Source organism: Lytechinus pictus, chromosome 7, assembly GCF_037042905.1.
Source record: "Lytechinus pictus isolate F3 Inbred chromosome 7, Lp3.0, whole genome shotgun sequence".
Classification (NCBI taxonomy): Eukaryota; Metazoa; Echinodermata; class Echinoidea; order Temnopleuroida; family Toxopneustidae; genus Lytechinus; species Lytechinus pictus.
In genome coordinates this window covers 40,877,302-40,949,318 of record NC_087251.1, presented here as the reverse complement: position 1 = coordinate 40,949,318, position 72,017 = coordinate 40,877,302, and the positions used below count along the sequence as shown (strand labels likewise).

The following is a 72,017-nucleotide window of genomic DNA, read 5'->3' as shown; positions in this document are numbered from 1 at the left end:
TTCAGTTTAAGCATGTGAAAATTTTAGCTTGCGCTTTGTGCTCTCTTGCCCCCCCCCCCCCCAAAAAAAAAAAATCCCTGTAGGATTTTTTTTTTCCAAATGAAATATGCCCTTTTTAAAAGAGAAATATACCTTCTTTAATAATAAAACATAATACATTTTAGGTTCGAAAATCACAGATTTTGAATCGTGCTTGCATCAATTATTGTTTAGTACAGTACTAATCCTGCTCATGGTTACAAAAATGTATAAAATGTTGTTTTATGGTTAGAATATCACAAATTTTTGTCTCGCTTCCTGCACTCGCATCAATTATTGTACTCGTTCTCTTCCCGTTCACAAAAAAAAATGCTTAGAATGTCCAGTGTTCAGGTTGGAATATCACAAATTTTTGAGCTCGCGCTTTGCACTCGCATTATTTTTATTGGTGAGTTATGTATCCTATTTAAAATGCAGTAATTAACTGCTTCCTTTACTGGTCAGTATATACAAAAAATTTAGCGAGCGTAAAGTTGTTTTTTAGTTAGATAGACATCTTTTTCATGATTACAAAACCAGCTCAAAATATTTAATTTCCATGTCTTATTACACGACATGTCAAGAAGTTTGAGCTGGTGGTTCGCGCTGGCAACATTGCGCAAGGATGCCCTTTTAACAATGATTAATTGAAATTAAAATTGAAACTTTATTTACCACAGTCTTCATAAAAAACATACAAATCAAAAAGTATAAATATTTCAATGAAATACATTATAACAAAAGTGAGTATATTTAAGAATAGTGGAAGGATCACTGAGAAGTTACAAGGAACTTATAAGTTAGTGATCCTGAAATTAACACAAAACAACACAATTAAAAAACAAATGCAGTCAGGAAATACAGAACAACAAACATAACAAAAGTATACAATTTATCTATATCAGTATTACTATTAGTATTAGACTTTCTGCATGAAATGTATTTTTAAATGTCTTTTAATGCTTTGAAGGGTTTTGCACTGCTTGATATTTTGAGGGATCTTATTCCAAATAATGGGTCCCCTACATAAAAATATGTTGTTTGAGAAAGAATAATGGCCATATATTGCACGAGTATCAGCTGAGTTTCTAGTATTATATGTATGTATATCTCTATTGGTTTGAAAAATGTTGTCAAAATTATTAGGCAAAAGGGGTCATGATCAAGATAATAGTGCTTTGATGACATCTGACTGCAAGAAAATTAAATGTTCTATTCGTTGATATTAATTAAACATTGTTATTTATTAAATCCGAGGAGGGATTATCGATCAAAGTCAGATTTCCAAACTTTTTTTTGAGGAGTTTATATATATATAGATCTAAGCCTATAAGGCCTATGTAACTATGTAAGGGTACCGGTAATATGACGATGCTAATTAATTCTGAGCAACGTGAATGCTTACGACCGGCACTGGTCGAGGCCAAGTCCACGCGCATGCGTACTCTTAATCCGAAGACGCAACTCATGAATATTCATATGTTGGTCCAGAACTCGGTGGGAAAAATAATTTCGCGGGCGGGGCGGGTCCCGAATATTTGGAAATGGTCTTTCGAAGAAAAATCTTAGCCCTGCAGATTGTATTTCACAAAATTTATACATGAAATGTGACATAATTTACTGGAAATTCGTTCTTTGTGATAGTGTCTGATATATTCAAAATAATGTTAGCAATTCTTTAAACTGCCTTTTTGTTGTCATTTTGCATTATTTCATTGTAATGAAGGGCCTATATTATTAATTAGCTCCAAAGCACTATGCTCATTCGGGGGAGGTTTTTTTTTCTCTTGATACCCCAGTCACGATTCATGTGAGAAATGCCTCGCCGAGGGCGGATCCATATTTCGACATTAATCGCCGATTTCTGCATGCTTTCTTGGCCGGACAAAATATCTTCACTCAAAGAGCCCGCCAAAATTGTAGTTTTTGACTGTTTATTTTTTTAAACATGATTTGAAATTAAGCACTTATAGGCATTTTGGAGTCCCTCCTTAGAGTGAACTGGCGCGGGGGAGGGGGGGGGGGAGAAAAATATTAAGACCCCTCTCCATCTTAGTTTTCCCGTGATTATGCTGGCCCCTAATATGTTTATGTTCTCTTCAAGCGATTAAAGGACAAGTCCATCCCCAACAAAAAGTTTATTTGAATAAAAAGAGAAAAATCCAATGAGCATAACACTGACAATTTCATAAAAATCGGATGTAAAATAAGAAAGTTATGACATAAGATCTAATAAATTGTCAATCAATGTACAAAAAACGAAATGTATGTTTTTCAGCAATTCTTTAGATAAATTACCTTACGATATTAAATTGGACAATACTGACATTAAAGTGGTTGCTTCAACAAAAATTTTAGGTCTGATAGTAGACAACAATTTATCTTGGAAAACACGCATTGACTCTTTATGCCGTACAATTTTACGTAATATTGGTGTTATTAATAAGGTCAAGTTTTTTCTACCAACTTCCTCCCTAAAAATGCTTTATTCAACATTAATTTTACCCTATCTAAACTACGGGATAATTGTCTGGGGAAATACACATACATCATATCTAGAAAGAATATTACTTTTATAGAAAAAGGCATTGCGTGTTATTTTTAATATGTCTTGGAGATCTCATACAGACCCATTGTTTATTGACAATAAAATTGTAAAAGTAAAAACATTATATCAATATAACTTGGGTCAATTCATGTATCAATTAAACAATAATATGCTATACCATCAATCTTTGATTTAACAAAAACAAAGCTATCCATTAATACCCTATATATACACGTCAATCCGATAAATTTCGTTTACCTCTACCCCGGACATTATTCTTGCCAAATCAATTTTTACTTTCGAAGACCCTCGACTTTGGGGCACTCTTAATAATACTATCAAAGATTCCACAAGCCTAAATTCTTTTAAATTTAAGTTAAAAAAGTTTCTCCAAGATACTCGTTAGTTTATCTCTTCATCACTTATACATTATATTTTTTCATAATACTCAGCATTACGAACCGTGACTTTTGATATTTTTCGTTTTCCTGTTGATCCGTAATATTCGCTGTGAGTGCCGGGGCAAGAATCTGGAGACTATTTATCTCGTTTTTTTTTTCATTTTCTATTTCCTTCTTTCTTTCTTTTTTTAAATATATACATTCAATTCAATTCATTCAATTGAATTCTTTATTCCATTTCCATTCAAAACATAATACACAGTAATATAAAGTACTACAAATCAAATGCAATTTTACAGACGAGCATTCTTACTTCGTAAAACAAAAAACAGTATAATATTGAGCATAAATGGAAATGAGGGGGGTCCACTACAAAGCAAAGCTTGTAAAGTGTGGATCCCCCTTGGAAATGAAGAAAATATAATCGACTTATTCATACATGCGTTTATATACAGGAAAGAAAAAAGAGAATGACCAAAAAGGTCGAAATCATATTGATGTAAGCATAATTACAGAACAAGTGCAAAGTTATTCACACAAAGAGGTCTTCGCTGTGAAGGATATGCTGCGCAATAGACAGAAGAAAAAGCAGAAATGGTTTCATGCTCAAATTTCTACCATGTTGTATTTGTGTTTTGTTTATATTGTTCAACGAATATGTAATAGAAGGCTGCATTCTACAAGCTTCGCTTTTTAGCAGCTTCCTCCGTTTCCGACCTGATACATGGTTAACTTGATTATTATAAATAATGTTTCCTTGTTTTATTGATTATAATTATATCAAGATGTATGTAACAAAACTTATTGTAAATGATTGTTGGAAATGGAAAATAAATGAAATGAAATGACATAAAATTTCAAAGTTTCGCTTATAGTTTCACAAAACAGTTCTATGCACATCCTGGTCGGTATATGCAAATGGGGGGGGGGGGACTGATGACATCACTCACTCACTATTTCTTTTGTATTTCATTATATGAAATATGATTTATTTCCATTATCTCCTCATTGTCCTTGAACAAAAGTTTCATTCGTCCCTGAACACGTGGAATTACCATCTCCTTAACATTTTATGGTTTAGTCAAGTTGGTCCTTATTGTCAAATCTGTAAAAATTGAAATATTCTATATTTCAAACAATAAAAAACAAAAGAAATAGTGAGTGAGGGACATCATCGACTCTCTCATTTGCATGTCATTGAGTTGTTCATATAACTGTTTTGTGAAAAATAAGCGAAACTTTAAAATGTCATAACTTCCTTATTTTACATCCGATTTTAATTAAATTTTCAGCAGGCCTTATATAGCCCTGCGCTTGCATAACAGACAATTTATAAATTTTCTAACATCTCAGACTCCGTTTCTTACATCGACGCACAGGTTTACCTAGCTATATATAATCAAGTCCTGATCTACCCCATTCATTTCTCTTTTTTTAAATACTTTTCTCCTTCCTTTTGTTTTCCTCTTCCTGTTTGTCCCTTTCTTTCTTTCTTCCTTTTTTCCTTCCTTCCTTTTTTCTCTTTCTCTTCTTTTCCTTTTTCCTTCCTCTTTCTCCCTTCTTTTTTTCCTTCTCTCTCTTTTTTTTTCTTCCATTCTTCCCGACGGCAGCGCTGATTAACCGACGATATTCAAATTAGTGGGAGTGTCGCACACCCACCACCCCCCTTTAGCGACGGCCCTGATCGACCATCATCATATTTCCTCCTCCTCCTCGATCCTTCAGTCTCCTCCTGTATCTCATCCTTTTTATTCCTTCTTCTTCTTCAAATTTAGGGGGGACAGTTCCCCCCCCCCCCGCTTCCGCCTATGCTTCTGTGAACAAAAGACTCATTCTTCTTCTGCTTTTTTTTTTTTTTTTTGGGGGGGGGGTGGTTCAATAACATGAATGTCCTAATCCTTGGTGATTACATAATGTTTAAGAGATATATATATATAATATGCTCACTTCCTGTTCCATCGGCCATCGATCATTATCATCATCATATTTTTTCTTTCCTCCTCCTCGATCATTCAGTCTCCTCCTGTATCTCCTTCTTCTTTAATTCTTCTTCTTCTTCACCTTCTCCTTCATCTTCTTCTTCTCCTTCTTCCTTCCCTTTTTCTCCTTTCTCCTTTCTTCTTCAATTCTTTCTTCTTATTCTTTTGCTTTTTTAGGGGAAGTTCAATAACATAAATGTCCTAATCCTTGGTGATTACATAATGTTAAAAAACATATAATTATTTGAATATGCTCATCTTTGGATATATTCTTCCTCTTCCATCGGCCATCGATCACCATCATCATATATTTCTTTCCTCCTTCTCCTCCTCCTCGATCCTCCAGTCTCCTCCTGTGTCTCCCCCTCCTTCTTCTTCTTCTTCGATCTTCTTCTGCTCCTTTTTTGGGAGAGAGGGGGGGGGGGTTCAATAATCGAACCCCTAAAATGTTCAAAAGCAGGAAAATAGGGGAAAGGGAAAAGAGAAGGAGGAATCAAACCCCATTAATTGAAAACCCGGCCTGGCGGCTACTCTCGCTCAGACTGGCCTGGAGCTCCAAGTACTACTACTATTAAATAGTAATCAAAATAAGCAAGGTCAACGAACTTTTACCCACGTGCTGCCGATGCATGATATCAATGTCCATGCAAAAATCATGTCTGCTTTAAAGGGAATTAAAAGAAAAATTGCTCGTGTAGAAGTATCATATAATTCTGGAAGTGATGGAGACATCGAGAGCGATGAAGAACTTAACACAGGTACTTTAAATAAATGAATATAGTCTTTATATAGGTCTACTTTGTGAAACAGTAACCGGGTGGAATGTAAAACTAACACCACGTAACATACATGGGACTGTAGTTGTTGCTTGAAGCTACCGCTATACCGCGTACCGGTATACCGGCCGCCACCCGTCGGCTGAGCCTGAGAGGAGTGGCTCGGTCCAGCCGGGGCCGGGGAAGTCGCTTGACGACAAGCAACATGGCATCACATTAAAATAAACCTTAAATTCCATGTTATTGGCAAACCTGTGCACAGCTGAAATCCCAAACCTCTCTGTTTGGAGGAGTTTTTAAACATTTTCTTTAAAATGTTGGTTGTACTTGTACTGTACTAGTTGTACTTTTTGTAGTCCTGGTACTGGTACTGGTAGTGGTAGTGTAGTGGTACTGGTACTGGCAGTAGTAGTACTACTTAGTAGTAGTTGAAGTAGTTGTACTTGTACTAGTGAAGCAAGTCATACTCATAGTCCATCATCAGAGCAAAGCCAAACCAAAGAAACAGAAAAGGAAGCTATCGGTTTATCATCAATGATGCTGCAATCGATCTGCACAGACAAGTCACACAATCCATCTTTTTGCTGTAGCACTAGCAGTGGTTATGTCATAATAGGAAATTCAAGGCCTTCCAATGAAATGGACATTATTTGACCAAGTTGCACTTATTTGCAGACATTTTTTCTGCCATATTGTTGACCTGTTTATAAAACAGATAATGCGCATGTTTAAGTTGCAATGTTAATTGTTATTGGCTATGCAGGGGTATTTACAGTGGTTGTGCCAAAGCACTTGCCAAACCTCTCAAATGCACTATTGCAAAAAGCTGTACATGTTTTGATCATTGCGTCCACTTCACTGTGTACTAAAATTCTGCCCCACAATGCATTGCAACCTTAATGTAGGCACATTAATGATACAAGTTGATTCAACAGATGGTTGTAAATGATGAGATTATTGAGGCTACAGACTATTGATGCTTGTTATAGTTTAAGAATATTTTTTTAGAATGAAAGCTTCTCTTCTAACCACTGGCATTTTTGTCTTTTTAGGTACCGGTACTATCTCAAAAAGGAAGATGAAGGCTTTACCGATTTCACCCCCAAAACAACAATCAAAAGAGAAGCTAAATAATGACAGTGAAGAAGATGATGTTGAGAACGAAGATGAAGAGATACCAGGAGGAGGCTGGGCTGATGCTATGGCAAGCATCCTCAGGAAAGAAACACCAGAAGATGCCTCGGCTGTACTTGCTAAATCAAAAGACTATGCTAAAGCAAAGGAAATAGAGAAGAAGGAATTCATGGAAAGAGTAAAAGAGGTATTTGAACACAACATTAGAATATGTAGGAGTAAATTTGATTGATTTCATTTAAGTGTGGTACCAGCATGGTCTTATGGTGGTTCGGATTCTCGCATTTCAAAGGAGTAATTGTTGAGGATGATCTAGGGAAGAAAACTCATGTTAATAATATTTGTAAATCAGCGGCCATTGGACTGTATAGGATTGGAAATATAAGGCATTTTCTGGATAAGTCAACCACAGAAAGGCTTATTCATGCATTTATATTCAGTCGCTTAGACTTTGATCATGAAATGCTTCTAGGAGTATCAGATACTCGGCTTTCTAAACTCCTGCGCATACTAAATTCAGCTGTACGGCTGCTAGTTTGTAAAAAGAAATTTGAACATGTGACACCGATCTTATGTAGTCCTCACTTGCTTCCGATACAGGCTTGCAATTGTGTTTAAAGTCCTTTTGCTCTTGTTTTTCAAGTGCATTAATGAGAATGCCCTGCTTACCTCGGTGATCTAATTTAGAAGTATCAACCCAGTCGAAATCTTTGTTCACAATCAAAGGATCTTCTCTCTGAAATACAAGTTAAGTCCTAGACTTTTGGTGATAGAGCTGTTGGGAAAATGGCACAAGAAATTGTGGAACAACCTACCACATAAATTCAAAAACAGATATCAACAGATTCAAATCTGTGTTAAAAACATACCTTTTTAAGAAGCACCTGTATTAGCCCTATACAAAACAATCATTCTTCCACACGAATAGAGACTATTTATATGGTGTTATGCGTCTCTCAGAATTATTTTTATTATTATTATTTGTTTGTGCTGCACTCGTCCCAGGTTAGTTGAATTTAGTAATTGGTAGGATTAATTCCGTGAATGAACTTAGCACTGGTAGCAGCCCAATCTAAAGTTTGGGTAATATGGATAATGGGCCTCAGAACACTTTCTAGATAGAATACTGGTTGCTTCATTCATATCACTGTTGTATACTTCAATTGCAAACAATCCAACAAGATGGCAGAATCTGTTAGAAACACACTTTCCTGAATTTAGGAATGGTTTCATCTAATTTAGTGAAGATGTGATGAAACAAGCCTTTTCATGTTCATATTTCTTTTAAACACCAATAATATTAATTAAAAGCAGTTAGTTTCAACTGTGTGTTATAATTACTGTAGAATTCATCTTGAAAATCATGGAAACCTATTGTAAATATATAGATGGAGCTATTGGTAGAATTTCATTTTTTTACTAAAACAACTACTCTATCAAAATAATTTGTCGTATGTGACATGCAGACTCCTAAATAGAATCAACAAAAATAATATATTTTTATAGATGGGTTTGAATTATAGATGTGTGGTAAGTTTAGACATGATCTTTGTATGCATTCCTTTTTTTTGTCTAGGCTCCTGAAAACTTATCATTTATTCATTTGTTATTATGAATAATTCTATTTTAAGTCTTTGTTATGTTTTCAGAAACAAAGCAGAAAGAAATGGGAAAACATGGCCAAGGTGATGCCCAAAGTAACTGACAAGGAGTTTGAAAGATCTCTCCAACGAATAGCAACAAAGTGAGTCATGACTTCTCTGTCATTGTGTAAATCTTAAAGTTTAAAGTGATTATGTTGTACTTTAAGGATGAAAGTATGTACATGTAGCACCAACAGCTCATGGCCTTGGGAAGCAGGTGTCCTGAAGGTTCCATGACATGATTTGTTCTGGCGACAATTGCTCTCATGGAAAATCTACACATTAAGCCAAACCTAAGAATTAACCTCCAAAACTAAATAAACCCTAATCCTTATATGTACATTTTTCTGAACCTAAAACTCTATCACAATCCTAACTCTAACTCTATGCCCTCTGAGATATTAAGACAGGAGCAATTGTCTTAGGAGCATATGATGTGTCTCCGTGCTGAAGCACCCCTGTGTTACCCCACATGCAGCACCCCCTTCAAATGTGGTTAGTATGCTAAAATGTTGAGATTTGACCCACATCACTTGGAACAAAAACACTCTTTTTTTGAGGGGGGGGGGGGGGCTTGTCAATATTTTTCCTGAGCAAAATGCACTTCATTTTGGAATGAATTTTTTTTTTTATGCCTTGTCAATTTTTTTCTCACCGGAAGCCACTTCATTTTGGGGACAAAAAGACTTTTCGTTTAATAACAAACTAGCACCCTCTCTTTGAAAATTGTTCCCATGCCCATGCAACAGCTATGATGATAAAATAGTGTTTAACATTTGTTATTGCGTAATAGTTGTGCCTGAAATGACTATCTACCACTTAAATTCAACAGAGCAGATGCAAGAGAAGTAATGAAACAATAATAAATTTGAAATAAATTGGGGCAAGGAATGAAGAACTAATAGGTATTTGGGATGTCAGATCACCAAAGCCATTCAAAAGATTGTAAATCACCGTGTTTATTGGACGGACGCATCTCATTTTCAGGTCATCCGTCTGTCCTATTTGAGTTCTTGCGATAATTGCATAATTGTTTGATGGGTCAACTTCAAACTTGTTGAAGTTTTCATATTAGGGTGATTTTTTTTTTGGGGGGGGATATCAATAGTCAGTTGTTACAATTTGTGATGTTGTTAATGTAGTCACCTTTTGAAAAAAAATCTTAGTATTTAATTCGAAATCATTTGTATGATTGATTGCCCTTTTCTTTTCCTTTCCACAGAGGTGTTGTGCAGCTTTTCAATGCAGTGAAGAAGCAACAAAAAACCAGAGAAGAAAGACTCAAAGAAGTCGGAGGTTCAACACGAAAGAGGGCTAAAGTAGAGGCATCGCTAACAAAAGGCAATTTCCTGGACATGTTGAAAGGCACACCGGCCCCTTCAAAAGTAGACCCTTCATCAAAGAAGAAAGAGAGCATCACATCATCAAAGGTAAGTTTCAATCATGGATGAATTCTTGCACTTAGGCCCGAGTCATGTCGAAATTTTTTGTTCCGGAATCCGCCGGTGTTTTATCGGAATACCGTAATGTAAAAAACAAAACCGGAACCCGCACACATCGGACGGATTCTGGGATTCCGTCCGTTCCGACCCAGGCGTACTTGCACTCTCGGTCTTTTCCATTTTTGGGGGGTCAAATTTCATGGAATGTTTTCTTTCTGGATGATGAGTTGTGGGTGACATCAACAATGCATTATAGTGTGAAATCTACTTCTCATGGAGATAACAAGCATATTGCTGAAAGAGTCACCCTGATATAAGAAATGGTCCTGAAACGAAAATGTGTTAATGATTGATTGATTGCTTATATTTCTGCATTCAATATATCAGATGTAAGTTTACAAGGTAATATGTACAAATGTAATATATTACAAATTGATATTATAGTTACAGTATAAGCATTGGATCAATATTATTTTTGAAAAAAAATGTATTACTCATTAAAGAAAATGACAGTTTTAAAAGAATGCAGGAGACCGCCATCATGAGCGATTAGGCTTGATAATGATGGCAGCCTCGTAAAAAAGGTACATGTATTTCTTCATTGATCAATTAGATGGTTATCAAGTACATGCTCCAACTCTGAGAAATGACATGAGAAAGGGACACTGAGAATGTAGACAGGTGACCCTTGCAGACATTTGATCATTAAAGAAATATTATCCTCTTGGGTAACTTGTCAAATGTCTGTGCCATGAAGGCACTATGGCCTGAATTCACAAAGGTGGTTTTGAAAACCCACGGTTGAGTCCATGGTTTATGCAGATTTCCTGTATAAATTATGCTTATTTTACCGCGTATATTAAAAAATGTCCAATGCTAATGCGCGCTTCTGTCACAGTGTGCTAAATTGACGCCTGTTGCCGTGGTTATCCACGCTATTTTATTCACGAGTCCACTCTTGAAACAGTGGACTCATGAATAAAAAAGCGTATCTTACCATGGTAACAGGCGTCAATTTGGCGCACTGTGACAAAAGTGCGCATCAGCATTGGACGTTTTTTATACACGCGCCAATAAGCGCTAAAATAAACGTAATTTATACAGGAAATCTGCATAAACCATGGACTCAACCGTGGGTTTTCAAAACCACCTTTGTGAATTCGGGCCTATGAGTCTCTCCATAGCGGCTTTGATGCATTCCCCTTTGTCTATGATGAAGTGTAAGAATTGGAAACGAAAGGCCACTTGCGGAATTCCCACAAGAAAGTCCCTGCTCCAAATTTTGACAAGGTACCTTATTCTAATCATTTCCCTGTTTTATTTCTTCATTTTTTTTTTCTTCATGGTTTGTCCTGATTTACCCAGAATACATCAGTTGGGGCCGAGCCATCATGGGGAGTGTTGCGAGATGACTTCATGCTTGGTGCAGGGATGAAGGACTGGGATAAAGATGATGATGAGGAAGAGGAGAGTGATGATGACAATAGATTATCATCAGAATCAGACTGATATATATATATATATACAATGGAAGATGGCTTGATATGACATAAGTACGGGCTGCTGTGTAATTTGACACTGTATCGATGCCTTACTTTCATTGAATACCGATGGACGAAAGGTGATATATGAGCCAGATGCAGACGGGGTAAAACATCAAACTTGGATGAATATTGAGAGTATATCTGGTGCTTTGGATGGTTCTCCAGTCAGCATCAGCTGTTAAGAGTATACAGACAGCTGGTTATTGAATCCATGTAAAGCACAAAAGATTGAGGAAGTCAAGTCATCTGTGAGGAGACAGTACTTTCAGCGTGATACCTGATTGGACCATCTTACTTTCATCTGGTATCTGACTTTAAGTTTTTGTACTTTCGTTCATGTACATAATCACACCATATACCCATGATCCCAAAGTAAAAAAAAAAAAGAAGATCACCTTTATCGATGATGACGAGTACTTCATTCTCTTACAAATTTTGATTAATGCTTTGTGAATTTTACTCTACTTATTTAGATATAAATATTTTCAGCCCGGACCATCTCTTTAATTCTCGTACAAATTTTGATTAATGCCCTATTGTGTGTAACACTATACACCATCCATTCTCAATTAGGGCAATTCCATGAAATGATCAACCCTTTTGTACGTCCGACCCCCATTTTTCTCAAGTTTTACTTCACTTCATAAACTGACCAAGTCGTGGTCATTTGAGAGCATTACAGACAGTCAAAAGATCAAGAAATCAGAGACAGAAAATTTCATGAAGGTCCCACATATAGGGGGTCGGACGTACATATTTTATGGAATTGCCCATGACTTAAATTGCTGGAGCTCCACATTTCTTGTTGAGAATCTGGACTGCTCCAATATCCAACACAGGATTGATTGAAGTATTGAGGAGGGGGATGTTCATGGTGGGGGTGGGGGGGGGGGGCAAGGGGGCAGAGCTCTACTCTTTTGAAACCTTCCTTGCGTCCTTTAATTTTACGGCGTACCTGTTCTGCGTTACGCTCGATACCATCTTGCAAATGCTTTTCAGAGAACAGTACCATTTCTTATGATACCATCCATCTTCTTGGGCAAGGGGGCAGAGCTCTACTCTTTTGAAACCTTCCTTGAGTCCTTTCATTTTACGCCATACCTGTTCTGCGTTACGCTCGATACCATCTTGCAAATGCTTTTCAGAGAACAGTACCATTTCTTATGATACCATCCATCTTGTTGATATTGTATTCCTTCCATAAAGGAAATCAGACACAAAATGTCTGCATCCTCCCAAGCTCTACCTCTAGACGCCAGCACCTGTTGTAGACATTCGAGTTAACGTATTGAGCTCGATAAAGTTGTTGAATATTATTCAGATTCAAACATGGTTTGCACTTTGAACCAACAAAAAGATCAGAGAGAATTGCATAAAGGGATTCCATGTTGTAAAGACTAATACAAATGTTATCAATTCAACAGGTTTTGGATATATGGTGTAGCTAAAGGTTTCCCTCACCTTTACCATGGATCCTACGAGAATCCATGCCTTTACTCCACATTCAAGAGAAACTGTATGTGTTGTCTCCATATGTGTTGTTGGGTACTTGACACAGGAGACTTGAGTTGGATGGATTATAACTTTGAGTGGACTATTGGTTTGATTAATTCTTGATGATGAGAATAAATGCTGAAGCATTCATGATACCTTTAATGTAATATCATAAGCATAGTTTTGTCTTTTAGACCTAATACCGATACATCTCCAAATTTTTTTAAAGATAAAGTTTCAAAAAAGTATGATTTCATCTTGCGCCTTTACTATTAACACAATATAATATTCTTGAAGCTTGTTTAACTTTAATTTTGGTAGACAGCCTTCAAACAACACAGATACAAATATTTATTCTGAATTACTTAAAGTCCAAAATCTTTCTTCTGCTTGTGCTTTAATTGAAAGTCATAAATGTTTATGTTTCCATGTTCTTCTTCAAGAGAGTTTTGTAGTTCCACAAGAACCACCACTGCTGTTTTATCATGGGGCATGTAATCACTGATGATGAAGTGATTTTATTTTCCCCTAGGAACACATTACTGATGTGTAGAGAGTTATTTGTGCCTGATTCCAATGGTTGGACTGGACTTCGTCTTGACTGAAGCGTGTAATTCTCTTGGCATGCTTCTTCTGTTTGGCAGGAGTAGCGCCGTAAACATCAATCCAAACTGTCTTGTTTGTGCATGTTTTTTCTGAGTCCAATTATGCTCGCGCTCGAGTTAAGAGCCAGGACAAGCATTTACTTTCACATCTCCAAGTGATCACATCCTCACATGGGAATGGCATTCGACATATAAATTAGAAATACAAGGATTATTAAGCCCTTCTGGCATGTGTAGAATAGCTAAGGTTGCGGGATGGACAAAGAGCATTAAGATCCTTTAACCCTGTGTGACAAAGATCATTGACAGTTAAATGATATTTCATTAAGGGCAAGAAATATTGGGCATACGTCTTAAGTTTATACTCTGGCCGTACTTGTAACGCATCTGTGTTATAAAATCCTTTCATAAGGATGTCCTTCAAATCGTTCACTGATATAGAAGTGTTTTGAGAAGAAATCAGTGAATTGAGAAATTTAAATCTATCATCTGAATCACCAATCTTGCTCACATAGTGTAGCTTTAACATCCTGTGGCCTGATGGGTCTACGATCAAAACGAAATTCAATCTCACTAGCTGTTCTTGTCACCCAATCTAAGTCGCGTTCATCAATGGTGGGTGGCTCCGCGTCATATTTTGATGAAAAGTGTTCATTTGTGGTGTCAAAGGAGTAACGGAAAGGGTCCGGGTTCCTGAGTAGAGAGTGCCATTGACTGCGTTCTTGCTAAAACTCCAAAATTCTTTCTGAAGCGTGATTCCTCGTGTTTTGTTGATCGTTCTCTCATCTTTGTAGAATGAATCCTGCGTAGGTGGTTGTAAGTGTGAAGCGCATTGTAGATTTTCGATCTGCCATCGGGGGTTGAATTTTCGCCAAAGGCCTTCCGGAGAGAGTTTTTATTTTTTTCTCATTTGATCCAGGGATTTGTTTGGTTGTCTCCGAAATCCTTGTTGGTCGGCTGATTCATTCGTAGAATTAAAGAGTGGATTGGATATCAAGAAGTCCTGCATGATGACACCAAGACAGTCACCTGCTTGGTTGGGAAGTATCGCACCATTTGCAAGATCATGGTGAAGGGAATGGAGGGCTCCGGTATACACCGGGGACACCCGGCAGAAACTTGCGTAAAACATCCACAGCCATGATGAAGTTTTGATGATAAATGCACTAACATACATTGACTGGTGTTTCACAGCTCAGTTTAACCTCATGGTCCGTATTCTGAAGTCAGGTTTAACTTAGACCATGGTCTAACTCTGTGCTAAAATTATGGGACGCCAAAAGTGTCAAAATTTTTATTAAGTTGTATGTTTCTTATGTTTACTGTGCGCTTTCATGATTCATCTTTGGTGAAGACAATCGTGTATTTATACTTCCTAGACAATTATGAATGATTTGAGAGCCAAATGTAACATTTGGCTATCCATACTTAAACCACAACTTTAAACCTGAGTTTAAGTTGAACCCGACTTCAGAATACGGGCCCATGTGTCTGTAGTTCAATTCTTTCAGGCTCAGTTCTACCCCTTCATTGATTTGTTGATAGTCGTCGACTTGTTAAATTATGCAGTAAAGTCGTGAGCACCCTCTTGAGAACAAGTACTCTTTAAGGCGAGCATGATTTACGCAAGTTCAAATTCAGTTTTCTTACTTTGTTTCTTACCTGTGTCTTTTCTTTGCCTTTTTTCCTTTTTTTGGTTTACCTTTCCTTTTTGTGTGCCCCCCCCCCCCACTGAAGTAGTGCCCATGGCACATGCCCTCCCTTCCCCACTTAGATATGCCAATGGGTGAAGCCAGTGATTATTCAATTATCACAACAAGCTTGACAATAATAATTTAATATTCACAATTGATATTCACAAGCCATTCAAAAAAATATATCACACTTGATTGTCGCTCACTACTGTAACAGTTCTCAATATTCAACGAAAAGACCAAAATTGATTCACAAAGCCTCAACTCAAGGCTCAGGGAAAATCCCTATTAAAAAGAAACTTGAATACCATGACATGTATTTTCGCTTATGCTGCACACATGCCTTATGAAGTAAGAATTAAATGTATTTTTTCTTTCAAAGAAAAAGTTCTATATTTTTCACATTTTAACAGAATTGTTAAATGTACGTTGGAAAGAAGAGAATGAATACGATGCTAAAAAATTTTTTCTTGTGAAAGTTCCATGAATGTTATAGGATCCTATTTCCATATGTAACTCTTGAAAATTAAATCTTAAGGGTTTCTGTTGAAAAGTTATTGTTTGTATTTTAATGAGAATGGCAGAATACAGGTTAGCAATTGTAAAATTGCGAATAAATGTTTCGGAAACATAAATTATTATATTAGTGATTCTTTGTTGTTGTTTTTTCAAACTGCTATAATTTTTATTCAAACAAGAAGGTCCAGTTAAATGTATGAGATTGGAATGGCAGGTAAAATAAGGGTTGAGATGTCGGATTTAAAAGGATCATCACCGATATGATCATTTGCATGGAATCAGAAATATAAGCAAAGCAGATTGGTGAAAGTTTAAATGAAATCAAATTAGGAAGTTATTGATATTTGAGAAAATATATTGCAGGTGAATATCAATGTGGAAATGGAAATTGTGGTGAGTGGAGTGTGTCATCTAAGTGCCTTTTTCTTTGGTGGTAATACTAGTATTCAAAATTATGACTGGGGTCTGTGACATCACTCACTTGAATAAGTTTCAATATTTGTAAGCGAAGGGTACTTAGCTACAGATCATTAAAAAGTTATATTTGCCAGATAGAAACTTTGGTCTTTTGAGCCTTCAAAACTGAGTAGGGCCTGTAATATTGGGTATTGCAGTGAAAATAATTGATAACGTCAGACTTCAAACAAAACTTTGATTGCTTGTATGAGAAAGGGAATTGAGAGAGCAACAGTGAGACTGACGGAGCAAACAGAAAATAATTGTAAAAGTATAGCATGGTAAATAATATTTTGCTACACTATATTGTTTGCAATTGACAAAATTGAAGATGGGTAGGGGGCATAAACCCTTGTGTAGATACACTTTGCAGCCACCTATACAATGTTTATACAAAAAGAAAGATAGTGCATGGTGGAATAAGTGAGCAAATATTTTGATCATTCTTACTCCCGTGTTGAATTGATTTTTGGCATGGGTATTTTTATTTTCAGGGCAGGGGTAAACTTAAAGGAAAATGAAATCCTTGAAACAGGATAGCTTGACTTGTGCAAAAAAAAAATCAATGAAACAGATACAGTTTGAGAAATGTTGAAGGAATAATAAGAAAGATAAGATCATTTGAAGTTTAGATCTTTATTGTTATGTAGATCCTCCCACTGGCAATGCGACAAAGTTGTGTGATGCCACATGTGAACAACTTTCCCATTACTTTTCTGTATATTTCACTTAAAATGCCTTTTTTTCACATCTATCAGTAGATCATGTGTTCTTTCTATAGGAGGGCATGTAATACAGATTTTCAAAGAATACATTATGGATAAAGAGTTTGTATCACCCTAAGAAAGAATAAGATACATTTTTAGGGTATTTTATTGTCCATCAAAGGGAAAGTGGTTCACATCTGACATCACAAATATTTGCCACATTGCCAATGGGAGCATGGGCAGAAGTCTGTCCCCAAAGGTAATTTAGTCCAAAATACATGTATTATTTCGATTGTGAATGATGCATTTTTCTCCATCATAAAATACCAAAAATAGCAGGGGGGACATTTGATATTGTGTCCCCCTTACTTTTTTTGGTAGGGGGGAAGCGTCCCCCTGGGATTTCCGCCCATGAATGGGAGGATCTCCATAGCATTACTGATCGTAATATTCAAATGCTCATAACTGTCTCATTATTTGTCCGATTTTTCTCAAACTTGTTTTGATCTCATTCTTTGATTTGTTTCCACAATAGCCAACTTCAGGGGCCGCGGAAGCGGGGGGCTGGGGGGCTTCAGCCCCCCCACTTTTTTCCAAAACCGTGTACAAAAACGTAAAAATCTCCATAGCATTACTGATCGTAATATTCAAATGCTCATAATTGTCTCATTATTTGTCCGATTTTTCTCAAACTTGTTTTGATCTCATTCTTTGATTTGTTTCCACAAAAGCCAACTTCAGGGGCCGCGGAAGCGGGGGGCTGGGGGGCTTCAGCCCCCCCCCCCACTTTTTTCCAAAACCGTGTACAAAAACGTAAAAATTACCATATGATTGTGATTTTTTGCATGGTCAGCCCCCCCACTTTGAAAACCGTTCCGCGGCCCCTGAACTTGTTCCAAAGGTTTCATTCCCCTTTAAATATGTATCTGTTCTCAACCCTCTCTCCCCTATCCCCTCTTCATGCATTGTTGACACAAAAACCTCTGCCTTTCTTCGTATTATTTTACGTCATAATATTAAATATAAAATATTGCACAATCACATTTAACAATTCGATTCAATTTAGCCATATTTATATTTTTCATCATAGAGACTCACAGTGATAATTATGAATACAATATTTATCATGAAAAAAATCTTTCAAACCCATGTTTCTCTTCATACAATTATTTGAATTCCCCTGTCTCTTTCATTTGACACTGAATGCAATGTCCCCATCTAGTGGTAGATAATTAAAAGTTTTTGCACGGCATTCGATGGACTCTGAACACTGTCACGAAGACGTGATATACATGTATAACCTCTGGAATATTCTTGAAATGGTTCTCAGAAATTAGAGTAGGCTAAAATTTCAAATAATTTTATTTGAATAATGTCGAAACATCACGTGGTGATTGTCAGTTGCAGTCAGATGAATTTATTGGAAACAACCGTTGCACTCATTTAATATTACACTTTCCATTGAAAGAAGACAACTCTAGAAAGTAAAGTTGACCTAACTATGATCCAATCCTTTGTTCGCTATTATGTTTTTAATGGGAAACACCCCCAGTAGCGTACGCAGGGGGGGGGGGTGTTACAGGTGCTCAACCCCCCTTTAATTTTTTGATATCCAACCCCCCCCCCTTAAAAATTAACTCCCCCTAAATTTTTGTTGCAGACATTGTTTTTTTTGGCTTGTCAATTTTTTTGGGGGGTACTAAACGACCTCAAATTTTTGGTGAAGACCTTTTTTTTTTTTGATAGGCCATCTTACAATTTCCGTTGTTTGATTTCGGCTCCCTTTAGGCAGGTGTTAGTGGGTGTCAAACTTTTTGGCAAACGTGCAGGTAAACATGGTGGCAGATTTGTTTTCGCAGGTGTTCACACAGACGGACACGCGTTTCTTGAAAACTTTCCTTTTCAACTGTTTACCGGCGATCAAGCCATTACTGGTTGATTCGATGACTAAACCAAGGGAATGCGTGGGCACGAGTCGGACATTACGTTTGGTCTGTGCTTTGTCTACTGGAGTTTGGGGATGCCCCCTTTGAACGATGACAGTTATGTTAAAGAATGTCTACTCTCTATCAGTCGTTCCTGTCTATCAACTCTCTCTCTCTCCCTTCAATCATAAACATACTCCGATATGATGTTTCCGTTCGGCGTCGGATTATAGCATAGCTTTATGATGACTCTTATAATTTATGAGGGCTCTTATCAAAGTTTGGGGGTTTCCTTAGTTCTTTACTTCATGACTCTTGAATCTTGATAGAGGTTAGTCTTATTAATGAGAAGAAATAACAATGACTCATCTATGCCGTTCCCGTTCAATAATATTCTGAAGATGTTGGACAATCAATCGAAGTCGTTTTGATGTCTTTTGTCCTCAAAGAGCTGCCAGGTCATTTATAATACCATTTGCTTACAATCAAATTCATATTTATTATTGTTATGGCTGTCCTTCAATTCCCTCTCAAATGGTAGCCTATTCGTTTTCACATCCATTACATTTCTTCTCATTAAGTTATATGGTTCCCCATATAGCATCGTAGTTTAGAGCAAAATTATAATTTCTCTTAATTTCCACTGAAATATCGGGAATGCCCCCCCCCCCCCCACCGTCTTCGTATCACGGCCGGTGTATAGCCAGGTATAGACCAGTATATAACAAGGTTCACATGATATAGCACTTCGAATGAAGATTTATTAAAAAATTTGTCTAAGGTTACAGACCAAGAACAGGTCAGCTTCCGCGTTGAAGTATTTTATTGATTCCATATACTGACAGATAATCAAATATGTTCATGCACTCGGAAGTCAAGAACCTGATAAGACTCCATACAATTATTCAATCAAGTATTAAATGACATATTTCCTTCTTTAATTTAATCTTATACTGTAAAATTATTGATACAAAACTGATAAAAATCAAAGCAATAAATGATATCAAGTTCGTGGTGTTATAAAACATTATGTATTCTATTACTTCGTTTCCACGTTCTCTTTCGACTAGTAGCTACTATCATCAGTATTTTCTGTCGTATATAGAACAAAGTAATTTCCTATTAATGACAACATAAAAACATGCAATGGGTTACTAGTCCTTACTGCCCACTCTTTCTGCAGTAACCCCCCCCCCCCACGCACTCACAGACGCGCGCACCCCCCCCCCCCCATAATCCCGAACACCGCCGCTACATAACTATGCACCAACCGATTCCCTTTATTATGAACATATCAAACAAGATTCTAACCAAATATGGCACAAAGACTACCAAAAACATTCTTCAGTTTCCGCCTTTTCGATATGTTCAGACACTCTCCATTGACTTTCCATAAAAGAAACGTAGTCATTGAGAATTGACTTAATAAACGGTTCCACCAACGGGAATCAGTCACCGATAACAACTGTGAGAGTTGAGATGGATGTATATGATCTATTTCATACAAAGAGGAAAATTGTCTAACCTTGAAAAAGAGTAGTAACAAATTGCGTTGGCAATTTTGAAATATTCTTTATAAGGGTGACAAAGCGAATAAGCACCCTGTCTGACGCACTGGCAGATCCAAGGGGGGGGGGGGCATAACCGGCCCGTGCCCCCCCTTGAGAGCCATAATGAAAACTTATAATGTAAACATATCGTTTTTTACCCAAGTGTGCCCCCTTTTGAAAGTGAGGACCTTATAGCTAGTTTCTTGTGATTTTACAAATTATTGATAAGCCTGAATTTGACCTAATTATCTTATCTTATTATCTATGCAAGCTGTATGAGTAATCTCCACCCTTAAACATATTAAATTTGTGATTCTTAAAAATTCTTTGTTTTATATATACTCTGAAAATGGCTTTATCTATTATGCGCTCAATAAATTAATCTTTATTATTATTTTTTTAATTAATTATTATTATTATCATTATTGTTATTATTATTATTATTATTTTAGTTATTATCATTATCATTATTATAAATATATTGTAATTTGTGTCACTATAAATTCGTAGGACTGTATAGCCTTTTGATTGGTATTTTTCCTTATTAATCCTTCTTTCAATATGATCTAATTCAAATAAGTTATATTTCAGATAAGTTATATTTCAGATATACTTCAGATATAGAGCAAGTATGGTTTACGAAAAATTCCTGGATCATGAAGTGACTCACATAAACAATGAACCACTAAAGTATATTAATAGTTAGACTCAATATTATATTTGCTTTCCATTTAAATGACCGCCGATAAAGATCATTTTACTCTATTACATTTTTTTTTCATACGGTATTAACATGACCAGTGGCATGATGAGTCAACAGTTTTGAGGGGGCGCGACATAGCGATTTTTTGAAAATTTCGTAAAAGATGCATGCGTGCGAGCGAAATTTTGCCTTTTAGAAATGAAACTAACTTTGTTATAGATTTTTACCAACTATTCGACTGGTGGTATCATATTTCATCTAGAGGCATGGAACTTTTTTTTTTGGGGGGGGGATTGCAGAGACCCAAGTCAACCCCCCCCCCATCTGTAGGCCAGTGCACCTGACTGCAAAATGCTTGTATGCAACTTACATTATAGACGATGACTAAGACCAAAAAATGTGTCAATCTCTGATATTATGATCATTTAACAATGATAAATCGTTGAATTGCCTTTTAAAATATCGGATAAGAACACAAAGAACTGAACAAACGTTAGACCCACAAAGAAAACGCAGGTGTCAGATTTTGATGTTTGTTATTTGTTCAACCTCCAAGCGAAATCGACAAGCGTATCGCCCTGAAATATGTGACTTTTCAACTTTTTACTTATTCACAATGACCCTTTCGGATGCGGTTTTTAAGCGTAATTGTATGAAACGTTTCATTATATAATACTGGCATAATTTAAAATTTATATTAGAAACTTTAAAATTGATTTAGTCTTTTTAAATATTAATCTAATAAGAGAGTATATTGCAAGTATATCACAGTCTTTTTAAATATTAATCTAATAAGAGAGTATATCGCAAAATGAGAGCTCGTTCCCCCTTCCTCCGCCCCTTCATCTCTCTGTCTGTCGGTCTCTTTCTCTTTCTTTCTTTCTTTTTTTCTCTTTGTATGTTCGTCTCTCTCTCTGTGTCTCTCTCTCACTGACCACTTCTAACGTGTCATTCTTAAGATCTTTATTAGGTTCTTTGAAATTAATGAAATTATGAATGTTAGATTCTCATTTCTCCGCAGGCATATTTGAAATTCTTCCTTGAAATGAAGCTGTGCCTCGAATTAATTGCTTTTCACCCGGAGTAGAGTTCTTGTTGAAACGGCATGCACTGACTCGATCATTTAATGCTTTTATTCTGTAGAGATCGCGTGCAGGCTAATCTGTTACATGAAAGCCCGATGATCTGTCAGCTAACAACCTGTTATCCTACACCTATTTCACTCAAAGATCATGAAACAACAAACCACCTATACCACAAATACTCGAGCTATTTCAAGAACGGTACACGAACTTGAAAGCTCTCCTCCCCGTGTTCGGTTTTGACGGTTTACCGCAAGATAACCTCGTAGTAAAACCACCGGTGACTTGATAGGTTAAAGTGTGCAGTTTTTTAACAGGGAGTCGAACTCCTGGTTATCGTGATCAAGCATGGAGAACGTCAATGAAATCAAATAACCCAATTTTGGAGGGAATTTGGTATCGCAGGAAGATACAGGATGTATATATTAAGGCTTACTCATGTAAATGTAAAACATAATCCACCAACGCAATTACAGAAATGTTCCAGTTTCCAACTTCAGCAAATAATTTTCTTGGCTGCAAATTTATACTTTAGCAGGATTTTTGGTATCAATCTTGACTAGGTTATACCACCAAATTTCATTCTTAGGCGTGGTTTAATTTATATTACCTGCCAGACAGATTGAAACAATTAGATGTTTGAATTTCGAGCCTATTTGATATTGGTGAAGACAATACATAAAATGTGTTAATATGATGTCTCAAACTCTTAATTAAAAAAAAAAATAGAATGGACATGATGATATGATGTTTGTGATAAGTTTTTGTTGTTTGACCACAACTTCCATTGAAAAGCCCCGCATATATTCGTTTATATAGACTACATTTTTTCATTGTTAGTTTGTTCTTTAATTGCATTTAACTGTGAACTAAATGAATCGATACGTAAAAGTATCTATCAATTTTTATCTTTGCTTTACTCTCTTATTTCAGATTCTAATGAACTTCAATCTGTATTAGAGACAAGTTACATGTTCTCCATTATCATTATTATGTATATTTCCTTTACTAATTATCGTTTGTACAAAATAAATATATATAATTATGTGATAATACTTGTTTCAGTTATTGTACAATTTGCTCATGAAACTTATATTGTTATTGTATATTTGATTTTGAGAGAAGACAATAAAACATGTTTAAAAAATGTCGGACCCCGTGAAGCTAGACCACACCCCGAAAGATTTCTCCAAATATTCTTTTTATTCTTTTTTTTTTTTTGGGGGGGGGTGAATAATTTTACAGGGACAGCCTCCTCTCATTTGAAATTTTTTGGGCAGTACTGCTGACAATCATGATGACGGAAATCTCTTATTTCCTCTATATATAGTCTCTTTATGAAATGGACATTTTCATTCCCAAGATCCGCTATATACGCCATTTAGATCATTGGTCTTCGGTTTAATAAGTGGATTCAACACGTTAAAGGTGTGTCCCGCAATATTAACCGCAACAAAAATCAGGCGAGTTGAATACACGAGTTATCATTTTTTTAATTAGGTGAGAGGATAATGTTCAATATCTCTGTGACAAATATTGTGGATAGTGAATATAAATGCGTTTAGTAGCTTCATATGACAAACAACTAATATAAACAAACTAATCGTGGTGAATTGCCTTCTTCAACGTTTACATGGTAAACACGATGACGAATCATCTTGACACACATAGCCCGCGGCGATTTTTTTTTACTGAAAATAATCAAGAGGGCGGGGGGGGGGGGTAAGAAGTTTGCTTTTCCGAGTAAGAAATCTATTTCAGGTTTGACCCAATAACATTGGTTTTGGTTTTCTCCTGTGATTTGGTTATGTTTCTCCTCGTCTGAAATCTAATTATCTCATTTGGATGTCGAGAAATATTGGCTGCTATTTGGGTAAACCCTCTCTTCCAGTCATATTATAGACAACTTCGGGCGCTGCAGGGGCGTTTTGATGGGGGGGGGGGGGGGGGGGGGGTCAAGACCAATTTTTTCCTCTTGGGTATTTACAGGAGTTTTACAGCCAATCTTTCGCTTTGTTTATTCCCTTCTTTCTGTTCTCTCCCTTCCTCTCCCTTTTCCCTCCCGTATTTCCTTTTTTACTTGATAATTAAGATGGAGGAGGGGTCACCCCTACCCCAATATATGGCTCCGCCCCTGGAAAACTTCAAGTTTCGTGCTAGGACAATGAGCTACCAAAGAAAAAAATACCGTTAATATTTTCTACTTTTCTAAATAAAGCTGTGAATGGAAATATTTTCTAAATATTTGCTACATTTCTTTCAATTCCTTTGACATTATAATAATGTTTTTAGAGATGATTGGACCAATGTGAATATTATGGTACTTTTACCACTTAAGCAAAGCAGACGGTGCAGTGTCTACATGTAATCATGATAAAGGAAATAAAACATAAATATTGTTGTTTTCAGTTATCGCTATAGCCATCGAACGCGTGAAATATTTCCTCAGGTAACATTACAAGGATATCCGGCGTGATTAGAGATAAAAAGTGGGTTAAATCATGGAGTAGCGCTCCATTGTTAAATTGTCTCCTTTTCATGAAAAATCAACATCTAATTTTGGATAATGATATTATATTATCAGGATCGCTGCGTGGGTAGAATGATGGAGAACTCTAAACGTCAAGGATTTAAAATAAATCAAGAGCGACTGTTAATAGTGTCCAGCCGAACATTTAGATTTAGATTTGACCTTGCTGATTTAAATTTAAAGCAAAAAGGATTAACATATTTATTATTTTTGAGATTTGAAAGTCAAATGTTTGGATTGAAAATGAATTATATGTTTAGCTGAAAACTATTCAGAGTCGATCTGAATTTATCTTATATCTTTTAAATTAGAAGTGGGTGGTGCTAGTAACACTGACGTATAATGGGTGGGTTAGGGGCACTAGACTCCCCAAATTTTCCACAACCATGAAAAGGGGAATAAAATAAAAGAAAAGGGATCGAGAGAGTGATACTATTTTCTAATTATATCAAAATCTGTCACAAAACTACATTTTCATTTGTAATTTTTTTTTTCGCTCGCTCACTAGAGACTTTTTGAAATAGAAATGTTACCCCATACTTTATGGTGTGCCCCCTCAAATATCTTGGCTCATTATACGCCACTGCATGGATGTAAAGATCTATTAACGAAGATTTGTACTTTATTTCATATATCTATTAATCATCTAAAATACAAAAACATATTTTTAATCATGGGCCTATGTTACTAATCCTTAAATATATGTTTATAAATGTTATTATTCAATGTTAATGGCTAATAATAACACCGCTATAAGGACTTAAAAAATAATGAACCGGTATTCTTTACCATCTTTACTAGATATGACTTTTTTCATTTAAAAAGTGAGACATCTTTTGCTTCGACTGATAACAAATCTTGAAAAGTATATTATCAAACTTTATTTTGTTGTTTCATTATCGCACGATCCATATTAGTGGATTCAGATTTCTTGATATAAATAAAATATTTTCAACATCGAGTTCCGAATCGAATAAATCATAACTGGTGTTTACAACCTGGTAAGACAGAAGACCAAGAGTTTGTCAGCACTCTCTTTCCGGATATAACCAGATTTAAATATTCATTTAACGTCACGGCGCGCAATGTTGCCGTCAATGTTTGGGCAAAAGTGCAACTTCCAGGAAAACTACCACCAGGAGAGGGTGTCAGGTCGCACAAGGACTAGTGGCAGTGATCAACATCCCTGTAATGTTACTATCAATGGTGATATTATAACCAATCAGGTCTCATTTGAAGGAAGATCGGTCATAAATAATATACACCGCATGAGACAGGCAAGCATCAATCAACATTATCCAAACCACTTAAGCCATAAACCGATGAAACTCGAAGCCCAATGCCAAGACATTTAGGTCTATACGTACAGGGCAATGCACCAATAAAGTAATTTGTGCAAAGTCGGGATAATTTTGCATTTCCTCTGAATGAAGTCTGATATGTGGGGCAATGTCCATGACATTGATTTCTCAAAGGATTGATCAATATTCAAAGAACCGCCGAAGAATATTTTCCTTTGTCGGATTTCCGGTACGTCTCTGGCTCAATCGAATTTTACGAAAATAGAGAGAAGCCCCTGATGATTCCCATCATAAATCCGATTCAGAGTCTACGTCAGCTTTGGATGTTTGCAGTGATCGGAAGCTGGGATGGTTGTGTTTTTCCTAAACGGGGGCACGGGGCCAGGGGCACCTCCCCGTCGAATCGCATTCAAAATAATTAAAAGTCGAAGACATTGAAGAGGTAAAGTGAAGATACTAGCAGTAAAAGGAACTCCCTAATCCTTTGAAATTCATGCGAATTTCAACATCCTTAAAAATTGCTTTCTAAACAATCTTACAAGCACCTACTACCCACCATTTCTAGTCTACAAATGTAGACCCACGTCTGCAGTGTGTGTATCACAGCTGATTCAAGGAGTCTGTAAAGCTTTTTGCAAAGCAGACTAGGTCTTCTGAAATGGCTCGCTTCGATCGCCCTTTCGGGCTAGTTTACTTCGCAAACCAGCAGCAGCGCGCTTCGCGCGCTGAGATCCCACCTCACGAGCCATTCAGAGTCTGCGTAGCAGACTACACCATTCCCAATGCAATTTTACATCCTACCTCCCGTTTGTTTCACACATATACCCATAGTTTTCTTACTAAGTGTATTTATAAGGGAGCAGGAATAATCTTCCTATATTTCAATTTGTCACAACAATGTACACACAGTGTATACAAAATCCTGAACTTCAATCTAAATACGCCCCATTGATCAACTCGGCCGCTTCGCTTCCTCACTTTTGAACATTTTTGTTTATTTTTTGTACATATTCTTACCCCCAGAAAGGACAAGTCCACCCCAACAAAAAGTTGATTTGAATTAAAAGAGAAAAATCCGACAAGCATAACACTGAAAATTTCATCAAAATCGGATGTAAAATTAAGTTATGAAATTTAAAAATTTCGCTTTATTTAACAAAACAGTTATATGCACATCTTGGTCTGTATGCAAATGAAGGGACTGATGATGTCACCCGTCACTCTCTCACAATTTCTTTTGTAAATTATTATATAAAATATTCTAATCTTCTCGTTTTCCTACAGTGTTGCTAAAAAGTTAGTGAACCCCACCAGAAAATGCACTCCTTCGTGCCGAGTGTTGAATGTAGACAACAATACAAGAATGTCCGGCGAGCCTTGAAAAACAAACTTTATTGAATGTAAAATCTCATCTCCTGACTTCACTACTGTATATCTAAAATATTGCAGAACTTGAACACTTTTAAATATGTTAATTTTCTGGTGGGTTCACTAATTTTTTAGCACCACTGTATGTGAAACAAAGTTTTATTCCCCCTTGAGCATGAGGAATTACCATCTGACCATTGTTTTAAGATTTTATGGTTCAGCCCAGTTGGTCCTAAATGTAAAATCTGTAAAAATTGAAATATTGTATAATTCAAACACACAAAAAAAAAGAAAAAAATAGTGAGTGATGGACATCATCAACTCTCATTTGCATGTCACTGAATTGTGTACATCATTGTTTTATTAGAAATAAGCGTAACTTAAAATGTCATAACTTATGCTCCATTTGATTTTGATGAAATGTTCATTATTATGCCTGTTTGATTTTTCTCTATTGAATTAAATCAACATTTTTTTGGGGGGATGGACAAAGACGATAAATTTCTACACTAAGGTTAATATTATTGATTCCCAGTGTTAATTAACCCTTGGGATTATAATATCATTTTTTTTACCTTCTAATATTATCTCAATGAAACTGTTCTAAAGTGACAACGACACCGGAAATTTATAAAAATGAACATGTTTAAAAACATTTAATTGTTAAATAAACGGTTCTCTCTCCGTCAATTTGAAAATATCGTCTGTGAAACAAATAAGGAAATAAATATTTGATTTGATTTAATTTTATTTTATTTATTTCCGTTTTCAATATTTGCAATATGTTTTGTTCCATACATCTTGATACATAATTAGATAAACAATATAAAACAACAAGATATATGTACAATATAATCAAGATAACCAAACAAAACAAGTTTGGAATGGAGAAGGCTATTAAAAAGCGGAGCGTGTAGAGCGCAGCCTCCTTTTATAATAATCGTGGTAGCACCTGGATTTTTAAAGTGGGGGGGGGGGGGGGGGGGGGGGCAAGTGGATGGCAAAATAAAATGTTGGAGCAATGGTGGACAAGAAAAGATATATTTTTCAAGTTTTGAGGAGTTAAAAGATCACTACTAGTTTTAATATGACACTTGTGACAGAATATTTACAATTAACTACATTTTTTTTCGTAATTATTAAAAAATTATTGGGGGAAGGGGGGAAAATGCCCCCATGCCCACCACTTCCTCGGTGCCGCCACTTATAACAAATGATGAACAGGGGTCATGGTTTTTATTCGCCCTCTGAAAGAATCCCTTCCCAAGTTCCCACTGAATTGAAATCCAACTGGTCGTTGTAAAAGCATAACGGAGTCTGAACGGACAAAATAGATGGTTACAGCGCCATCTCTATTATTGCGGAAGGTAAAGAAAGTTGGTGACTCTCCACTAATTTTGTTCACTCATTTTCTTTTTCAAGCAAGAAAATAAATTGCAATAATAAACAACAGGAAGAAAAAAAAAACACCAAAACTTCTGAAAATATTGCGGGAAATGATTATCATGATGACCATCAGCAGCCGCATCAATGTCGTCATCATCATCATCAATAATTATCACTACCATGATTGATGATGTTATTTTCATTCAAATCATTATTAATATTATTATAATCATCACTATCGTCATCATTAATAATAATGATAATAATGTTATTAGCATTCAAATAATCATGACTATTATCACTATTATTACATCATCATCATCACAATCACCACCACCACCACCACTATCGTACATACCATATCAGCTTACCTAATTGCAGACTGAATAATTTGCTTTTACTTATTGATTTTATCTCAAATATTTTATATCATCGTTATATAAAATTTGTCATGGGGCTGATATCCAATTTTAAAATGATAGTTTCGAGATGTCGTCGTCATGCCCTAATGCAGTTCCACTTGATGTGTCAACCGGGTGTCAACATTTCATGTTCTCGCCCTCGCTCTTATCCATTCCTCAAGGATTCGATACAAATTCATGACTCTTTCTGGGATCCTCATGCATTTCTCTTTATTTGTCTCCAGTTTACAACCTCCAGCCCCCTCCAGCAGTCCCCTTCAACCTCCACCCACCCCTCTCTGTTTAGCCCTCACAGGCTTCTCCACGAATTCCCTCTCTGTTCCGGTTGGCGTAACGCGCTCACGTGCGTTTTTTTTTCTACCTCCAACAAATCTTTGAATGGTAGCCAAAACACCGCCAAAGTGTACATCCAACCAATACACACACACTCATACAACGTAGGTGTATTTTGGTTCCGTAGCAGACGACGATCTTTGATCGTGACCAGACGAACCTGTCTCGCTTGAGGAACCCAGGACGGATAGAGACAAGCAGCTATTACCACCCAACTCCTCCCAGCACCGGTATAAAAGACTTCCACTTCACCAGGCATCACTGCATTCTATAAAGCCAAGAAATGCTGAGACACACTGGTGATGGTGCTTGAAGAGTGGATTGGATGTATGCATCCCAGCTAACGTATTTAGGAACGGTCTTCAATTTACCTTATTGGATTTCAAATTAATCGCCGTCTTACAAACACCTTTTGATGATCATTGGCATGATATGATGTCATCAGTCTGATAGCTGTCTTCTGAGCATGATCCGTATTCATCAATATTTTGGAAGCGCGAATGAGTTTCAAAATGAATAAGATTCGTGACAAAACTGTCTAATGTTTGACTGTATTTTCATCATTTTGTGTTTTTTCTACCTGGTAGAATAATCTAAATTCCTTAGAAATCATTCCAAACCAACACTTGTCCTGGTGTCTTTCAGCTAAATCATTGAGGTAAATGTTGCAACTTGGTTTAGTCCATGACTGAATAACCATTAATGACAACTGCCGCAGTTTCAGTGTATAAATATATGTGCATATATTTAGTCCAGGATTGAATTATCACTCATGACATTTTCACAGTTACAGTGTAAATATCTGCAGCTTTTTAACTTATTAATTTTTCAAATTTAAACTGAAGTGACGGTAAAAAAACAGCAAACCATGTTTTCATCAATCAGTACGCCATGCACACGATGCCTTTTGGCGTCATGGCTTGGCTTAGCAGTTCTTTCCCTGACTTTCGACGGTCTTGGTGCCGGTGGACAATGTAAGTTTGATCTCCAGGAGTATCAGGAAAGGAGGATCGCTGCCATCAAGGGACAAATACTCAGCAAACTTGGTCTTACTGCCCTACCAACAGATGACGGCCCAGAGGAGGTTGATAAACGAACAATGGATTTATATAATCTAACGGTATCACTGCTTGAGGAGAAATATCAAAATGAGAGGCAACAATGTCAGGGGTTAGCAGGATCCAGTGATGACTATTTCGCGCAATTGCCCATCTTATACGGCATAGTGGAAACTGAAATTGAAAAGGGTGAGTCGTTTTAATTTCACTTGATCCATGCCCTAACAATAACCTAACAATAACATTACTCAAACGCATATATTTCTAGTATAATGAACAGCGACAAAAGTTTTCAAAATCAAAGTTATTCTTCGTCTAGAGTACGTTATTTGAATATTAATATCATGGATAGCGTTATCATCCAAGCCAATGTTATAATTCTTTGTTAATTCTTTGGATTTAAAGTTTACTCAGAGTTGTTTGAACATCCTTCTTTGCAGTACGTACTTTTTGCTTGATCAAAGGTCATGATGGATTTGTGTATAATTTGAAGCGAATCATTAGGCCGACTGATCGAAACAGACTGAGGTGCATGGGCAACTTTGTATGTTTTATATTGTTTCTTTGGTCAAGAGTGAAATTGTTTTAGGCGTTGATATTATTGTCTACATCATGACAGAAGCATTGAGTGACGATTGAATGAAAATTTGACAAATTCTTCAAAATGTATTTAACTGATGAGATGGACAACTTGAATATTTAAATGATCATGATGATCATTTTTATGTATCCAGTGTGATGAAAATTTTGCCCATTTTAAAGTAATTGCTGCTTATTTTTTAACCTAAGTTTAACTGGACAATATGCTTCCCGCATTGGGTAAAATTCTGCCCCAAATTGGTTGGACACATAATTACACTCGTGGTGGTAAAACGTTCACCCAATAGTTTTTTACAGTGTATTCAGCACATTTAAATTTTGCTTTATATTTTCATAGCTTCGATGATTCTGATCAAGAATCTGTAAATATTCGAGATGATAATACGAGTATTAATCAGCCTAAGTGCACAATAAACCACAAGGAGAAAGGGAGAGGAGGAAGGGGGAGGGGGCTCGAATAAAAAAGACGTTTCAGTTCATTGTCTTCATGCTCTTGCCTGTGACCGTGGTGATACGTTTTCATGGACCTGACTTGATAATATCACAAATCCAAAAGGAAGAAAGTGCAAGTAAAGGGGGTGGGATTAGAGTAAAGATGAGATTATCCCCACAATAACCGATAATTTGATTAGGAAACATCATTTAGGGCTTACTTAAATCCCTTTTAATGGATGAATAGATGATTAATGAAGTTAATGAAGTAGATAATCGAAGCGCAAGCCCTACCATTGATCCGTCCATAAACAGGTAAATGCAATGATAAAGGCTTTTCTAGATTATATTGAAAGCCACAAAGAGGTTCAAGTTGCGTGAGGATCTATTCTAAAAACGGACTCGACCAAGCAAGTAAGTGCTCCCGCCCATACCCCTTTGAGAGTCCCATTTTGGTCACACTTGTACTTCGAATTCACTCCGCTTCATGGAAATCAATGAAGTTTGTGTGAGTGATAATGGTTTGCTGTATATTGACGGATACTGGCATTTATGGATGAACTTGTAGAGGGAGATGGAGGATTTCAGTTATTGTTGGGTAAACATACCGAATTATCGGGGATTGGATGAATAATAATAATATTCCGCATTTATATAGCGCTTGATACATCGGAACGACGTTTCTAAGCGCTTTACAGACATTATTACCCCGGTCATCGGATCTTTGCATGCCCGTATACAATGTATGCACCTTCTCCACTCCCTGGGGAGCATTCCAACAAGAGTTCCAAGACTCAATTGCTAGGCATACTACATATAGGCTTTCACATCCTACCGTTTAACACCTGGGTGGAGAGTGGCAAAGTGTGGATTAACGCCTTGCCAAAGGACGCTGTAGGCCATGGTGGGATTCGAACACACGACCCTCTGATTACAAGGCGAGAGTCAGAACCGCTACACCACGACGCTTCCATACTGACATGAAAACAGTTTGGGGTGATTCTTTTCAGAGTTCACGTACTTCATGTGGAGATAAACGTATTAAACCATACTAGAATTTAAAAAAAAAACACAAATCGAAATGAGATATCCTATAATACTTTGATGTTATTAGTCCATTTTGTCGTGATTTTCCTTGGAATAAAATACTACAATGACACTCCTTATTGGCTAAACCTCCTTTCTCAAGCTTTAAAGGAGAATTGAGAATTGAAACACACAAATTCAATCGGGATGTTGCCCTACATAATAATGTACCTCTAGAACTATTTTGCGCGAATGATATTAAGTTAGTGATTGAAAAAGAGGTAGTTGGGAAATCAACATTGCAAACCTGAAAAGGGAAAGAAATCAAGATTGCGATAAGGAGGAGGAGGGAGAATTCCATCTGTCCATCTCTTCTGATGTATGAGTGATGTGGGATTTACAATGCATCTTTGGAATGTGATTGGGTGATGTCTAGACACCATGATGCCTCCCTTGAACATCATATATATATATATATATTAAAGAAGAAAGTATTACTCACGTGATCAGATAAAGGGGGAATGATAGGACTGGGGCGACACTATTAACAGATATCAATGGAGGAACCATTAAGGAAGAACACAAACTGTTCACAACACACTAAAATAATTTTCACGAGTAAATTGGAGCTTTTGAACAGTGTGAATAACTTATTAGCATAGTCAACTATGTGAACACGCTTTCTGAAACCATGTTACATTAATTTTTGTCGGCAATTTTTTTTCTTCATTTATTGGTCAACAAATTTTACGTTTTGAACATTCTAGTATCAGAAGGTTGTTGTTGGTAATGTGAAAAGACAGATGTCTGTAATCTCTAAAATTACTCAAATCTTTTCTTCCACAAAATGATAAGACGTATAGCTAAATACTTTTAAGAAAATGACAAAGAACATATTTTGATCCGCCTGTCATGGTAATAGGTCTACCATGGAGCTATTAAACACAGCTCTATATGGGTCTACTATAATAAGTACACTATAGACGCAATTACTGCTTTATTGCATCCTATCTTGGACATTCAGTGGATTAATATAAAAGACCAGTAGTTTCAAGAGAATAATTGCACTATAATGGCGATAAAAATACGGAGAAAGAACCGGATAATTGGGGGTTACATTAGGTCATCGTCTTCATTTCAATAGGATAGCTGAGATTTGAAATCAAATTCAGTGAAATTACGTCTTTAAAAATGAGAGAACGTGAGTCAGGGCAGCGACTTATTATCAGCAATTAGTGGAGAAGCAAGAGATGTCATCATGATCATGCTAATAAACATCATGATGAAATAAAACTGATTATGTACAACGGGCAGGAATGCAGATAGCCTAGGCCTATAGTGATAAAAATATATTTCAAACAATTTGATGGATCTGTTATCATCAGAATCTGTCTGCGTTTGTTGCATGGTTCACGTTGTTACGCGGATCTACAAAAAAGGCGTCTCGGGCATAAGTAATTTTGTGTTGATTCTTGGTACACATAACGATGAAACCACGTGACTTTCTTGCTTTACTTTCATCTACAATGATTCTATAGAACAAGGTTTAGTACATGTCGAATGTCAGTGGTTGCGCTTTATTCTGTTTCATTTAAAACAAATACTTCTTGAAAAACCTTCTGTGGATTGACTTTGGTCAATACTTACAGTACTGTCTCAGAAAGAAAGCTCTGAAATAGCAAACATAGTTATACAACGGTTGTCAACCATCAGAATGATATAGACGCCATGGATATAATCATGTCATGTATGCCATCTCTTCCAAAACAATTGTTGATCATATCTACTAACCAGATTAAAACCTCTTCACAAATATTAGCTAGCAAGACCCAAATCCGATTAGTCGGGCCATAATAATAGGGAGGAGTGGTTCCTTCTTTATGCTTGATAGGGTATCGTTGAGATGGGTTTATACCGGTGCGATACCAGATAAAAGTGAATTATTCATCATGTCTCAAACTGACAAAATTTAACTGATTTTTATAATTCAGATTTCTTTAAACTATGTATTCTCTCTTCAACCTAAAATTTTAAATTATGTTTTATGATCGAGTCATCAATGTCAAATCTATAGATAAGATCACAAGGGATTCATATCTTCATTTATTTCTTAGAATAAAATAATATGTGGGAGACGTGCCCAAAGTTATATAGACAATACTAATGCCATAATATATATTTCATATAACTCAAGAATGATTGATATCCAGGAAAGGGTATTATAACTCGATTGCAAAGTGTTCATGCCTTTTACATGGAATATCATATAAAGAAACCGCAATTAAGAGCTTTGTACACAGTCTGATTGTACTACAAATATGTAATTTTTTTCTCGAGTGGAAGTGAAATCATGTCGTTGAGTGTTATTACAAGCAAATTATAAATACACTCAGTCGGGGTCCACTATAGATTCCATCGAGGTTCACAGTTCTGAGACTTTTTTTAAGTTAAACTTCTGGCAAATACGGGAGTCCTTCTAGCAGTTACAAAGTTCACTATGTGCTATTTCCCACATTACTATATCCGAATTTTGCCTTACATTTTTAGGTGGAGGTTTGAATATTTAGAGACGTTTAAGAATATTTATTAGTTTCCTTTTATCATATTACATCTCTCTCTCTCTCTCATCTCTCCCATCTATTGATTTAAATGTTTTGATAAGATACGATACCCTGGAAATTGTTTTTAATAATTATATTGAACGTTGAGGGCTGTTTTTTTAACATTCAAATCTGTTTCTTGAGCCCCTTTAAACTGTTTTATGCAGTCACGATGCAGGCATGCAGTAAGTGATACCATGGACCTAGGTCCATAGCGATACCTATATAGGTACTTTGTCTTGGATGCATCAATAAATCTTCTTATCTCCTTGATGATATGTCATATTTTATGATCGTGCCAGCTGTCTGACTTTGCCCTCTTCATCGACCTATTCACACTCGGGGTTTCATCTTATTCCCATAGAAGCACAACCCCAAAGCTTTCAAGGAAAATAAGAGTTCTGGAACTTCAGCTACTCTGACCCGATACCAATAGGCCTATATTATTTTTAAAGGAAAACTGGTAAGTTTTCAGACTGTTTTCAAACTGTCGAAGTTCTTTTTCAGTTGATGCTGCCTGAACTATCGAGCTGATTTTATCTGAATTTTCTACAGGTTAGACATTTACTAAGGCTTTAGTTTGGTTGATAAAAGGTTCTTCTTTATACTGAGCTTTCTACATTTTGATCGTTGAACCCATCACTCACCTTCGCTTTATTTGTCCATTGTCTTTAACTATGAAATGGGGTATACTTCTATGTAGACAATTTTAAAAGAAGAATAGGAGGCAAAAATGTAGGCCTACATAATTTTTTTTCGTCCACAAGTAAATTGTTGAAACCCCCGATCCATTTGTAATGCGATAACTGGTTTAAAAACGCATCGATGACAATCATGGAAGTAATATATTTTCATTTGATACGCCACGTAATAAAGAATTTGAATCGAAACCTATGCCTTCGCGCCCCTCAACCTTCTCGTCCGGATCACCTCAATAAAACAGGTTAAAAGTATGAAAAATGACAACGGTATTCTCCATCCATCATCGTGTTACTACCACGCTCCTTAAAGACTTTTATCTCCCTCTTACCTTATCACAACAACATCAATCGCTGGCTGAAATCCCTAATGAAATATGACCCGTCATGAACAATTGGGACGTATAGGTGCCATGTCTATACGAACAATAAAATATTATTCTGGAAAAAAAAGTATATATATATATATATAAATATACACACACACAATGCTCACCACATTCACATCTAAACCAGGTCAGATACAAATCATGAATTATAATGAAGAATCGAGCAAATTCAAAGTAGTATCAGGATAACGAATTTAAAGTTGAACTACCAAGCCAGAAAACATTAATTTTGTGCCGCACTCAACCCTGATGGGAGGATGATTCATTGACAGATCCATGTAACACAAAGGTTAGGGATTAATCGTACTCTTGATTTTCAGGATTTATTGTACATTGTTGTCAATGCAATCAATCGTAGAAAATTGTTGTACGATCTTTGCTAAGCTTTGTGTTACGGGCACCAGGTCAAAAGCTTATTATATAAAATTGTGTTTCATAAATGATCAGGAATTATTACTATTTATTGTCAAATCGTTGTTGTTGCTGTTATTATTATCAGTATTATCATTATTACTATCATTTTTATTATCATTATCATTATTATTATTATTATTGTTATTATCATCATCACCATCATCATTATTACTATCTTCCAGGGGTGTAATCACGTGACCGTTAAACAACAAACTTGCCTCCTTAACTAATTCGTATTCAATTGGTTGCAAAATAGGCCTACGTAAATTATGTTGTACTGCAAAATAATTATGAAGGTGGATATATTCAACCCTTTTGAATAATATTTTATGTAGTAAAAAACGAATCAGTTAGTCATATATTTTATGCGGTTGACAACGCTGTGTCACATTTTCCTATTCAAACCAACTAATACAGTTTCAATTGCTTATCGGACAAAGTTCACCTGTTGGAGGAAATCATTCTATTTTATAAAACAACATTCTGCAAAGTGCGCACTTTGAAATGACCTTTGAATTCACACACAACGTTTTGAAATAAAAACAACATTTGTAGAACATTCTCAACTTCATGCACAACATTAAAAAATATATTCTAGTATTTTATAGACCTATAGGCGCACTGCAAAAACTGTGGTGTTGATTTAACACCAGTCCGAAACTATTATGTCCACACCAGAGAAGTGTTAAACAACACCAGTTTCGTTTTGGTCTAACACCAGATAGGTGTTTATACAACACCAATTAGTATTAAAGCAGAATCGGTTTGATTCCAAACTGGTGTTGTTTCAATACTTCTCTGGTGTGGACATATATAGATTCCGTGCTGGTGTTAAATCAACACCGGAGTTTTTGCAGTGCGTATTATGCGATAAAAAGGTATACACCCACTTATTGTTAATCTTATAATTTTTTTCGTTGGCATAATACAAGTTTCGCATTCACAGTATTGAAAAAAAATTGATGTACAATATGTGATTTAGTTAAAATTATTGTTTAAACTCTGATAATGCTATTATGCTATTATTTAAGCTCTAATTACCAAATGTTTTTGTTGATATGATGTACTATATCATGTAATTGTAACCGACAGTGAGATTTGGTAATAAATTCAATTCAACTTTACGAAGCCTTTACTTTGATTATATTTTCTAAAATCTCTATAATGCTAGAAGGAAATCATTAACATAGTTAAGTAATAATATGTCTCCGGCACCCATTCACTTCATTAGTTTGTTGGGGGGGGGGGTCACTGTATTGTTGTCCACATTCGCGCGACCACGAGTTTTACCCCCCCCCCCCCCTCCCCACGGTGAAATACCCTCTTCATCTATATTCCCATGTTCTTTTGTCATTTAGAAATGAGAAAAATCAACATTAACTTCTTTAATTGGGGGGGGGGGTGCAGTTTGATATTTTTTTTTACTCACATGTGCATATCGGTCCTCAACCATGCAGCAAACACTACCGCGTTTTATACATTTACGCGTTTTTTCTGGTCTCGTAAGTAATGGTGTCTCTGTGATTTGATAGTCGAGTGCCCCCTCCTCACTGGAGTTCGATCCCCTTTCTCTCATATTTATCTATAAAAACCAGTGATTACCTCTTTGATATTGACCCACACACGTTCACCTGTTGCTCTCATTTTCTATTGGTAGAACGGATGCTCTGTCAACAAAGACTGGGACAAAGACACATGACCCTAAACTCAACCCCAAAGGGAATGCAATGTCAATAATTGTCATTATATTTCTATTTATATATCAATGTTTTTTGTGACTTACAAGGAGACACCGCCACTTAGGGTGGGTGTGAAATTTTTATTTTCGTAACCTCATCAATTCATCATGACTGAAATATCTAGTCAATGGTATCCGCTTTCATTTTTTATGCAAATTATGTGTTCATTACAATTATGATATATCTCACATGATGCCCCACCTACTCGAAAAACACACACCTCAGTTTGTAAAGGTTCGAAAGGCTCTTGATCTATTGTTTAACGAAATATATTATCAATGTGTGAGAAAAAAATCATAGTTTCACAATTAAAAAATATTGGTGCATAATGTAAATTGAAATGAGTGTTAATATTTGTGAATATACCAGACTTTATTCTATTTCATTCATGTTATTTCGTTGGTATGAGAGGAAAAAGCTTCGCAGATCATCGATGTTAATGTTTCTTTCCCCGGTTTCTTTCTCACCAACTGGGCGTTTACCTCAGGTAGAAAAAAAAACACTTCTGGTTTCTTTAGCAGACAGGAAGGACCACTGTCTACTCACTTGTGACATCATACTTTCACTGGAATAAAAATGTTTTCCCCTAGACTAACAAAAAATAACGTTATGTTTCAAGGTCGGTTTATCTGAAGGACTATTCGAGGCGTCAACTCGGTTTCCGGTTCCAAGTTTGAGAAATGTTTAGACAAGATGGCGATAATCGTTTCCGTCTCAGTTATACTAAGTTTTCTGCTTTGTCTCATTCAAAATGTATCATTGTTATTGCAAATTATTCGATTTGAGTTAAATACTGTTAATAAAATCTTTCCTCATGTTATGAAAAGATGGTATAATATTGCAGTGAAATATTACCAAATTAGGTTGTATTCTCAATGACTGAAGGCTGCGTTGTATGTAAACATCTCTCACCTGTTCCATAGATACAGGCTATGTTACATACAGTGAAAAACACACCATCCCTCGGATAGGACGTTAAATGGAGGCCCTGTGTTGAGGAGAGTCACTACATTTGCACGTTAAGAACCCACTGCACTATTCGTATAACAGTAGGGGGGAAACCCGGTGTAGTGGTCCACCTGCACTCCCCAATCAGTTATATCGGGACGAGAGACCGGGGTCCCGTAACACAAAGGTTAGCGATTGATCGTACGCTTGATTTTTACGATTGATCGTACATTGTAGTCAATGGAATCAATCGTAGAAAATTGTTATACGATCATTGCTAACCTTTGTGTTACGGGCCCCAGAGCCCCGTCTTACAAAGAGTTACAATTGATCCGATCAATCTCAAGTATATGGAAATCCATCAATGTCATAATTTTCCTTCAGGAAATTTGCTCAATGTCCTTTGAAAACAAAGAGAAGCATAATGAATTGTCAAGAAAAACAGTAAATGTATGAACATAACGTCATTTTCAGAAAATATTTTGAACAAACATATCTTTTAGATGTTGACGTTGCTGGCTTTCCATAGTTGAGATTGATCGGATCAATCGCAACTCTTTGTAAGACGAGCCCCTGGTGATTCAGTTCGCTTTTCGCCTGTCAGGCACAGGTGACGCCAAATAATAATAATTACAAAAATAAATAAATAAATAATAACATGAGACGGGAGACGAACACGTCACGCATTAATGGGCAAGACTAGTTTGAAATTTTTATGTCAAAACCAGGTTGCGGAGAAAAATGGGACAAGATTGGTTCGAGATACGTTGACTGTGCTTATTCGACGATCAGCTCATTAGCATTTATTTTGTATTCTATGTTAAGATTCTCTCTTAAATGAGAGTGGATTCAGATCCACACGTGAGTTTCTGCGCAAATTGTTTCTGACATGCCCCAATATTTATTATTTGTAACATGCCATGCGTGAACGATTTGCTTAGCTGTTGGTTTCAAATTCGAGATGGGATTCCACTCTTACCAAGAGTATCAAAGTTATAGTAAAAACATATTTCATTATTGTGAAATCTATCTCTGAAAACGGGTTTCCTCTTTTGTGGGACGTATGCTGTATAGGAGTTCTTTGTATAATCAGCGTGTTGTATTGTTCAAAGAAAATAATCACTTTGGATTATCAAAGAATTGAATCATATTACTTCCCTTGCACAAATTTCAAACATATCTGTGTTTAAATCGGCACCTGTTGTTGTCATAAGTTATTGGTATAATATTTTGCGAGGTTAACAAAAGTCGGGTTTCCAAAAAAGAAGAAGTTACCTGGGAAGTTACACGCAATACAGACACGCACATTCAGGTCTGGAGTCTCAAGGGATGCACAAGGGGTAAAGAAAGTTACTCTTTACAATGGAGATGTTCTTATGAATTATGGTAATGTATATAGTTTGCATTTGTACTTTACTTTTGACAAGTTAGATGAAATTACAATAAAATAGTCAAGAAAGTGCCTTTCTCCCCCTATTTTTTTTGGGGGGTGGTTGTCACATGGGCGGACTCCAAATAAAATTCAAGTAAAACTCAGTGTGTATCAAATCACAATTTACAATTTATTTCAGTATACAAAACTCCAATATCAAAACATCTCTCTTCGAAGTTCAATATTGCCCAACGTATGAAGTTTAAAAGGGAAATAAAACTGTAACACCTCTAAATGATAAAATATTCTGAAAAGTACTCTAATTCACAAGTTTACAATCAAAGGATCCTGCATTGATCCAAGCTCTAATATTCAACTCTCGATCTGTCTCTTAACTCCAATATAACTGAAAAGATCCTGCACTGATCTAATCACCAACTTCAACGTTCATTGTATTACATTTTCACCTGCAAAATTACCTCCAAAAATATCAATTAAACCTTTAACTTTGTTTCATTTTGTTTTCACAATAACAACTACCAAAAATTCCTATGAAAGGATCCTGCATTAATCCACCTTCATAGAACTCCATTCTCACCACTTTGTATCTCTTATCACAACATTTTTGTGATTACATTTCAAAATCCTTCTAACTCATGAACTTGAGCTTAAACAAAATTATGCACCTAAATTCTAGCTCAAAACTCTGTTAATCGACATCATATCTTACACGGATTCAAATTCGAATAAACTCTTCTCACTATCAAACTGTTCATGTTCAGTCATCTTCATAATCAATGTCTATTTTCTGAAATGTCAATTTGCAAGAATTTCTGGTATTTAGAAAGCTAGTTTCAAAATGTAACGAAAAGTCTCCTGCTTTCTCTCTCACTGCTATTTACAACTTATCTGTCAGGTGACATGTTGACCGAAAACCTCCAGAGTCAGCACTTTATAATGTTCAGCTTAAAACAATTCACCAGTCTTCAAAGCGACCCGGTCTTGGGAAATGTCCCGATCCTGGAAATTATCCGGTCTTGGAATATATCCCGATCTTAGAACCATCGATGGCTTCTTCAATACAGGCATAAAAATAACAGCATACATTCAGCTAAATCTGACCTCATACAGGTATCTAAAAGTTCCAGCCAATATCAAACAAGAAAGGCTGCTTTCTGTTTAAAGTTGAAATTAAAAAATTATCAAGATGGCAGCTAAAATGGCGACTGTCCCAAAATTGCATAGGTGTGTGTTACACAAAGTCTCCAAGATGCAATGCCAGAAAACTAGTGGAAAGCTACTGGGGTCTCCTCCCAATTTTACAATTTCCCCAAAAGTATCTTAAGCAGCTGTTAAAAAGAAAGGCTCACTGAGCTCACTAAAAGGGACCTATACAAGTCTACCACCCTGGACACAACACACAATAGATATGCAAATTATCTCAATTCAATTCTAACAGGAAGAATCTCACACACACTTCTCTCATCTCCTACTCACTCTTGCATAAGATCTACTCCTTGTCTCTTAGCAACCTGGCTGTGGAGTGAAACTTAGATAAAATAAGCAAGCTTTGCTGAGGAAAATAAATAAAATAAAATAAATGCATTTTCAAAGTTATTGGTGTAATATTTTGCGAGGTTAACAAAAGTCGGGTTTCCAAAAAAGAAGAAGTTACCGGGGAAGTTACACGCAATACAGACACGCACATTCAGGAGTCTGAAGGGATGCACAAGGGGTAAAGAAAGTTACTCTCTACAATGAAGATGTTCCTATGAATTATGTATATAGTTTGCATTTATACTTTACTTTTGACAGGTTAGATGAAATTCCAAAAAAAATAGTCAAGAAAGTGCATTTCTCCACCTCTTTTTTTTTTTTTTTTTTTTTTTGGGGGGGGGGTTAAAGACGAATTTGCTCAAAGTGATGCAATGAATAGATTAAAACATTTACGACAAGTTGATAAAATTCGTACCACGCCCCCTGAAAATGCCACTCTTAGTTTATTTCAGTAGATAATACATGCTGGTGATAGTGTGTCTATCGCATTGAATGCTTTGATGAAGGACGACACTCATCACAAAGTAACGATATATTTTATTGAATAATGAATGGAATATATTGAATAAATTTGAAACCTTACCATGTACATGGCAAGGCTAATCAAGTGATTAATGCAGTCTTTATTCCATACTCTCCCTGAATCCCATGAAATGACATTGCATATATTAGTCAATCATGAAGTTAGTTCCCCATGACAAAACGACCGAGTTTCATTTCTTTTATGCTGAAGGAAAATTAAATCTTTGATTCCGCAAGGAGAGAGTGTACTTTGAAGGTTCTTTTATGATTGCTAAGGGAATATCATCAATAATTGAATTGAGACGAATGGAACGAAAAAAAAAACCAACGAACGGGTATCCATTCCATGATATTAAAGTATTAAGTGTATCAATCTCAAATGAATGCAATACCGATGGGTTTATTTGGAAGAATTTGAACCTTGAAGGCACACGATGACAATGTGTACAATTTACGAACTCGCAAAATACATTTGCAATTTTCAGGGTTTTCAGCATAGTTTATCAATGTGTAGCTTGTCCTAGAAAATAAAGTGTGTTTATGATCACTAACCATTACCTTATCCAGCTTTCAGATACAAAATAAGAACTTGTACAGGGTTGTGCTGTCAGATACATAATCTATATGAAGCTTCTATAAGTGTTCTATTTCCACTAAGGGGGGGGGGGGGGGGGAGAAAAGCCCCCTCCCCCTTCCATGCACTTACAAAATGATAGGGTGCACCTCCATGTAGCACCAACATTTCACACTGTAAAAACGCTGTTTAAAATTTTAAGCACGTTGTTTAAGCCCGTCACTCTAACAACTACTGTTTAAACTTTTTAAAAAATGTTTAGACTAGTTAAACAACTGTTTAAACTTTTTAAACAAGTTGTATAAAAGTTTAAACAATTACATAACAGTTTAAACAACCTGTTGTTAGAGTGACAGGCTTAAACAACGTGCTATTTTTTTTTACTGTGCACGTTTGTTTGAATTATATTCGTTTTTGTTTTTTTTACAATGATTCTCACTTAAAAATAATAATTGAAATAAAATAATACAAAGGCGTATAGGCCATAGACAATCACAAAGCGGTGGCATGCTGCGGGGAAAGGTAATGATATTTATATTCCAGGCAATTTAGGATACAAAATTTGTCACATTGGTATATACATGATGCAAGGCACGCTAAACGAGTTTGAAAGCACACAAGTGTTGGGGGTGTATTGATTTGACATTGGTGATTTGTTTATAGTGTGAGATATTATACATCGCGCTTGTTACCAAGCGAACAATAAGAACGAATACTATTTATATGACAGCCTTGTATTTATGTCATATCCAGTTGTTTTATTAAAGTTACATAGAGCGTAAAGAAAGAGAAGACAATTTGCCACCTATATATCCATCCCCCCACAGATAATTTTCAAAAAGAAAAAGGGAGCATGGACACCGAGCAAAACTACACCTCGTAATTCTCAGTTTATAAAAGAAAGGGAACATGGCGTATCTTTGCCCTTTTACAGTATATACGTTAGATACAAAATATCTGCTCACAAATGAAATTACAGTTGCTAAAATCTGCTATGATTCACTGTCCTTTAATTAGCATGTATAATCAAATTAACAAATGGATCTGTTTGTTTAATGTGACCTTGCTTGCTCATGATTGAATGGTCACAAATTAAAATATATAATCTAATTTTATTTTCTAACAGTTTGCCTTGATAAGTTGAGAGCATGGATGTTTTTTTTTTTTTTTTTTTTTGGGGGGGGCTCTTCTTTTCCAAATTAATGGGACCAAGTGAATGTAGGTTAGCCAAACTCTCTTAAACTGTTAAATCATATACAGGATATGTAAAATTTGGTAGAAATTTCCTTTAAGTAGTTTTTGTTACCTTTTACGTATCAAAGGTCTACAATCCATGTTTAACTGAGATCTTGTTCTGCCTACTGTGTTGTTGTGTGTCAAAGAAAAAAGAGAAAAGTTTACTTTTATCTGATCGATTATCATATGTCATTTTGTATCAGATAGGCCTATGAATAAAATGATAATTTGAAGAGAAATTTTCCGCCTAAAATCTCCGAACGTACCCGAATTCTGTCGAAGTCAGTCTAAAATTCGTATCCAGGCATGCAGGTGAGATCAAAATGCAAACGATAAAACGTACGTTTGGCGGCAAAGGAGCATTTTCGCCCGTGAAGATATTTCATCTGTATAAGTTGTGGGTTAAGTTCACAGCCCCTGGATACGTGAGAAGTATGGTTTTAAATAAAAACGTTCTTTATTACATCAAGAGGGTGTTTACAACAAATGACATCCTTCTCATGTTGCTTTCTTTCTAAATTCCGAATTAACTTTTTCAAGTCAACCAATCATTCCGAATCATTACAAGGGAGAAATATAACACCTCGGCTGAAAAAAAGAAAATCAAACAAACTGACATCGTACAGAAATACCACAGGCGATATTTCTCATTTCAGGAGTAAATTTTTAAAATGAAAATAGGCAATTTTAGTCGGTAAATGAGATAAACTCGGCGAAAGTGCTTGAGGGTGAATGGGGGAGGAATCTAGGGAATCATTTTCTCGAATAAACCCACCCAAGTAATATATTTTGCTCAGTGGCAAAGCAATGGAGATTGTATTACCTAGGGAGCACAAACACTTGTGAAATTGTAGTATTATTGATTAGGCATCCGAACACAATGTGACAGGAGCAATGAATGCTGAAGAAACGTGACTGAGTCTAAAATGCACACAGGGGCGTACCCAGTGCCCTTTGAGGGGGGTTGGATTTTAAAAGGGGGTTAAATACATTATAGCACTTAGTTAAGGTCAGTATGAGATCAAATTCTTTAAACCTCAAAGAGCTATGAAATCTTGTTGTAACTTCAGCGATATTTATATTGCATTAAACTCGAGGTAAGTTTTATGCCGAGTGATCATAAACAGTCTTGACTGATGACGATGAGGTCAATGTTAACATATTTCTGATAATTATTGTAATATTTTGCTAGATACAAAACGGAATTCTTTCAGACAAGTCATGAACAAACGAAAATTGATATTTTTTCTAAAGGAAGATAGTTGCTTGTGAAGTTGGATAACTTGATGGATCGTTTGTTGAACCAGTTATCGCCCACGGATAAGAGGGAGAGTGGAGAGGTCTAGTGACCGCCCTTGAACGATCGTAACACTTCCTAAGAATACGTTTGTCAAGGATTATCCAGGAAATTCACAACAAAAACAACAAATATATAGGCCTAAACATGCTAAAGATCAATGTAGGCCCCTACAAGCGACGCGGATGGTAATAGCACGATTTAGGACTCGCGGGGGCTGCTTTTTGTGAAGCAATTTTTTTTTATTCTTAATTTACTTTTTACTGAACTCAGCACTTCATTCATTATCAAGTCATGCTACATGAGACCACCCACCCCCCCCCCCCAAAAAAAAAACCAAGCCCAAAACGTCCTTTGATGTATGTTGTGAGATGTGTGCGCTGTTGGAGATTGGTGTAAAATAGGCCAACATCAGCTTCATTTGCCGCATCATATTCTATAAACCCATTTATTTTTAACACTTCGTGTTTCAGCAACAGTTCCTTTTGTTTATTTCATATTTTTTCATTGTTTGAAACTTAACTCATCACAATAATGCAGGCTATAATGCAACGGTCAGAATGACTTCAACAGGACGCAATATGCCTGCGCAATCTCCTGTTCGATGTTTCACTGCACACAGTAAAAAAAAATAGCACGTTGTTTAAGCCTGTCACTCTAACAACAGGTTGTTTAAACTGTTTTGTAATTGTTTAAACTTTTTAAACAACTTGTTTAAAAAGTTTAAACAGTTGTTTAAAAAGTCTAAACATTTGTTTAAAAAGTTTAAACAGTAGTTGTTAGAGTGACGGGCTTAAACAACGTGCTTAAAATTTTAAACAGCGTTTTTATACAGTGTGGGGACGGTAGGGGTGCAATGCTCGTGAATTTGACTCTTAAAAAGAGGGGGAAAATGCACGACACCATAATTTTGTTTCAAACAGGTGTAGTGTCTCTTGGGAGAACCATGATAGATGAAGGCCCTGAGGTTCGACCGTGTCCTCGTTAGGTACACGCCGCCTTCACAACAACCCCGTATGGGCTCCCTCTTCACTCATAAGACATTTCAGCATTTTTAAATGTTTAGCGTAGCTGCTGGAACGACGCTTCAAAAATGCTCAGCCAGTAAACATTCAGTCGGATAACAAATATTGCAATGAAATATAATCCATACCTTTAAACTACGATGAATAAACATAACGAACCCACCCACATAAGAAGAGTGAAATGACATAAAAGTGAACGCATCGAGGCTACTTTGAAATGGTCAAAGCATAAACAGGGACCATATTAAATATATATATATATATATGAAACATTTGTGAGCTTGTCAAATTACAAGCTCAAAGGGAATCCATTTATGAGGGAATCCATTTATTCTCTTTATTTAGAAAGGGACTTAAGACATTTTTTTTTCAAGTCCAGAGTTTTTAGGATTGCAAATTTCATTTTATACATTGATGTAGTCTATTTTCTTGTTGTAAGCGTTTTGGGCCATTCAAGAAAAAAAGAATAGCACATACACAATAATTATAATTAGCGAGAAGAAGACTTCACGGTCGTGGAATCAAAATATGATTTCTTTTGATAAAGTTTTATTTCCGTGAAATCTCTGGCGGGTTTGGGCCCACGCAGAAACTTTCTTGGCTTCATGAAGTTCTTCTCATTTCTTGGGAATGCTGGAAAGCAGTGATTCTCTCTTCAATTGAGGCACATTCCGGAGACAATATCCGGAGACAAAACACGAGCAAACTTTCAGTTATGAATGAACCATCACAGTGTTTCTTCCGGTTAAGTCACACAAAGTGCATGAATCCCAAAACTAAAACAGTTTAAATGTGTTGATTCCAGACTATAACTCGCTAAATACCACCACCACCAACAACAACAACAACAAAATGGTTCTATATCATTAAAAATTATTATGAAGTATGTTTTGCTGAGCTGTTGTTGTTTTGATTCCCTATTCGATAAAATAATTTACTTTGATGGCTCGGTCACAAATACCATTAAGAACTGCTGCGAACACCGTACGAAAGATTTTTAAATTATTTCGTATATACGAAACCAGTATTTTCAGACCTTTCGTAAGTTCGCAGCTTGGTCGGTGGTCTTGTCCAAGATTTTTCTAACGTCGTACAAAACCATCTCTTCGTGTGGCGGCCTTACGTAAGTCGTAAGAACATCGTACTAACCATTCAAGATTTTGTAGGATCGAGAGCCACTTCTAGAGGCCTTGAATTCTTACGATGATTGTCAGAACACCTTAGGTTGTTCATAAAGGGCTCTCACGGCGTTCGTAAGAACACCTGACGACCGAAGATTCGTACGGCGCTCTTACGAACGACTCTTGTTGTTTGTAAGGCGTTTTATATAAGGGTCTCGTAAGGCGAAAGTACAAGACCACAGAGACGGGTTAGTGGCTAGATGTAGATATTCATTATTGGATCATACGTACGAAAAATGGAAGTCGCTATACAGGATTTGCCTTGGCAAAGCACGTGTCTAAATGAATGATAGTCGTGACGTCACAGATGACGTAGATAGCGTATCTATGACATCACGACATAACCACCATTGACATTGGTTTAAAGATGTGGTTAAAAGACCTAGGATTTCTGAAAACCGCATTAATGACATTTCATTAATGTTTGTTTGTTGTTTAGCATGGGAAAGTCGTCTTTCTTTCAGTTGCAGTTTCCGATCACCTGGTGTGTATAGGCTTACTATTTACAGATTTAATAAAATGTCAGAGGACGGCACAAGATGTGTAAAAAAATCTCCTTAAAAACGAAAAGCATGCTGGCTCTAACTGGAATCATTATTTATCCAACACTTATAATGTATTTTTTTCCATTCCCCCCAAAAAAAAATTTGTTCCTAGAATGTGATGAAACCTGGGGATTGTTTCACGAAGAGTTTTGTCCGTGATTTGTACTGACAGATGTTATAAGCTACTGTAAATCATTGTATCTGATTGGTTCAGAGCAACTTAGTCAGTGAAAAACCACTGACTGAACTCCTCGTGAATTGCTCCTCAGTTCTTGTGTATCTTTGGTCGATCAAGAGGGTTCTTTCATCAAGTACACGGACAATTACTTTGTAACCGACGCATAGACCAGCAAAAACAAGCCTTTTCTCAAATTGCTCTGCTTTCTATACGAGAATTTCGACAGCCTTGTTCTAAATCGACCCCAAACTCCCAAGTTCATGATTGAATTTCTTGAAAAAACAGACCAAAATGCACGCCAGATGTTCCATGGTTTCTAACAGGCATGGTCGCCAGATTCCTATGTTGCTGTATATGCTCAATTTCATCCCGTTTCTTAGTAGGACTTATATTGTCAGACAATCGCAGATGAATTCTCAGTGATATAAAAAATAGGATCCAAATGGTTTTATTTTTACAATTTGAAACACATTTTGATGAAAATGTAAAGATAGAAAATATGACCTGAGATATGGTTTATATTTACCAAAAGTTTGAATTCATTAATGTCATGGCACATTGCAAGGTCTTAAACGGAATGAATGCGGTTATCATTTCCCTTTACTTTTGCTTAATTTTTTTTCATATATAGATCTTATCTGTCACATGGGAGTGACTTTTTTAAAATTAGTTTCCTACTGCTGCTTGACACCAAATAAGGAATACGTTAAACTGATGAATACAGTTATTAAAAGATTTAATCAAATCTCTTAAATCATAATGTTGTTTCCTTTTGATTTGTTTTACAATAATGTACATGGAAATATACATGAATATTGATAACAAAATATAACTTAACTTAATAAATGTTGACTTGAGCCCCCATCATCTCTTCTGGCCTGACATATACCCCACTCGGCCCTGGTGGTCGGTCCAGTTCCTGGCCTCCGCAGCTTGCGATGTCTCTTCCACTCGGCCTCGGCCTCCGCAGACAGTGTTGCCCCTTGATGAGTAGCCCCCAGATCAGAGAGATGTGGCTTCAACGAATTAGTGGACGAGATCGAGCCCCCAATGATGACATGTATTTTGACCAATCATGTCGGTGGAAAACCGGTGGCAGCTGGGGTCGTTATCTCGTCACCGACGTAGTCCCTCAGTTTTAAATTCGACTGCCTATACTAACATCTGTGGTCTATTCTAGCTTAGGTGGTTCTCCCTGAATTACTGAAATCAACCTCCTAATAATTATACGCTACCGTTACTAGGACTAACTGTAAAATTTATATAAAGTAATTCAAAGAATTTCAATAACAGATGAGTGCATAAAGCAACACATTCTTGATAACAAAAGACACTTCCTGTGCACTTGCATAAATCTATTCATTAAAGAGAACTGTATATAACTATTTAAAACACTTGTACAAAATATGGCATCCACCTGATCTTGTACGTACCCGAAAGGGGGGGGGGGGGGTGTCAAACGTTTCCAACGCTTGCTTTTGAAATATTTAAAACATCTGTACATTTTTACCTAGGTTTAAATATTCACAACACATGAGCTATCTTTATAAACTCAGAACATGAGTCTAATCAAAGGAATTAAATTCAATAAATTTCTTCCCTGACATTATCCTTTTTTTTTAATTATATTTTATTTGTTTTTTACTTGATTTTTTTTTAATTTGGTGTTGCTAAACATTTTTTGAAAGCTCTTGATCGTCCAAAAGTTCAATCATGATACGTGATAGTTGACACGTCCATAAAACAATAATCAACAATACAGATATATACATAATCATTAATGCTCTACACTTTCCATGTATTGATTTTCCGTAATACAAGAAATGGTGCAATCTTGAATAAAATATGCCTTGGATACGGCAGTGAGGAATGAGGACATACAACTGCACATCCCATAATGATGGATAACACATGTATTATCTTGCATTACAGGTGAAAACATCACCACTAAAGTAATGTCCACGTAATCATAGCATTTCATATACTGATGTACACTTGGGGTATACGATAGCGCCTGATATTCACCCGAATGTCATCCTCAAGAACTATCACCGAGTTGTCAGACGGCGCCGCGATCCATTCCATTGGAATTCGACTATTGCATTCTCATGCCGCGGTGCAAGAGTTCAAGTTATGTATATAGCGTGCGATATACCAAGGAGATTGGATATACCCTGAACCAACTAGGGATAAGTCATTCTGTACGTGAGGGAATCATTTTTAATGGTCACCTTTTTTAATAAAGATTATTATAAACTTAAAAGCATAAAAGGTAATATTGATAATAAAAAATATTAATCTCTCAAAATTGAACATTTCGTGAGACATTAGTGCGTAGGCATTGATAACTATTATCAAAGGTATTATTGAGAATGGCAAGATACAGAATGTGTTCCCGACGGTGAGGCATGACACTCACTATTCGACATGCTTGACTGTTCCATCAATTAAAAACATGGTTGAGACCTATCATTTCACAATAAAGCACATAATCCTGTTAAAAATGAACTTATTTAGATCATGGACCTACTAGTAGGTCCATGTGATCAGAGCAAGTCTGGAACTCAAAATACATTTCATAGAATGATCCAATATTAATCAGCCTATTATAGTCCAATACAAAGGCTACTTGAGTTACAATCACGCCAGTGAAACCGCCTCCATAAATATCGATGGTATGCCATTGGTTATAACGTAATATATTTGATCGGTTTGGAGGCGGTTTCACCAATGAGACTGTAGTCGATCTTTGAAAGGACAGGGTGTGAACATGATGAACGAGATAACGTGTGTTAGAACACGTCGCCATCATCCGCCATTCTCTGTGATCTATATCAGATATGGACCTAATGATCCATTCTAGCCTATGGGCTGTGTATTGCCATCAAAAGAGTATTCCCAACTTGCACTCGACTGGACAGTAGCTATAGCTGATCGGTTTGCAAGCCTTTGGGAAAACTCCTCATGAAGCGCACAATTAACTATCCAGAGATCGGCTACACAATAATTTACATACATTTTTTTCCGAGAAAAAAACCCGAAGGGTGCAGCCTTTCTTGTGGTAAATTACATTCAGCATTCAATGTTCATTGCTGATTATTTAGCGCGTAAGAAAGGATCACCAGTCGTTCTTAAAGTCGCCCTAAACTTAAGAACAGTTTTATGGAACACCCACCAGATATAATTTATGCCTATACTCCACAGCAAAAGTGATATCATAATTTGCCAACAACATACAGTTTATTATTTTGTTATACAAAGTTTCGTGGACACTGCTTCGCATGAAGCCGGAGTATATATGCAGCGCTCAGACAACATTGTTTCAAGTGCAGTTGCCTAGCATGATGGTACAACACATCCATTGTAAATTGTGGCTCAGGAACTGTGATCATGCATGGATGTAAGAACAATGCCCTGTCTCTAGCTCGCACAGATTCTTTCAATATCTAAAGACAGCATCTCCCCAAGCACAGTGAACTATTCTTTTTCGCATTTTGACGGGTAACTTGGATTTATCATGAACATATTATCCGTAGACCAATTAAAACGGCTCTTAAAACCTATTTATTGTAAAAGGTACCTGACTTAACAAAGGAACTCAGTAATCCATCGTTTTCTTTCCTTTATTTTCTGATGCGCATATATATATATAGAGACATACTGATATGCGCTTTGTAAAAACTAGTAAATCTAAACCAATCAATATAATAGATTTAATAAATTTGAAAGACAAAGTCATGCACACTCTTCGTCAGTGTCACACTATGGGAAATAACGAAAAGCATGCTCCGTTTTGTTTTAAAATCTATGACTTTATTTTGTTTAGATCTATGACAATCATGATTTTCTTTATTCTCTACATGCCAAGCAGACTATTTTAATTATACATAAGTTGGAGGAAGATTTTCAATCTACCGTTTATCACAAAAATTGAGGAATTGACTTCATGGCTGTGTTACATTCCCTAACATGCACAGATGCAGAATGGATTGCTTGCTGGAAGAACGCGACAACATCTTTATTTGAACTTCATAAGATGTTGAATCTATGTGTTTGAGAGACCAGGATTTAGACGATGGTCATTGAACTCTGTTAATGAATTTATTAGCAACTCACATGTGGAATATGCCATTCAATTTAGACCTCTGTCGTAAATCACCAAATGTCGTTTTATAATGATTAATGCGGGGGCATTGAACCCCCTAGATGATCCATAATAATCTTATACCGACCAATATCATTACCGCTCGTTATTATAATCCCTCGGTTGTTTCTTGATGTCTGGCTATCCAGGTCTTTGACTGCCCGCCGTTTATTAATCGAAGGTTACATGGAATGGTTGGAGCAGAGTCGCACCTTGGCATTGTTAGTGCCAAACCACGCAATTTCACATTTCGTTTAGTTTTCTGAAAGGCTGAAAGTCACCATTTTTGTACTGAATGCATTAAAATTGCTTTCGCGCTGGGGATTGCATTCTGCCAGAATAGAAAACACGTTATCAAACTTTCGTCTTGACAGTCGAACCTTTCTCCTTCAGGATCGAGATGAATCGACTCTAGAGCACCGTAACTTATATTAATGGGGTGGGTGGCTTCTAAAGAAGAATAAAGGCACATTCAGGGGTGGCGGAGTGAAGTTGAAAGGGGGTACTGTGCCCCCGGCCCTCAGGATCGCCCCCTGGGCACATTCAGTGGGTTGAAACAAGCAGATGCGATGCTATGTCAGTTGTAAGGTATACTTGAAGCCTCCAAACCAGTTAGAAATTACCAAAGAACAACCATCCAACCCGTATATGCCTTTAGTCATACCATTTATTTTTGAGCTTTGGTATTTTTAAATATGGCAATTCAAAATGCATGATATATTATTGAAAATTATACATGATATAAAAAGAAAGGGTTAACGCATGATTTGATAAGGCTTAATTTAATTTCTATTTTTTTTTATATCGTTTCCTTTCTCTTTATCAATAGATATCGGAAATTATGCAACAGTTAAGAAACTTTCCAAGTTTTTCCGATTCGACCTCACGTCTTTCGAAGATGACAGTCAAGGGGACGAAGTGTCCGAGGCCGAGTTTAGACTTTACCAGGTTCCTAATGAAATGAAGGATACTGAACAGCAAATCGACCTTTTTCAACTCATACCCTCATATAACAGTACAGAAGAACCTACCAGGAGATTTTTGACAAGTTGGACTGTATCAACCACCAGAGAAGGATGGCTCGCTCATGACGTCACTGATGTCGTCAGAGAATGGGTAGCTGACCCAGGTTAGTCCATCTCATTCAATGTTTGATTTCAAAGAAAGTTATTTCGGTTCACCGACTTCGAATATTTTCTTTTATTCAACTTTTCTAAAAATACATAGTTCAGTAAAAAATAAAATACATGAATCAGATTACAACAGCCCATTAATGGAGCACAAAGTCTGAATAAATAAGCCTGGCGAGTATAAATTCCAGGCGTGAGTATACGGTACAAATGTTGCGTTGTATAAAGTGTCGCAAATAGACATTGTTGGTGTAGAAATTGAAAAAGAAATCAACTGACGAGATTTGTCAGATATGTAGTAATCTTATTTTTCAATAATATAATGATGAACAAAATATATGTACATTTTTGTGTGCTGATTTTTTGGACAAAGTCGGTACTCGAATAATTTGTACCGTATTCTCACCACAACCATATACACGTACACTGCAAATTCAGTAATTTATCCCCCCCCCCCAAAAAAAAAAAAAAATCTCTTGACAGTCAGTATATACCAATTTGTTCACGATATACAGTACACGATGAAGGGGAGTAATATAAACATCACAGCAAATGAAGAGAAGTAAAAAACAAAAACAAATAAAAAACACATTCATTTACCAAGTTTATTTAACGAGAGAATGGTCTGTTGGGTTGTGCTTTCAACATGTTCAAAGAAACTTTTGTTACAAGAAATATTACTAGTGACTTACTTTTGTCAATGGGGAAAATTATGAGATTTGGAATTCATAGGTTAGTAGGCTACCCCTACAAACAAACCCGTAAATCTCCATCTTTCTTCGAACAAATAAATCTCCCGTGATTGCATCGGAGAAAATATTTGATAAACATGACTGAAATTTGCCAGGTTGCACACTATACTAGTCAATGTTTTAAAAATTAATATTTGTTCATGAAATAAAGACAAAGGTGCGCGGCCAAAGTTCACCATCTTCCATCCGTCGATAGTTGGTATAAGTAGGCCTATACCTTAATGGTAATCATCGTTTGATATTTTTCTACTTTCCGCTTTCCAATTTTGGTTCCTTTCTTGCCTGATTTCTCGTCTTATGTATATTTGTCAGTTATTCGAGATATTTACTTTGAACCTAATGTGCAATGTCTGAGGGGAAAAAGGTGTGCAGTTGGCGCGAGTCTTCAGATTTACCATCTCGGTGTAGGTCCATGGTATCTCGAATACCTGCATTTTTAACCAAACCATTTGCAACGTCTAACAGAATGCGATTTATTAAAGGTCTATACCGTGGAAGAGAGAAGGAGGGGATAGGGCAGGGTCAATGGTCATAATGTTTGTCTGACGATGGCGCGACGCTGATTGGTGGATGCCCAGGGGACCACGTGGTTTTGGATCATGACCAAGTCACGCCGCGGCTGCTTGAGTAATTGGTCTGTTTATATCAGACTGTGTCACAGACTGGCAGCAATCCGCGTTCATTACTCATCTTTCTATTTGTGACGACACCGATTTCTGATGACAGCTACGTGTCTAGATCGCGATTGGCATACACATGGACTTGGAAGGAAGGCATTGAATGGGGATCGGAGAAGGCATCAATTGAATGAAAAGATGCGGCACATGCAGACTTGGACAAGGATCGCAAGGATCTACCCCCTTCGGGTCATCAGATGGAAGGGGTCATCGGGAAGTCCGCTTTCTCTGTACCAATGTTGTGTTTTGATTATAATGTAGTATGCAATGATAGAAATTCTCCATTAAGTGTCATTATTACTATTTTTACACATGAAAACGATGCAAATAATTCTATATCTTATAATGGTTAAGTGCATGGGTTCAAGCCGACAAATTTCGAGTAAAAAAAAAAGAAACCCAACGAGCATAGTTAATAAAAGGCCGCTATTCTGATGGATAGCCCGACCCCCGTCATGCTCCTTACGGACTCCTTACATCTTCTGTCAGTCTAAAATTGGAAACATTCTTGATTCTTTGGGAGGTCTTTGGTCTGCCACTTCCTTTAGTCTGGTATGTGATGCTGAATCGGTGATAGATGATCAGGGGATAACCCCCCCCCCCCCCATTACCTGAGGCTGATGGTGACATGCGATGGCATGATTATTGAGGTGCTTCCAGGTAGGAGGGAAGGGGGGGGGGTGGGTCTCATCAACATCAAATTGTTCTCCATTATTATCTATCTGTGGTTAAATTAATGGTTGCCTACAGCCACAATGAGATTACGGCAGGTGAATCAGACAGATTAAAAGATGATTTCCCCACCTCTCTCAGTTTCATATCATCATAGGAGGTTGTGAGACCTGTGTCGTATTCATGATTTTAAAGGAATTCGATATTATCAATCTATGATAGAGAGAAAATGTGACAATCATTTTTGATAAAACTCATATCCTAGAGCTCTTTGTTTTAGTCAGTCAACTAATTAACTATGAACGAGAAATGTATTTTTGTTTTCATCCGCATACACAAAACAAATGCAACAACTTCACAACTGAGCCTTCCTCATCATAAATGGCCGTCGACATGTCTCCTCTCACATTGTCTAACTTCAAGAAATCAAGAAATAAAGACAATTGCCCTAGTTATACACCCTGTAGCACCGCTATTCCCGCAAACTCCCCTTGGCCGTGAGAAAATTATTCTGCACTGTAGGGATTCCACAATGCTTCTCTGGATACAGTTATTGAAACACGCGATTCCTTCGCTGCTGTTCCGGGGTGATGCCAGCAGGCTCCGAGTGAATGGATATTATTCATAATAGGCCCGGGGATATTTTTATCAAGTTATGTAAATCAATATTGAAACCATGAGGTAATGATCCTTATACCTTGGTCACATTTGTTCTACGGCGGCCGTACGGCGAGTCGAAAACAGCCGTTTTATTCATTTCTATTTAAAGCACCTATATGTAGCTGGTACAAAAAAATGTTAAAACGGCTGTTTTCGACTCGCCGTACGGCCGCCGTAGAACAAATGTGACCAAGGTATTAAGCAGGTGAGGTGCGCTTGCAGGCTCGCTATAGGTTGATGCTCTAGTTCATAACGCATCCTCATGTCCTTAGCACTGTGTATTATTATTTTTTATCATTTAAAGGGGGAACGAATTGATCAACGCTTTGGGTGATCTCTCATAGACTGTGTGTTATAAATAACTAGTCTCTAGAAAAATATACATATTGATATATTATATAGCCATCAATACTACAGGGAATGAAAATTAGGCTATAATTTTATTCATACAGAGAAAGTAAAATGTTTTTGAGAGGAAAGTATAGTGTTTAGCTACTTGGTAACGATTGGTGTGGTATTAATGTATTGAGTAATTAATTAATTATTGTTATCATTCAAGTGGGCCTTTATTACAAGACTACACAGCTCATAATGTTGCATTATGCTGGCCAGATGAGTAATACATGACTTGAGGTGCTGTTAAGATTGATAGATTGTTTCTACACTGTAAAAACTGTGGTGTTAAAACTGACACCAGTTGGTGTTAATAGAGGACCACACCCTGAGGTGCTAGAATTACACCCTAGAGATTGAACATGACACCAAAGAGTGTAAATGTAACAACCCAAGGTGTTGTAATAACACTTATGGGTGTTAAAATAACACCGTCAATTTAACACCGGTGTGAAATAACTGGTGTGGTCCTCTATGTACACCGGTTAACACCACAGTTTTTGCTGTGTAGGACTGAAATATTAACTCAACATTGAAGAAAGAAATAACAAAATGTACAATGTGAATTAGGAGTTTATGGCAATACGGCCACCCTAAATTTATACATCAGACATTTTCTGAAAGAAACGAGAAAATAAATGACGAAAAATAAAGTAAAGTAAAAAGAATGATGCTACGTTCTATGATGATTGAACGTTGAATCTTGACTTATGCAGTCAGACCGCAAGTCCCTATGCTAATGAGCAAAAAGGCCAGATTCATCCAAATCATCTCGTGGCTGAATCCTCCTCCTTGCAAAATCTCGTGATTCGTGAGATTTTCTTTCTCTAAGAATTTACCTGTTTTAACCTCAAGTTAAATGAAATATTATTGCACCATCAGATAGAGTAAAAGTTACTCTTTCATATTGGTCATTTATTTTGTATACAATATTTTGTTAAATAAGTAAATTTCTGGCCTGAAATTGTGCCTCAAAACTGAATTTTCTTCCTCTGTTTTCTTTTGCAAATTGTGCAAAACTTTTTATTTTGAGCCTCAATGATATCTATATCACCATAAAGCTGAACTTCTGTACTTTCTCACAATGCCACTCTTGATATGCGGCACCTTTTAATCGGGTCAAGATCACACTTTTCCCACCAAGGTACAAGACGAGATTTCTGAAATTTTGTACTTGCATGAAATCCAGAGTTCTGATTGGCTGGATAAGGTTCACAGAACAACAGGCGCGGGGTATTTGAGGAGATTACCACATGGGAAGTGTGACCTTCCCACGAACCCAAGCACTGGAACCGTTGGAATTTGCCATTGTGTGGTCTTTTTGACCAATCAGAGTGCAGTATACTTGTTTTCAATCTGCTTTATGTACTTGGCAAATGAAAAGTGTGATCTTGACCCGATTAAACCAATTCTTATTTTGAAACCTATATCATTTCAAAGCATACATATTCAGCTTTATCATGATATAAAAATCATTTGGGCTCAAACAAAAATAAAGTGTGAAAATAGCAGCTTTTGTCAGGTGAAAATATTTATTTTGTAGCATATTTTAGATCAAAATTTTAACCTATATTACAAAATCTTTGAATAAATCCAAACACATGACCTGAAAGAATGATTCTTCTTCTTTACAATGGTACCAAATTCATGAAATTCGATGCATAATTAGAGCAGCAATGACCGAATGAAAAGAGGTGTTTTGGTCCGCATCAAGCTTATTAAATATGCAAAACATCTCAAGTCATGAATATCACTTGGATGAAAGAAGCCACTTTCTTGGGACCTGCAGTCTGACTGTATGACCTTTGAACTCGGGGGTCAAGAGTGTGGTCGGTGCGTGCATGGATACCGGGAAATCCCCAAATTTCTTTGGAAAAAAAGGCTGTCGTCTGTTGATAGTCACTAGCAAATTATCAAATTTGACAGATTCATCATGACATATGATATGAAAGTAATAATATTCCAAGCAGCATATCGCGAAATACAATATACAAAGAAAAAGTACACATCTATATTATACATCTCTTAGTTAGCTTGGTGGCCAAGTTTAATGTCGAGGAATAAAAATAGACAAAAGGAACAGGGCAAAGAGACGAGGTGTATATAAACTAAAATGCATGTTTATATAAAAAAAAAATAGAAATTATCTGGTCATATCAAATATGCGAGACCGGTTAAATACAAATTTGTCAAGTGTCTGCAAATTGTGATACAAAAATATTTGAACACCGATTTTGAAAAGACCCAATTGACACGTTTTCATACATACAAGACGAGGACGGACGGAACTCTTTGTAAAGCAATGGAATGGAAAATCGCTCCCAAATCGTTCTATAATATTCTCTCTTTATTGAAGTCTACCGCATCCTGATAGGCGTGACACTAAATTTCTATTCAATGAACACTATATATCTCACCGAAGCCAACATATGTATTTATGGTCCATCATATATTTTTTTTGCAAATTTATTTGAAAAATGTTGAAGGTCGTGAATGAACGTTTTCAACTCTACATTAAAGATCATGAAAGCACCACTTGTCTCCGACACCTCAGAACACGCTATTGATAAGTGCAAGCGCACTGATTTTGCAGTAGGCCTAACTTTCAATCCGAGGTTTGCTGTGGGGATCACATTCAGTTTCCCGCCAGAGGTTTTGACGTCTGAAGCCAGTGGAGTGCATATTTGATCTTCTCGGTATCTATAATTATGAATGTGGATATATTTTCCGTCCGAGGTTGGGACATCTTGTGTAGAATTATTTCAGATTCTGACGCTTTTATTTTTCATAACAATATTTACAAAATCATACAAATACAAATAATATAACTTCATCGAAATAATGACATAATCATAAAGATTTATGTATATATAATTTGTATACAAATATGAACAAAGCAAGATTTAGGAAGAACATGAAAAAAAAGGAACTAATAAGAAGCTAGGCTTGTATAACATCAATCCCTCGTCGGGTTAGATACATATTGCAAATCTAAAAAGTAATATGAACTATGTAACAGTTACATACATTAAATTGAAATTATATGAAGGCAAACTGAATAGAACACACATAATATTAAAAATATAACATCCCAAATAATCAGTGGACAATAATAAATCACGTTAGGAAAAAGGAATGAACGTAAGTAGGACGGATTGGGAGAATATATACAGAAGAGGAGGCGGTGGAATAGGGTATAAAGTTGCGTATCACAGTCACATAGAAATGAAGAGAGAAGGAGAAAGACAGAGGAGGAAGAAACATTTCATTATGACATTTAGATTGAGAATTTTATTGATTGGAATGTTGTACAAATAACTGAAAAGAACATGCACGCCAAATACATTAATCTCACAACTCTCAGACATACCAAAACAGTTGTACATTCAAGCGTAGACCTAAATACGGTATGCAACAATACAATTATTGATGGCAAAGTGTACACTTTAAACATATTTCATGATGTTGCCCAATATTAATTTGAAGCTGTTATAAGATACATATACATATCTTATAAAGAAGAATAATACGATGCAGGCTCAAGTTTTCTCAAACATCCAAATCGGACAAGATATGCGTGTGTTTTTTCTGCCAAATCACTGTTATTTTTGGAAAATTGATTTAATCGACTTTTTCCCTGAGTATGACTTGGCTAAAAAATAAACATCATGAAATTGGTCACAAAACAAGGTGCTCATTGCTGCATCTGCTTCCGTCTTTTTAGAGATATAGTGTCAATGTCAATGCGACATCAAGGTCTCATGGCCTAATTATCGTCTTATTTTGTGCTTCTTGAAAAAGAACTTCCTTGAACGAGGTTATCAATGAACAGGGAGGGTAAACCTACATGTATATGGATTTTTGAGTATTTTTAACACGTAAAATAACATATTCGGATTTTGTAAGCATATATATTTTTTCAAAGAGATGCTGAGGGTAGGGGAGGAGGATTATAAGATATACAGAAAAGAGAGAGAAGGGGGGGGGGTACCGAAATGACTGACATACATTAACATAGTGGCGTAATGAGCCAAAATAATTTAGGGAGCGCAACGTGCACAGTAAAAAAAAATAGCACGATGTTAAAGCCTGTCACTCTAACACAAGTTGTTTACATTTTTTGTAATTGTTTAAACTTTTTAAAGAACTTGTTTAAAAAGTTGAAACAGTTGTTGTGCGAGTGACGGGTTTAAACATCGTAAGTGTTTAACATTTTAAACAGCGTTTTTACAGTGTGGTATTTGGGATATTAAAAAAAATGTTGCGAAATTTTTACCTTTGAAATGTAATGTGATCGATTTCGACGTAATATTCAAGAAAATTATATCACATTTCACCCTTTCTTTTCTTTACTTCTCTTCCTTTTTTTTTCTTTAGTGGAACTATTGGCATCCGGTGCCCATAAATCCCCCATCTGTACGCTCGTGTGTATAAAAGCAGTATAGTAGTATTTCAATGTATTTGCTGTATTCTGTCAGCATTATCATACACATTTACAGGTTACAGCTGTAATGACCTGTCGGTATAGACTATTGACATTTTGGTGGTTGTAATTTGTTTTTCTAGATTTTATACAGTCATCAAAATTTATGAAAACACATATGTTAATGAAGTTCAAGAAACAAAGTCTACCCAAACTGCCCCATCTGCTATAAAATTTATTCATGTCTCCAGATTTATTTAATCAGTATTTTTTTTATTATTTATTTTGTCTGCGGAAGCCATTGTTACCATGTATCCCTACGAATGAAGATTATATTGATATTTTCATTATTTTTTACGATAAGAAAGAAAGTCGAGACAGAGTACAAACTATCATATATCAGAGTCCACCTTCTCAACAATCATTATATCTGTTTCAATTAGGATTAAAAAAAAACGGTATTGGAGATATAAATAATATTTATCCATAGATTTACGACAAAAAATATGTAGGACACATGAAATAAAACATAGTTTGAAACTACAAGATCACTATCAAATTCATAAAAAAACCTGATTTGTATTAAACAACACTTCAAGGAACTCTTGTTTAAATAATGATTTTAAAAATGTTACGATTTCCGTTAGTCCTGTCCTCTTCTTTTAAAAAATAATGGCATTGACCCATGAACTCTATCCTTATTTTGGGTCAAAATCTCGCAAACATGGGAATTCATATGTACTTTTTGATGCGCAAAGTACATATTTCAGCAGCTATTTAATGTGTGTTTTGGGAATAAACAAATCTGATTCGTTGACTGAAAGAATGGCACAGGTGCAATGCCGTGTCATTATAAATGGCAGGCACGAAGATGGAGAGATTTTGAAAAAGATTTTGAAAACTAGTTGAAAGAAGGCAATCCATGCATTTTAACTATTTCTAAAATACGAATATAATGTATTTTAGCAATGGTTATTCTCAATCCCATGGTTTGTATAGCGGCTTCCTGTGATAAAACAATACAATCCCAAAACGATAATCAATTAATGAAACACACACGTCATAAACAACATGAAAAAAAAAGCATTTTAGATTATGTGAGGACAGTGTCTGATAAGAAATTCACCTCGTAAAATCATGTCAACTTAAGAAAAAACTATCGAGACAATTCAATCAGAGATATTGAAAAATAACAATAAACCGAATAAAGATTGCTTGTCCTAGAGGTAGCCATGTGGAACTGCATAAACAATATTTAAAGTAATGAATTGTTACTGTTGCGTGCTACTCAGATAAGCAACCCCTTAACAACAATGGAGCAAAAATATAAAAGAAATGATGCATTGACGACTTGTTCATATAACATAATATTCACTTTAAATAGAAAGAAAGAAAGATTAGGAAAATAAATCAATATTGCTTTTTGGTAATCTTGCTTTCCCCCAATCAAAAACGCTGGCGCCACTCTTGTGTGTTTATAAGGTTATGAACCAATAGTTTGCATCAGGCTGTATGCTATTAACCAATTCTTTTGATGTTTTTTTTTTTTATTTCTCAGAATCAAACCTTGGATTCGAAGTGAATCTAAACTGTGGAGACTATCTACTGGGACCCGTTACTACAACGCCTGCTGCTATTACGAAAGATCAACATAAACTGCACGTCTTGTTCGCAGGTGAAATCAAATGCCTTCTAATTTTTTGATAATTTTGAGATATAAAGAATATAATTTCGAAACAATCATCTTTTCTGGTGTAATCCCTTCATTTGTTATATTTTCCTTTGTGGATTCAAAATAATAAAACATATTTCATATCAGAAAATCACAAACAGGACATTATCTCAAATTAAAGTACATGTATAAGCAAATATAATTGTTTGAAATGAAAAAAAAAAAGAAAATTAGTGCTGTAAGCCCATGCATAAACACTCTTAAAACAAATCAGTCAAATTGACTAGACCAGTAGTCAGCTGGGTGCAACTGATAGTCTAGTCACATTTCTGACATATATTCTAGTCAGAAATAACTCTGTTCTAGTAAAATACGACTAGAAAATAGATACGACCAGAATAACAGTTGCACCCATCAGCTGACCCTATTAACTAGTCATTTTTGACTGATTTGTTTTTAGAGTGTATAGTCATGATACTGGTAGTTTATCAATAACTGTGAATAAACCGTGATTCAAATCTCTGGCTAGAATATTTATTGGAATCAAAACAATAAATGGGTAATTCTGTAAGTAGGATGCCAAGTTGTGGCATTTTTTTAGTGTTCCCTTTACATAAAGAACTTTGAACTACATGCCATCCAAATCAGCTAAGATACATGTGATAAGATGTGAAACTTTTTTTTGTGGGGGGGGGGGGGGCATGGCCCCCTATCTATACGCTAGAGATTAAATGAACACGGACCGACTGATCACAATTTGGTAGCCAACGGAGAGACAATTTGTTTAACTAAATTTTAATGGCCTCTAATATAGCAGAATATTCCTTCAGCAAAGGGGACATCAACATCATATTTTACGGAATCACCAAAAAAAAAAAACAATTGCTGAAGGTGCAGTATCATAAAATCTTATTAAAGTGAGCTTTGATTCATGTTTCAGATCCAAGAGGAACCTTTCCAAGTATGGACAATGGACGTGGTGATGGTAACCCCAGAGGAGAAGGATTCCCCAGTATTAATCATCCTAGGTTAGTTGTCATGGCACCAGCTAACCACTCAAAGGGAGGCGAAAGCAACAGCGTCAGACGGCGTCGAAGCGCTTCATACAGCAGTTCTCAGTGCGACCAGAACTCGCCCAACTGCTGTCTTCGCCCGCTCCTTATCAACTTCCGGCGTGACCTGAAGTGGAACTGGATCCGTCAGCCTCGCGTCTATTCACCGAACTTCTGCGCAGGGTCTTGTCCGTACATCCTGAGCGCAGACACATCCCATGCGTCTGTCCTGTCGCTTTACAAACATCTTAATCCAGATGCTAGTCCCTCGCCATGCTGTTCCCCTCACTCCTTCAGACCTTTGACCATCCTATTCTACAACAGAGGAAGACCAGAGATCAGGCAACTCAATAACATGATTATAGAATCTTGTAGATGTAGCTAGTCCCCCCCCCCACGCACACCTAGATGGACATGACGGACCATTGAAAGATGGTGCCATGTAAATTCAAACTCTATTTAAAACAAAAACAACTTTTTGGAGGTACTACTTTGGCCTGACTGTGATGTTGTGCTTTCTACAGGCTTAAACTGTGCATCATATTGGACACTAACCCGGATGTGCTGAATGTGACGTCATATGCAAATGACGACATCGTTATCATTTCTTTCTTTTCTATATTGAAAATTGTACTATTTATCTTATTCTATTTGCCAAATCGTATGGAAGGAATGTTTTGTGGCACTTCATAAACTGGTGAATATGTTATGACAAGTTGAGTTAATGTTTAAATGCATTCAAAGTTTTGTATATTTTATTGGCCTTTTTGATAGTTTGGTGAAAATTGAACGCTTTACGGTGGAATTCCTTTGCATTAAAACTTTTCAGATGCCGACCTTCTCAATATGATCATGGTCAATTGTTTCAAAGGCCTTAATATTCTCTTTAAAAAAACTGTATGCTGTCTATTTAGTGATATAAATCAATTATGGGGTAAAGATTATTATTCAGTGTTATTAAATTAATTATGGGGTAAAGATTATTCATCTATATTGTTTTTATTTTTATTTTTTTAAATGTAAAATGTCTTTTTTTTTCAATTTGAAGGAAGATCAGAATTAGTGATAAAAATTCAGAGATTTAAAATGAACATTTCAGAGGGAATTAATGGGATGAGGAATGCTGTACTACACTGGCAACGAGTTCTGCATTTTTCAAAAAGTGTATTTCTGTTAGCTCATCGACGTTTTCGCAAAAGCGATGCGCTAAATTATTATATGCTACCAGACGCGACACAGTTTGTGTTTTGAATCTTATGAAAAAAAAATCATATATATATTTCGCATGACTTTACATAGAGGTTGAATATAGTTGTCTTTCACTGGCACACATGGCCACTGAAAATCTCAAAGGAATGCGTTGGTTTGGGGTTACTTTAAAAATTGAGTTTAACAATAAACAAAGGAATGATAATTAGGCCTATGATGTGAATAGAAGTAAAAAGAAAATAATCACATATTCCTCTACACAATATCAAATATTTCTGGTTTATTTTGTCCTTTCTTCAAATCAACAACATCTTATCTGATTTACAATACTGATAATTTAATGAAAATAGTGAAAATGATGACTATCATTATAGTTAAAACTGTCAGAGTGTCTATTCAACCTATTTTGTGATAAAATCCATATAGGTGTATGGACTAGAGTCATCTCTCCTATTGATAAATGCACGCAAAATGAAATGACGGTGAATTTCTTTGAAATATTTAGGAAAAGGTGATGCCATCACTTTACCTCTTTTAAAATGTATTCTTTATCTACTAAGTCCTATTTAAAGAAAATCTTGAAGTCATTCCATACAAAAATTGATATAGTTTTTTAACGTTTGATAGCGCATGCTTAGTAAGTTGATAATATGTCATCTTTATATAAAATATAGGTTTGTTTGTATTGATTTTACATTAGACTAAGTTTTTTCCTCCCTAATATGGATAGGTGACATTCTCTTCTTGGTACTCATAAAATTATCCTATCAATCTTTTTTTCACAATTGATGTTTGTGAATGTGTTTAATTATTGTATGAGAGATATATTGATATATAAGGCATCTGATCATTGGCAAATATGGAGAGGCCATTTTGATAAATGCACTTCACATTTCTTATGTGGTTCCTGTCTAGTTAACTTTCAAAAGGTACTATTAAATCATATGTGGAGCGTCGTGGCCTGGTGGATTAGTCTCCAAACTTGGAAACAGAGAGTGGGTTCAAATACCAGCCATGGCGTAATTTCCTTCAGCAAGAAATTCATCCAGTGTGCTGCACTCGACCCAGGTGAGGTGAATGGGTACCGGCAGGAAGTAATTCCTCAAAAAGCTGTGTGCACCTGCATAGGTAGCCTAGCTTAGCCGGGTAATCATAATAGCAGGGCCCGCTGGGAGAACAGTTTTTGGAACTGAAGTGGCTACCCTTGGTAAATATACCGTTATTATTATTAGGCTAATATGTGATTGGGTGTGCACAAATCTGTCTTAAAATGCTAATTGGAATTTGGGGGTTAATAATTCTCTTGCTGAAATTGGTGAATGTTTAGAGAAAGCACTTAAACACAAACAATTGTTCAGATGTATTCGCTATATAAAAGTGGATTTTTATTATAGCGCAAACTCAGTGTGTAGTCTCTTGATTGAGTTTTGAGAAGCCGTCTTACCCTATACATTATTTATCAAAAAAGCAAATAAAATGGCATATATTTTGTTCTGACCAAAAAGTATTTCTGTATTCAACTACTGATCTTGGTAAAAATTCAGATTTTTAAAATCATTTTTAGAATACACCCCAGGGAGTGTTTCATCAACATTTTTGTCCAAGTTGTCCGATCTGACAACTTTCCTTGATGTTGATTGGCTAAGAAGCAGCGTTACTGTGGTAACTGTCGGATAAAACATCCAACAATTCTTTTCACGATACTCTCCCTTGATTTTAATAAAAGCATATCTGTAGAAAGGAAAGCCTTCCACTGCTCATTTTATACGGTGCTCAAAATTTACTTTTTTCCCCTATAAAGTTATGTACCATAAAATTGAACACATCTTAAATTTCATACTTTCTGCTATGATATTGTTACTTCTATCTTGTGTGTCATTTTACCCTCAAATTGTTATATTTTCTCAATGAATTCAATTTTAATACAAAGAACGAATGTTGTTGTGTGATTCCTGCTTGTGATAATGGTCCCATAGGGATATAGATATTGATATGTAATATTTCTTATTATTAATGTACATCTTGAAATTGTTATTAAAATTAACGTGTCGGTCAATGTACTATGAAAATTAAAAATTTCCAGACCTTTCTTTTTTCATAAATGTTTTATGAGAATATGGAAGAGAGAGAGAGAGAAGGGGGGGGGAAGAAAAAAACAAAGGGGGTGGGGACAACATGCACAGTACACATCTATAATAGAATATGCTAGTTAATCAAAGAAGTGGCTTGTAGATTTTCCTACTTCTTAACAAAACAGTTGGTGTAATAAGGAATCTGGATTATATCTACTCTGGAAGTAATTTCTAAGCAAGCGATATCTTTAACAAGAAATTTAGAAAAGAAATGTTTACAGATTATTACATGATTTTATTGAACCACGTACAAAATGATATTCTCTGGATAACCACCTAGTTAAGATCTCACATTGCTGATTTAGATAAACCAATAGAACAACCAACAAGACTCCATAATACACAAATGTTTGTAATCAATCGCTTAATGGCAATGACCATTCAACATCACTATTATCTTATACATATTTTTTTGTTCAAAACACTGACTAGGAACCAATTAGAATGAAATTTGTATATTTGCAATCAACTGCTAACATCTGTGTTATGGAACCCTGGGGGGGGGGGGGGTTTATCTGAACATTTGTCTTTTCTCCATATTTCGTCTTTTCTCAGAGACATGACAGGATCGGTATTCTGGTGGATGTAAAAAAAAAATGGTCGTAAATCTTGTCTCTTCTCTTTAGCACGCACCAAAAATATGTGGTTCTTAAATGCACATAATCCCAATAACAAGCAAAAAATATGACAAAACTTATGACAGGGTCTAGCAGTCATAAATTTTGTCATATCTTTTAGTACCAAATATCTGGAAATCCTGCTGACTAAATGTCAAGCATACAATGATATTATTTAGATCCATGACTATTTTCACAAATATTTTTTTCATTTAACAATTAGTTAGGCCCTACAAATTAATTCCTTATTTTTTCTGTTTTCCCTTTTTCTATCTCTCTTCTATAAATCCTTCACAGCTCCCTAGCTCTTTTTGTAATTAAGCGCATAAAATATATGCGCAATTGCGCGATGTCAGCTAGTGTACTGACGATACGCCCCACATGATTGGTTAGAAGGGCTCCCACTGGGAACTAAAGGTGATTTTGTTTGGTTTGCCTCTGAAAAGATGGGCGGGAACTTAGAGAGATATGACAGGGAAAAGACAATGTTCAGAAAACCGATTTGTGACGATCATAGCGGTGTCACATCTCGGAGAGAAATGACAAAATTTACGATCAAAGCGTTGTCACATCTCGGAGAGAAATGACAAAAAATTTATGACAAAAGTTATGACACTGTTCCAGAATACCACCCCTGGGTCCCGTAACACAAAGGTTAGCGATTGATCGCTAATTTCAAAGAACAATTCTGATTGGTTCATAGTCAGTCTGCTTAGCAAAATGCGCAAGCAACGAGGATCTTGATTGGTCATTTCATTTAGCGATTAATCGCTAACCTTTGTGTTACAGCGCCCTGGGGAGTGTTTCATCAACATTTTCATCCGACAAGTTGTCAGATCTGACATCTTTCTCTGATGTTGATTGGCTAAGAGGTACTGTTACCATGGTAACTGTCGGATAAAATGGGACTTGTCGGATAAAACGTCCGACAAGTCCTTTCATGAAACGCTCCCCAGGTCTCTTTAAAGGTAAATGCTAGTTTTGGTAACGATATCAAAATGAGTTCGTACAGAATCCAATGAAATGACCACCAAAGTGTCTGTTTGTATAAATAAAACGCATGTGCCAAAGAATTCTGGAAGAAATTGTGTAATTGCTGAGAAATCAGCAAATAAGCACAGGATTCGGGTAGAGCGTCGGGCCCGACGCTCAAAGCAATAATTATACACTGTCCCACGTGCGCTTATCTGTGTTGGGAAAGTTCAGTCTGAACAGTTTTCAGCGCAGATTTCAAGATTTCACAAAGTTCAGTTTATGTAACTGTACCAGATCTAGATCCTCGATTATATACTGACAGTTAAGCCTGGTTTTACAGACTTTCTCATGAAATCAGTGTTTACTGCAACTACTGGAATATCCCTTTAAAGAATGAAAAAAAAATGTGTCCAATTCATTTTTTTCATACAATAACTAAACAACTGCTATAAAACACACCATTATCTCAAGTTTCATTTTGTAACCAATATATTTCATTTCAAGGTTTATTTTCTAATAGTCCAATCTACGTTATACTATTGACATGTCAAGGAATGATCATTTGATACAATTGTCTGGTACAAACACACAAACCACACCTTTCAAAATGTACAAATAAAAACAATAAAAAAAAGTTATAAAGGTATTTCATGTGACATTTTTTTCTTGTGATTGAATATCCTGTCAACCAGCCATCAATAATCATTATCTTACTTTACCATTTTCTAATATTTTAATTGTATTCCTTTATGAGATTGGAATTAGGGTAAAAGCAAAAAAGCTTTAGTTCACAGTACACAGTGATGATATCTTTGCTTAGTTCTCCATTATAAACTCATATAAATCTAAGGGCCTTTTCACACGTGAATCTTGAATCATCATTGTAATGATGATTGCAATTCGTCTTTAGAATCATCGGACCTTTCACACGGAAACTTGTACCGTAATTTGAATGAAACTTAACTGGAATTATACTCCGGAGAAGAATTTGAATTCGTGATTGTCATCAACCTTATTTTTCACTGGAATCATTTAAATTACAATTTGTTTTTACTTTGTGAAAGGGCGGTAAGTTTCCTGAGATTAAAAGGTAGTTCCATGTGCTACAAATATTGCACTCCAAAAAGAAAAATCCAATCAAGATAAAACAAATCTTAAAAATTTGGAACTAATATGATAGAATGATGTACAAAACAACCCTGGTAATAAATTGCTAAAATTTCAACAGAGCGTGTGGTATTCATGGCATATTATATTTATAATGTAATGTCTATAACCAGAATAGATGCCTTAAGACCAAATGCTCTACTGAAGAAACTTTAATGATTAATAGTCAAGTGTGTTTTATCCATGATCCTATCCTATGATCTCCAAATAAAAAAAAAGTGTTTTTGTCTTAATGGCCTTTTGAAGTGTAAATGAGTAGTTTCCACATGTCTGTCTTAAAACAGTTAATATACTGTACTATATGAAAGAAGTTGGTACTGAACAGAAATTTAATATAGCTCACAAGTTACATTACATTTGTGTCTTAATATCACAAAATGGTTAAATCTAGTTAATTTCATGATGAATAAAGACTCTAGAGGAAGCCACTTTTGTGCAATGACCGAGGAATGAGGAAAATGTATTATAAAATCATAAAATATTCTGAATAAATCTATTTAAAAAGTCACGAACAGGATCTGCACACAAGCTTTTTGCTGAAATACTAAATTAACTTTTACAGTTCTAAGAAAGACTTTGACCTCATATCATACATAAAACAAAAGGCCTCTGTAGTCATATAAAAGATAAATAAGATATCATACAGATGTTATGAAATAAATAGTGAGAACCATACTGACAGCACATAGACAAATTGACAATATCAACTCACATTTTAAAGTTTTAAAGCCATCTGGAAAACTTTGATACAATCAAGGAGGATCCTTGATGGGATAGAATGTAAAAATGAATACAAATGAGTAATTGGAATACACACACACACACACATACACACATTTACATAGAGTATACCAGAAGACCATATCAACCTGGTATGATTTCTTCCAACAATTACACAAAGGTGCTAGAAGATGAATGCATTAAAATTAGAGATAAAAATATTGCTTTGGAATTACTATAAAATCAAGGTATTAGTCTATCAATAAGATTTTTTTTTCTCTCTGAAGGCACATGTTCATAGCTATTTGTACATCATATAAACAAATTAAAATGTCACACCTAATTTGTAAAATAAGAATAAATAATCTTGCTGAAAGTAGTAGTATGGCGACATTTCTGATCTAGTAATCACCTAATCGTGAACTGTGGCCTACTCATTCCTGTTTTTTATGCTGGCTCAGATCGTTACATTATAAGCCAGTTCGTAGTTCCTTTCTGCGCATGATCAAAAGATTCTACGCATGATCAGAGGAAGGTTATTTGTACTAAAGTGACATGGTGGTTTAAAATCTAATGAGATAAGCACCAACTTTGATGTCTTGATTATTCATATATTTTTTTGAGTTGTGGTTTTCATTTACATCCACAAAAAGCAACAACGCGTCCACGAA

General features: G+C 36.0%; 2 protein-coding genes across 2 annotated transcripts; both read left to right on the top strand.

Annotated features, from left to right (window-relative positions):
- Positions 1-5,543: 5,543 nt before the first annotated feature.
- On the top strand, positions 5,544-15,913 carry LOC129264415 (RRP15-like protein). The gene is made up of 5 exons (XM_054902294.2): positions 5,544-5,704; positions 6,775-7,043; positions 8,506-8,600; positions 9,722-9,929; positions 11,307-15,913. The coding sequence occupies exons 1-5, from the start codon at positions 5,572-5,574 to the stop codon at positions 11,448-11,450; spliced, it is 849 nt and encodes a 282-aa protein (XP_054758269.2). The 5' UTR covers positions 5,544-5,571; the 3' UTR covers positions 11,451-15,913.
- Positions 15,914-30,428: 14,515 nt separating this feature from the next.
- Positions 30,429-67,800, top strand: LOC129264215 (transforming growth factor beta-2 proprotein-like). Its single transcript, XM_064101509.1, has 4 exons — positions 30,429-30,807; positions 53,916-54,224; positions 63,361-63,477; positions 64,415-67,800. Exons 1-4 carry the CDS (start codon positions 30,429-30,431, stop codon positions 64,909-64,911), a joined length of 1,302 nt encoding a protein of 433 aa, XP_063957579.1. The 3' UTR covers positions 64,912-67,800.
- Positions 67,801-72,017: the final 4,217 nt, after the last annotated feature.

Bases quoted from the DNA above. Each gene is read 5' to 3' on its own strand.
- LOC129264215 (XM_064101509.1), top strand. From the start codon at position 30,429: ATGTTTTCATCAATCAGTACGCCATGCACACGATGCCTTTTGGCGTCA. The intron at 30,808-53,915 runs GTGAGTCGTTTT...TTCCTTTCTCTT, and splicing joins GGAAACTGAAATTGAAAAGG to TATCAATAGATATCGGAAAT. The intron at 63,478-64,414 runs GTGAAATCAAAT...TTCATGTTTCAG, and splicing joins ACTGCACGTCTTGTTCGCAG to ATCCAAGAGGAACCTTTCCA.
- LOC129264415 (XM_054902294.2), top strand. From the start codon at position 5,572: ATGCATGATATCAATGTCCATGCAAAAATCATGTCTGCTTTAAAGGGA. The intron at 5,705-6,774 runs GTACTTTAAATA...TTGTCTTTTTAG, and splicing joins CGATGAAGAACTTAACACAG to GTACCGGTACTATCTCAAAA. The intron at 9,930-11,306 runs GTAAGTTTCAAT...TGATTTACCCAG, and splicing joins AGAGCATCACATCATCAAAG to AATACATCAGTTGGGGCCGA.